Here is a 72,089-nt window from a genome sequence, read left to right on the forward strand (position 1 = left end):
GCATGAATTCTTTATAGATATACTCCGTATATCAGTGGCGAATCTACCCTCTGACCCGTGGGTTCACATGACACCACTAGTTTGAAAATGTTGTGTAGAAAATACATTTTAAATATATAAGACACCATTAAATTTAACTACATGGCCCATATATTTTTCGAATTTATAGCTTTCTTTTAAACTGTATAGGACACCTATAAATTTAACTAGTTAGACCCCATATATATATTTCGAATTTGTATTTTTTTTTTTTAAGGTAAACAACCATTCAAATAGCAATACAATATAACTAGTACTGTAAAAAAAGTCGGAACTCCATTAAGTTTCGATCCTGATCGCCACTGCCGTATATGTTTGTAAATCATGTGCATATCAAAAAACACATCCCAAGATTACATTGTTAACATTATCTCATTTCTTATAGAGTAATAAGTATATTCTTGAACCTCAAAAAGTTAGATGAATAACAGAGATGTAAGTTAAAATAGTACTAAGAGATATGATGTTTATATATCGGGGTTTAAATAGAGACAAAAAGAGTATTTTTTTGTTCCAATGAGACATGAGTTGTCTTCATCATCCATAAATAAGTACCAGCAAGCTGCAAGCATGAATCAATTGTCCTTATCTTCAAACAACTCATTTTTTTTTCTTTATATTAAATTTGAAAACAACGATAATTTTATAAATAAATAAATACGGAGTAACATAAATTCATTTAATTCTAACTGATAGAGAGATTTGCAGTGTAGCTACTGTAGAGGGGACATGGATAATTAAAACTACTAAATTTTGGCATTTTTTTGTCTAAGTAGAAACAAATAAAGTTGTTTAGTTGTTCACTTGTTCCATTAACAAAATAATAATTTATGGAAATCCTTTATGTCATATTATTTTATTTACTCGTTAATAACTGTTGTTGCAATTTGAGTGATCATAACTACCTAAATACCTTTTAATGCTTTCAGGTTTATACATATATAGGTATTTATAGTGACTAAATGTTGGATCTGTAACCTAGCTTTCAATTTTACAATAAATGCAATTTTCAATGGTTGTACCAATGTACTACACACATAATTTACAAGTTATATAATATTATAAAAAAAAAAAAAACTTAATATTTTAGTATATGGATTAATTATTAAAAAGAAAAAAAATATATTGTAGTATATGGATAAATTATTTAATCACTATATACTGTTAGTATATAAACGTAGTTTGGAGTTCATTATAGCGTATTCGTGTTGATATGGACTATGTAAGTACATAGACAATCGGTTATTGGTTTCTTACGTCTAATATTGCGTTTACGATCGATTGTATGCATTTAAAGTTGATTTACTTATTGTTTGTGTAACCGCACAGATGCAGGATGCATCCGTACGGATACAAGTGCAACCAGTGGCGAAACTAGGATTTTTTTCATCGGGGGTAAAAAAATTTTTTTTAAACCGTGGTAATTTTTTTGGACAAAATTTGTAGATTTTGGGGTAAAAGTTGGAGATTTTGGGGCAAAAGTTGAAGAATTTTGGGCAAAATTTGAAGATTTTGTGGCAAAATATGTAGGTATTGTAAGATCGTTTAAGGTCCACCACTATGTACAACATATAAGCTCATGAGTTTCACATTTCTCTAAACCAATGGTGATAGAGGGAGGTTCCCATAAACTTATATAGGTACATTTGTATCTTTCATTTTTCGATGTGGGACACAATGAACCGATTAACTCCAATAATCACCCCCTTAATCGGTTCATTCCACGCTAATCTCACGGACGCGTTCAATACCATCTCTCGACTCACTCGGACCCCCGACCTCTTCCCCGGTCACGTCCACAGTCATCTCGGTTCGAACCTCCGCTATCATTCTGCACCGTCCACACATCTAGGATATAACCAGGCTCGGATACCATTTGTAGGATCGTTTAAGGTCCACCACCATGTACAACATATAAGCTCAAGAGTTTCACATTTTTCTAAAACCAATTGGTGATAGAGGGAGGTTCCCATAAACCTATAGAGGTACATTTGTATCTTTCATTTTCTGATGTGGGACACAATGAACCGATTAACTCCAACAGGTTTTGGGGCAAAAAAAATCCACCGGGGGCAAAGTCGAAAAACACAAAAATTTTACACTGAAAAAAAAAATCCACTGGGGCCGGCCTCCCCCTGCCCCTACACACTTTCGCCCCTGAGTGCAACCGCACGGTTACATGCTGCAACCGCACGGTTACACGTGTAGACCTTGTATAATGGGTATTACGGGTTCATTGTTAGGGTTACGAAACTAAACACATCCCTAGCCGTGGTTTCGATTCCCTGAAGGTTTAGAACTTTGGTTTACTGATCTATTACATCTAAAAGTCGTTTTCAATCAATTAGCAGATCATGTTAGTTGAGTTGTTTTGATATTAAACCTAATGTCGAGTTATTCCGCACTCGATATTGAAGATTAGACCGATTAATACCGTTTAATCGTTTTTACATATACGATTTACTAAAAATGTATATGATAAATTTCACATATTTACCCTTTTATAGTAACATGGGTTTATGGCAAAGACCACAAGCTAGCTAGTTCTAAAAAACATCAAACATACATTGTATGCAGCTTTTAACATTTTAGTTGCCCTAAAAATCATCCAAAAATATATCAACCTAAAATGAAATGAGGGCACATGGGTCATTCGAGATTGTGATTGTGATTAAACAAAATAACTGAACATAATTAAGCATGAATCACGGTTAAAATATTTAGACTCGTCCATTCGTTCTTCATCGCGTTCTTATTGTTGGTTTTTGATTATACAGTATATAAAATTTTGACGTCAAAGGTTTTCATTAGAGAGTTATAACAGGTGAAAAGGAATTGAAGCACATATATTGTTTCAAATTAATAACCATGCACGACACAAGACTAAAGACTTAATGAAGCAGTATTATGACCTTTATATAATTATTACACTTTGCATTACTAAAGTTGCATACCCAATGGACCATTTGGGTTAGAGTACCTGATCAATGAAATGGCCATTTTAGGAACAATAGAAGCTGAAAGATCCCATTATCATGCTTTCCTGGCTACAACCAGCAGGCTAATGTATATCAAGTGGGGTATGACCCAGTTAGTTTTTTTTATATAAAATGTTACTAAAAATTATATAGAATACCACTAAATTTATAGAGAAAACCCCCATATAATTTTAAAACTAGTGGTTTCTATGGAAGTAAGTTGCCATCCTTTAGAAAAAGTTTTTACCAAGTATCAACTCAAATTGTCTAGAACCTCATTGAGTTTTGATTCTAGAATCAGCGCTCACTAACCATGTGGAGTCCAACCAATATCAAGTATAAACCTAATAATAAGCCAAGATTAATTTTTTCTATGTTGAGTGAAGACCAAGGTACTCTATAATTTAAGGTAGCATAGACAAAGAAAAAAAAAAATTGATATTCATAGTCAAGAAATAAACAGTAAACACATAAATGTAACCCAAACAAAGTTAGAGCTTAACAGATAGCTCAATTTCAACATAAAATCTAAATCTTGAAATAAGACTGATTGAAGCTAAACTGTGTGATTATAAAACCTGAAATCAATCTCAGCTTTGTTCTTCTCAGTGTGTAGTAGCCATTTTTCATCATCGAACCTCTCAGTGAAAAGCAACAAATTACTTTTCCTGTAATTATCATCATATCATTGAAATTAGTTCAACATGTATATATAACAAGGACATAAAACCAAATAGAGTAATAAATTCACTAACCTTATTAAGAGATGATAATGATCATGAAAATGTAGATGAATTCAATGGCGAGAGTCTGAGGAAGCAGATGACGGCTTGTCAGACAAGCCGTCATCATGTTCCTCATCATCACCTTGGATTCGTGCAGGAACATTAAACCCTGAAAATGTGCCCATGTCCGAAGTGAATCCGGGCTCGGAAGATGGGTTATGAAAATTCAGGGTTTGATGCTGGTCAAAACCCACCCCACTAGAATATGAGGGTGGGTCGACCCAGGCACGAACCGAAGGTGTGTCGTTGGACTGAAGGGATTCCCTCCGAGAAATATAATTAAACAGCTGATTGTTTGTTGTGTGTGTTTGGCCATACAACAATGGCTGCAGAAACGGCGTCGTTTGTAATGGCACATATCCGCTAAAACCACCAGTCTCCGGCCAACCGGAACTATCATAATAAGCATTACTGCCATTACCATGCTCAGTTTGTTGGTGAGGTTGAAGATCCGGATCTTGAAATGATTGAAGCGAAAGCTTCAGATCTTGGTTCTGATTCAAATTATTACCTGTAAAGCTGTTATGAAACTGCATACCCGAAGAAATACTATTTTCCGGCGGCAGAGCAGATGACCCATCACCACCACCACCCATCGGAAAAAAAGATTTAATATTATCAATAGATTGAGGCATAAATTTCAAATTCTGATTGTTACCCATTTGAGAATCAACAATATCCTCATCTGGGTTGTGCTCAAAATTCAAAATTGATGTACTTGAATCAGCAGTAGGTTTCCATGGTGGCAGCTCAGCAAGTTCATCAATGGCGGATTTAGCTTTTGTAATAAGCCAGTCAACTGCTTTACTTGGTCTGTCATAACCCAACCGATCTTGAACATCATAGAATTGTATAGCAGTATGTGCCGACAACCGAACACGGCGGTCTCTTGGTCCTTTTGCTGTACACACTTTACTATGCCTATCTTTACTGCCCGTTGACCGTACAATGTGACCGCCTTCAACTGCTATAATCTCTCCACCAACAACACGCCTACTGTTTCTTAATCCAACTCGCTTCAATCTATTTGTTGTTGGTGTTGTTTTATCATCTTGCTGCTGGTTGTTAGTTAGCTGTTGGTGGTAGTTATACACGTTAAAGTTTTCTCCCATTTTTTCCGCCAACATGAGGGCATATTCAGAACAATATATTATAACAGTTCTAGATTCAAATGAAAAAACTTAAACTATTTGTTTAACTAATAAAAAAAATAATAATAATAAAAGCAGTAACTGGAAACAGTATTATTAGTTCAAAATATGCTTCACCTACTTATTAAAATACACGCTGAATGCATGGTAATTAAATCTAATAAACGCTAAAAAGGTAGAAGTTGAAAAACCTAATATGAACAGAATTGTAGTAGTAGCCTAATCCATCTTTTTTATTTTCGTGTGGTTATAAAACAGGCTTTATATATGAAGCATAATAATAGGGTAGCTGATAGTACAAGTTTACAGAGGGTGAAAATGGGGTTTTAATTAATTTGTAGGTGGTGGTGTGGTGTGGGTGGTTTGTGATGGTTGTAAACAGTAAAGGGATAATCTGGAGGGAGAAAAGGAAAAGGAAGGACGTTGCTCCATTAAGTTTGGGGCCTACATGAAAGAGAAGTTTTTTGGATGGCATTGACAGTGGTCACAAAAAGATCAACAAATTTATTAGTATTCTTTTACTACGTTAGTATTCTTTTAGTACGTTCTAATTAGATAGTCCTATTTTTTCATTTTAAGATGTTCTAAATTAATAGTCTATTTTTATAAATAGAAAGAAAAGATGATATTTGATTGGTGGATCTGGAGAGAGAAAATATTTCATTGGTGGATAAATGAAGTTAGTGAAATTTCCTAAAACTGTGTGCCCTTTTTGTCTGTGGACTATTAAATTGGGATGGAGGGAGTAGTATATTATCGTGTACAGCTCTTAGACTATGGATAATGGTGATTGTGACGTGAAGTAAGTAAGGTACATTTTTTGTGCCAAGTCAATGACCGGATCATGATAGGAAAAAGGAGGAGTTGTAATGGGAACTTTTGTCAAAAGATGATACTGATGTGACATTTAATTTTGATTTTGATTTTCTTTTTCTATTTATTTGTTATTTAAATAAAATAATTAAATTGAATATATTTAATATAGTTAATAATTAAAAATAAGAGTACCTAAACTTAAAATTAAACACAAAAATAAAAATAAAAAGTGCATAAACTTAAAAAATGACATAAAATTAAATAAAACATAAGCTTAATCGTCATTGTTGTCGTCATTTTCATCTTCCTCTTCATCTTCGGACGACGAAATTTGGATGATATCTTTAAATTGCTTACGAATCCATTCTTGTAGCCTTTGAACCCTTTTTTGTCTTACCATTTTAACCCTTCGGTGTCAGTTTTTAAGAATCTAGGTCCCATGCGCAGCTTGTTGTAGGTAAGCTGCATTTTTAAAAGTCGCAAGAGATTTATTTTTTTCTTCAACCATCTTTTCCGAATATTTGGAAGACTTTGAAGAGTTTGTTGAACGAGATGTCGTTCCCGCATCGGATGAAATCGATCTTCTCGCGGTCTTTTTCGCTTTGTCTCTACCATTTGGTCTTTTCAAAGGGTCGGGTCCAAATAACTCTTTTTTGATCGGACGTACGTCGCAAGAAAGATCAACACCAAAACTATCATCAAAATCTTCGTCGTCGTCATCATCATCATCGGCATCATTCTCATCAACATCTCCTCCCCCGACCGGTGGTGGTGCATACCATTTTGGATGTTTTTTCAAAACATCCCAAACTTCGGTCATCTTAAAATCTTTAAAAGTTTTTCTTTTATAATTCTCGATCATTCCTTCCACTACCCAGAGTGCGTTGCGTTTCCTCGAACACATGCACCATTAAACTCCTTACAATTCTTACTTATATGATGCCATTTCGATGTTAATTGATCATCTCCCCGAAACCACCAACGGTTATTGTTATTAAACTTTTCATAAATCGAATCCCACAAAGTCGAAAACTTTTTAGAGTTTCCTTTTCTCGAATCTTCGGGAGCATTACTCCAACATGTTGTAGCCACGCTTCCTCTTCGGCATCCCACATCTTTTTCTTGTATAGATCCTTTTTCGATGAACCTACATAAATACATATACAAAAATAAATAAAAAATACATTTTACATATACATATACATGAAATACATATATGTATATTTTTAAAATTAATATATATATATATATATATATATATATATATATATATATATATAACATTACATATATAAAAAATAAATAAAATATACATATTACATATACAAAAATAAATTAAAAACACATATCACATATACATATACACGAAATACATATATGTATATTTTTAAAAATAACATACATAAATAGATATATAACATTACATATATAAAAACAAATTAAATATATATATTACATATACATATACATGCACACGATATACATATAGGTATATTATTAAACAATAATCTACATAAATACATATGTTACATTATATATATATATATATATATATATATATATATATATATATATATATATATATATATATATATATATATATATATATATATATATATATATATATATATATATATATATATATATATATATATATTACATACATAAATAAATATATAACATAAATACATAAATAATAAATATATATATAAAAATATCATACCACCGATTTTTTTCTTATGGCTTCGTTCTTTCTAGTAGGCGTGTCGGGTGCTTAGGTTGGTGGTTGCGATTGTGATTGCGTTTGTTGTTGGGATTGCCTTTGTAGTTAGGATGCCTTTGCGGTTAAGATGGCGATTGCGTTTGTTGGTGACCCAAAGTGAACATATTTGGTTGAAGTGCTTGTTGATGCAACATTTGTTGTAAGTTATATTGTTGAACTTGGAGTTGTTGTTGCATAAGTTGTTGTAATTCAAGAGTCAATCGTTGATTCGGATAGAAATGTTGAAAGTTAGGATATGGTGTAGCGTTCGGGTTGGATGAAGAGGCACCATAGGTGTTCGGGTAAGAAGATGAACCACCTTATGTGTTGGGGATGGAAGAAGATCCTCCATAGAGTAAATTGGTAAACGAATTCGGTAAACCGGAGAAATCGTTATCATTTTCGTTAAGATCTGAGTTTGAGTTATTGTTAGAGTTTGCCATTTGATTGAAAAACTGAAGATTGTGAGGTATTGATGGATATGAATTTTATAAAATAAAGAAGATAAAGATGAATAGAGTGTGATAATGATAAAGATGAGATGAATATGAGTGCGATAAAAGATGAATAAGATGAAAAAATATCTTGATATATATAGATATAGAAAGTTAAATAAAAAAAGTAAATCTTTTTTTATTTAATGTTGCAGCTCAACGGATACCCCTAACGGTTCGTTTGACCAGCCAATCAGGATAGCCCATGTCGCCTGATGCGCCTCTCCTTTCTCCGTGATTCGCCGACAAACGCCCACAAACGCTCCATTGTGGGCGTTTGTGGGGCGTTTCACATGACACTTCATGGGCACCAGGTCTAGAAAGGTTGCGTTATCCATGGTCTTAATTCAATAAGTAAAATCGTTATTTATTTATCACTTGATCTGTCATTTAATTTAAAAATTAGTCTAATTCCAAAAGATATAGAATCTGACACATCTTCCTACATATAGAAAGATAAAAACAGTAACAAATTCTCAAGCCCCTTAAGCTTACACTGTGAGGTGGAGACTTTTAAATTCTTTGATCTCAATTTCATTGCCCAAAGTGAATTCCCTTCTATTCATCAAAGTGTTAGGAAAACTTGGTTAATCTAATGTCACTTTCTTTAGCTTTTAAGGAGGTTAAGATGGATCGTTTTGGCACGTTTTTTTTAAACCGCGGGAACAAATAATGATATCAACATACTTAATCAATCTGATTTGTTTAGCGACTTATTACATGGTGAAACTCCAACGTGTACGTTTACGGTTAATGGGTGTACATTTACCATGCTCGTTGAATTATGTCACGTGCGTAGGCCTGTTGGTCAAGAAACAAACCATGCGAGTTACGGGTGGCTGAGATTCCCAGAAATGAGCTTAGTGGTCCTAAATCTTTCATAGCAAATTCTTTAGCCAATAACTCCATGAGTGAATCGCGTAGAGTAATAGTAGAGGTGGCCAATATGATATCATTCACGTAAAGAAGCAAGTAGGCAATGTCGTTTCCTTTGTTATAAACAAAAAGTGAATGGTCACATTGACTATGAGCAAAGCCTATGGTGGATACAAAGTCGGCAAACCGTTGGTACCAAGCTCTTGGAGCTTTTTTTAGTCCATATAGAGATTTATTTAATAGACATACATGATCGGGATGTTGAGGATCCGGAAACCCCATGGGTTGATACATATATACGGTTTCATGCAAATTACCGTGAAGAAAAGCATTTTTAACGTGGAGTTGGTGTATAGGACATGACTTTGAAACCGCAATACTGAGGACCGTGCGAATAGTGGATGGTTTAACAACATGACTAATGTTTCATGACAATCAACGCCTACCTGTTGAGCGCGACCATCACCAACCAATATCGCTTTATAGCGTTTAAAAGTACCATCAGACCTTGTTTTATGTCTAAATATCCACATTGAGCGAATGATATTCATGTGGGGTTGGCGAGGCACAAGTAACCATGTATTGTTATCAACGAGTGCCCTGTATTCATCGGTCATAGCACGGTGCCAATTAGGTTCAGCCAAGGCGTGTTTGGGATTAGATGGTAAAGGAGAAATAGAGGTTGAAACTGATAGATTTAATGGAACTCGAGACTTATAGATACCATGCATGCTTTGAGTAGTCATGGTGCAAACAGGTTGGTCCGTAAGTGTAGATGCTGGACTAGAAGGTATCGATGCGGTGGGCTCAGAAGGCGATGAAGATGGGGGCCCAAGAGTAGCGGGTTCAGAAGAAGAAGGTGGCGAAGGAATATTTGGAGTAGTGGGCTCATGAGGAGGAGGCCCATTTAAATGGTCCAAGAATAATGGATGAAAATTTTCGGTGAGAAAGAAGAAGGGACATGATTAGTATTTGCGTAAGGGAATGATGATTCATGAAATAAAACGTGTCGGGAAATAATTAGCTTTTTATTAGAGAGATCATAGCATTTGTAACCTCAATGGTTAGTAGGAAAACCGAGAAAGATACAGGGTGTAGATCAAGGTTAAAGTTTGTGCATTGTGGTTGAGGGAATGGGAGGGTAGCAAAGACATCCAAAGACACGTAAGTGATCGTATTTTGGGGTGCGATGATATAAGAGTTGAGTAGGAGAAAGATTTTGGATGAGTTTACTTGGTAGAATATTTAGTAGATAAGTGGTGTGTGCAAGAGCATGATGCCAAAATTGTGGCGTGACAGATGAATGGGACAAAATAGTGCGGATTATATTATTGATGGCTCGTATTTTTCGTTCGGATATACCATTTTGTGATGAAGTGTAGGGACATGAGACGCGGAACACCATACCATTTTTGGTACAGAATTGATGGAAGTTATGGTTATTATATTCGGTTCCATTGTCACATTGAAAAGATTTATGGATGTTCCAAATTGAGTTTGGATGAATTTATGGAAATTGATAATAATATTCAAAACTTGTGATTTGTGAGATAAAGGAAATGTCCAAAGAAAGTTGGTTTTATCATCAAGAAGTAACATATAATAACGATGTCCACTACTACTAACAACGGGTGAAATGTTCCGTTCTTATTGATTAAAAACGTTCCATATTAATTGATTTCGTTGCGAGGTTTTGACCTCTATATGAAACGTTTTTCAAAGATTGCATTCATTTTTAAAACAAACCATAACCTTTATTTCATAAATAAAGGTTTAAAAAAGCTTTACGTAGATTATCAAATAATGATAATCTAAAATATCCTGTTTACACACGACCATTACATAATGGTTTACAATACAAATATGTTACATCGAAATCAGTTTCTTGAATACAGTTTTTACACAATATCATACAAACATGGACTCCAAATCTTGTCCTTATTTTAGTATGCAACAGCGGAAGCTCTTAGTATTCACCTGAGAATAAACATGCTTTAAACGTCAACAAAAATGTTGGTGAGTTATAGGTTTAACCTATATATATCAAATCGTAACAATAGACCACAAGATTTCATATTTCAATACACATCCCATACATAGAGATAAAAATCATTCATATGGTGAACACCTGGTAACCGACATTAACAAGATGCATATATAAGAATATCCCCATCATTCCGGGACACCCTTCGGATATGATATAAATTTCGAAGTACTAAAGCATCCGGTACTTTGGATGGGGTTTGTTAGGCCCAATAGATCTATCTTTAGGATTCGCGTCAATTAGGGTGTCTGTTTCCTAATTCTTAGATTACCAGACTTAATAAAAAGGGGCATATTCGATTTCGATAATTCAACCATAGAATGTAGTTTCATGTACTTGTGTCTATTTTGTAAATCATTTATAAAACCTGCATGTATTCTCATCTCAAAAATATTAGATTTTAAAAGTGGGACTATAACTCACTTTCACAGATTTTTACTTCGTCGGGAAGTAAGACTTGGCCACTGGTTGATTCACAAACCTATAACAATATATACATATATATCAAAGTATGTTCAAAATATATTTACAAAACTTTTAATACATTTTGATGTTTTAAGTTTATTAAGTCAGCTGTCCTCGTTAGTAACCTACAACTAGTTGTCCACAGTTGGATGTACAGAAATAAATCGATAAATATTATCTTGAATCAATCCACGACTCAGTGTATACGTATCTTAGTATTGATCACAACTCAAACTGTGTATATTTTGGAATCAACCTCAACCCTGTATAGCTAACTCCAACATTTACATATAGAGTGTCTATGGTTGTTTAAAAATATATATAGATGTGTCGACATGATAGGTCGAAACATTGTATACTTGTCTATGGTATCTCAAGATTACATAATATACAATACAAGTTGATTACGTTATGGTTGGAATAGATTTGTTACCAATTTTCACGTAGCTAAAATGAGAAAAATTATCCAATCTTGTTTTACCCATAACTTCTTCATTTTAAATCCGTTTTGAGTGAATAAAATTGCTATGGTTTCATATTGAACTCTATTTTATGAATCTAAACATAAAAAGTATAGGTTTATAGTCGTAAAAATAAGTTACAAGTCATTTTTGTAAAGGTAGTCATTTCAGTCGAAAGAACGACGTCTAGATGACCATTTTAGAAAACATACTTCCACTTTGAGTTTAACCATAATTTTTGGATATAGTTTCATGTTCATAATAAAAATCATTTTCCCAGAATAACAACTTTTAAATCAAAGTTTATCATAGTTTTTAATTAACTAACCCAAAACAGCCCGCGGTGTTACTACGACGGCGTAAATCCGGTTTTACGGTGTTTTTCGTGTTTCCAGGTTTTAAATCATTAAGTTAGTATATCATATAGATATAGAACATGTGTTTAGTTGATTTTAAAAGTCATGCTAGAAGGATTAACTTTTATTTGCGAACAAGTTTAGAATTAACTAAACTATGTTCTAGTGATTACAAGTTTAAACCTTCGAATAAGATAGCTTTATATGTATGAATCGAATGATGTTATGAACATCATTACTACCTCAAGTTCCTTGGATAACCCTACTGGAAATGAGAAAAATAGATCTAGCTTCAAAGGATCCTTGGATGGCATGAAAGTTCTTGAAGCAGAATCATGACACGAAAATAATTTCAAGTAAGATTTCCACTAGAAATAAGATTGTTATAGTTATAGAAATTGAATTAAAGTTTGAATATGATTATTACCTTGTATTAGAAAGATAACCTACTGTAAGTAACAAAGGTTTCTTGATCTTGGATGATTACTTGGAATAGATTTAGAAAACTTGGAAGTAAACTTGCAATCTTGGAAGTATTCTTGATTTTATGAAACTAGAACTTTTGGAATTTATGAAGAACACTTAGAACTTGAAGATAGAACTTGAGAGAGATCAATTAGATGAAGAAAATTGAAGAATGAAAGTGTTTGTAGGTGTTTTTGGTCGTTGGTGTATGGATTAGATATAGAGGATATGTAATTTTGTTTTCATGTAAATAAGTCATGAATGATTACTCATATTTTTGTAATTTTATGAGATATTTCATGCTAGTTGCCAAATGACGGTTCCCACATGTGTTAGGTGACTCACATGGGCTGCTAAGAGCTGATCATTGGAGTGTATATACCAATAGTACATACATCTAAAAGCTGTGTATTGTACGAGTACGAATACGTAGGGGTGGTCAGTATTTGGTTTGAAACCGTTTAACCCGAACACCAAACCGAAACCAAACCGGAAAAAACCAAACCGAATTTGAAAAACGGTTTTCGGATCGAGTCAAAACCGAAACCGAATTTGAATTCGGTTTTCGGTTCGGCGTTCGGTTTTGAAAATTCTGAATTCGGTTTAACCGAAAACCGAATTCAAAACCGAATTCAAAATTTTTATATATTTAATTTGTATATTTATGTTTTAATGTCATTATAATTTAGGATCCAAACAATAAAATAGTTTCTCACCAATATGACGATTTGGTAGCTCATATTATAATTATGTTACTCAAATTATTATGTTCTTCTTCTTAATAATAGAAGCAATAAATGTCATAATTAAGCTGTAAATATTAATAAATCATCGAATTCTTGATAATTTAATAGTATGTCATTGTTTTAGGTTGTAAATAACTAAGACATTAGTCATGCCAAAATTAAACTACCATCGTTCTCAAATTTTTCATAATATTTGGTTTTAACCGAAAACCGAACCGGATCCGAATTCTAATTCGGTTTTCGGTTCGGTTCGGTTTCAACTTTGAATTCGGTTTTCGGTTTTGCCTAAAAAATTTCAAAACCGAATACACCGAACCGAATACACCGAACAAACCGAAAACCGAACCGATGAACACCCCTACGAATACGGGTGCATACGAGTAGAATTGTTGATGAAACTGAACGAGGATGTAATTGTAAGCATTTTTGTTAAGTAGAAGTATTTTGATAAGTGCCTTGAAGTCTTTCAAAAGTGTATGAATACATATTAAAACACTACATGTATATACATTTTAACTGAGTCGTTAAGTCATCGTTAGTCATTACATGTAAGTGTTGTTTTGAAACCTTTAGGTTAACAATCTTGTTAAATGTTGTTAACCCAATGTTTATAATATCAAAAGAGATTTTAAATTATTATATTATCATGATATTATGATGTACGAATATCTCTTAATATGATATATATATATATACATTAAATGTCGGTACAACGATAATCGTTACATATATGTCTCGTTTCAAAATCATTAAGTGAGTAGTCTTGTTTTTACATATGTAGTTCATTGTTAATATACTTAATGATATGTTTACTTATCATAATATCATGTTAACTATATATATAACCATATATATATCATCATATAGTCTTTACAAGTTTTAACGTTCGTGAATCACCGGTCAACTTGGGTGGTCAATTGTCTATATGAAACCTATTTCAATTAATCAAGTCTTAACAAGTTTGATTGCTTAACATGTTGGAAACACTTAATCATGTAAATAACAATTTCATTTAATATATATAAACATGGAAAAGTTCAGGTCACTACAACGGGTGAGGTCCATAAATCACTATGAAGGATATCATATGGTGCATAAGTAACATTGGTTGAATCATAAAACGTTAAACGTACATGTTTCCCAAAAATACATGATTGACAAACAGTACTTTTATTACTTGAATTACATGGAATGTAATTTTTTATTGCTAAGAGATTTAGTAACATTCACGCCCGGATGACTAAGACGATGGTGCCATAAATCTGAAGTAGAAACTGAAAAAGCTGAATGACTTGAAATAGAACGCAACACGGATGGATGAAATGGGTAGAGATCACCGATGCTATTACACCGTAGAATAGTGGTCCCCTTCGGATATTCCTTAACAGTAAAACCAAATTGATCAAAATCAATAGATATGTTATTATCAGTTGAAAGACGTCGAACAGAAATTAAATTTTTAATTAATTGTGGAGAATAATGGACATTATTTTGGTTAAAATGACAGGAGGAAAAGGAGTGAAGAATAGATCGACCATAACCTTTGATTGGGAAACCGTGACATTACCTACAAGAATACGTTTAGAGCCATTCATTGGATAGTAAAACAAAAATTACCTTGGTTGTTAGTCATGTGGGACATAGCTCTCGTATCTCATCAGGTGGATTAAGACTCATCGTATGCATAGAGGACTCAATGTAAGTGGTCTGAGACACAACCGAACTTGCATAATTAGAGTTGGGCCGAGGGCTCAATAAACCGGGCTGTGCATTTACTGTTGGTAGACAGAGCCAGGGAGCAGATGGATAGGGGCATGGGGGTGCTGTAGCCCAATTGTTGTTAGTCCAGGCCCAAGGACCATAAGCCCAAGGCTGTGGTCCGATTTTTCCACCTGAATAAGAAACAGAAGAACCAGAACCATTGTTGCGTCCCCTTCCTCTGTTCCCAAAATTATTTTGACCTCGATTACCATTGCCACCACGATAGTTGTTTCTACCCTTGTAATTAGATGAACGAGTTGTTGAATTGGTCGATTATGGGTGATTTGAACTTGTACCAGAGGAAATTAGGGCAGTAGCGACGGTGGAGGCTGCCTGAGTAGCAAGTTTTTACTTATGCGATTCTTCGAGTATAAGCATTGAACGGGCTTCATAGAAAGAAGGAAGCTTCTCACGATGAGATATGATTGATTGAAGTCTTGCGTAGCTGTTGTTGAAACCGATGACGCGTTGGAGAACTAGTCTATCTTCTTCGATTGCAGGCCCTACACTACCCAATTGGTCTGCAATGATTTTCAATTCCTGGAAATAAGAGGAGGCGTCTGGAAAGTTATCAATTTAAGTATTGGCGAATTGATGTTGCAATTGAACGGCCCTTGAATTTTTGTTGTCATGAAAAACGCTCTTGAGACGATCTCATGCTTACTGGGTAGTAGCTTCAGGCTTGAAAATTGTACGGAGTAAATCATGAGAAATAATCCCATAGATCCACTGGAGAACAATTGCATCAAGTCATTCCCAAGAGGCATTTGTGGGTGGTGTTGTTGTGGATTGAGTGGTGACAGAGGAGGAGGAATCACCAATTGCAGGAATAATATGATCAAGGACTTTGTAAGCCCTGCAATGGATCTGAAACAGACCTGACCAAAAAGAGTATTGACTCTTTTCCATCTCCAAGGTAATAGGTATGAAAGTTTTAATATTATTGACAGTAATTTCTGGATGAAGTTTGTTTATATCAGACATTGTTTGTGGTAGAGAAAGAGATAGAAGCAGAATATAAGTACGATGGTGTTTAGGGTTTTTCAAATGTCCCGTTCATATCGATTATAAAAGTTTCATATTAATTGATTTCGTTGTGAGATTTTGACCTCTATATGAGACGCTTTTCAAAGACTGCATTCGTTTTTAAAATAAACCATAACCTTTATTTTATCGATAAAGGTTTAAAACCATAACGTAGATTATCAAGTAATGATAATCTAAATGATAACGTTTTACACATGACCATTACATAATGATTTACAATAATATTACACATCGACTTAATTCTCCAAATGCAGTTTTTAAACAAAATATTACAAGCATGCTGACTCCAATTCTTGGCCTTAAGTTAGCATGCAACAGCGGAAGCTCTTAGTAATCACCTGAGAATAAACATGATTTAAACGTCAACAAAAAATGTTGGTGAGTTATAGGTTTAATCTTTATCATAAATCATAATAATAATAATAGGCCACAAGATTTCAATTATAACTGCACACGTAACCCGTGTACAAAATAATATGCGTAACCCGCGAATTAAAAATCATTCATATGGTGAACATCTGGTAACTGACATTAACAAAAATGCATCTAGAATATCCCCATCATTCCGGGCCTCTCATCGGACATGATAAAATTGAAGTACTAAAGCATCTGTAACCCAGATGGGGTTTGTTAGGCCCAATAGATCTATCTTTAGGATTCACGTCAATTAGGGTTTCTGTTCCCTAATTCTTAGATTACCTGACTAAAAAGGGTGATATTCGGTTTAATAATCCAACCATAGAATGTAGTTTGAATTACTTGTGCCTATTTTGTAAAACATTTATAAAACTGCATGTATTCTCATCCCGAAAATATTTGGTAGTAAAAATGGGACTATAACTCACTTTCACAGATTTTTACTTCGTCAGAAATAAGACTTGGCCACGGGTCGATTCACGAACCTATAACAGATATATACATATATATCAAAGTATGATCAAAATATATTCACAATATTTTTATTACGTGTTGACGTTTTAAGTTGTTAAGTTAGCAGTCCATCGTTAGTAGTCCACAATCAGTAGTCCACAGTTAGTAGTACATAAATAAATATATTTTCTCGAATCAATCCACGACCCAGTGTATACAAGTCTCAGACTCGATCACAACTCAAAGTATGTATATTATTTTGGAATCAACCTCAACCCTGTATAGCTAACTCGAGCATTACCGCATATAGAGTGTCTATGGTTATTCCAAATAATATATATAGATGACGTCGATATGATATGTCAAAACATTGTATACGTGTCTATGGTCTATCAAGATTACATAATATATATTAGACTACATGTATAATACAATATAAGTTAGTTAAGTTATGGTTAGTATAGATTTGTTATAAAATTTTCATAGCTAAACTAGTAAATCTAACCAATTTTGTTTTACCCATAATTTCTTCGTTATAAATCTGTTTTGAGTGAATCAAATTGCTATGGTTTCATAATGAATTAAAATTTATGAAACTATACAGAAAAAGTATAAGTTTATAGTCGGAAATACAGGTTACAAGTCGTTTTTGAAAGAGGTAGTCATTTTCGTCGAAAGAACGACATCTTGATGACCATTTTGAAAAACATACTTCCCCTTTAAGTTTAACCATGATTTTTGGATATAGTTTCATGTTCATAAGAAATATCATTTTCCCAGAAGAACAACTTTTAAATCAAAGTTTATCATAGTTTTTAATTATCCAAACCAAAACAGCCCCCGGTTTTACTACAACGGCGTATGTCCGGTTTTACGGTGTTCTTCGTGTTTCCAGGTTTTAAATCATTAAGTTAACATATCATATAGATATAGAACATGTTTTTAGTTGATTTTAAAAGTTAAGTTAGAAGGATTAACTTTATTTGCGAACAAGTTTAGAATGAACTAAACTATATTCTAGTGATTACAAGTTATAATCTTCGAATAAGATAGTTTTATATATATGAATTGAATGATGTTATGAACACCATTACCAGCTCAAGTATAGTAGGTAAACCTACTGGAAATGATGAGAAAATAACTTGAGCTTCAAAGGATCTTTGATGGCTTGGAAGTTCTTGAAGTAGAATCATGACACAAAACTAAGTTCAAGTAAGATTACTACTCGAATTAAGATGGTTATAGTTATAGAAATCGATTCAAAGCTTGAATATGAATATTACCTTGAATAAGAAAGATAAACTACTATAAATAACAAAGGTTTCTTGATCTTAGATGATTACTTGGAATGGATTAGAAAGCTTGGAAGTAGACTTGTAAACTTGAAAGTGTTCTTGAAGTTTTCTTGAGTAGTTGTTTTGTAGGTTGTTTTATGTATGGATTTATAAGCTAGATTGATGTAGATTTTGAAGAAGATGATGATGAACATTTAGAACATGAAGAGAGAACTTAAGAGAGATGTGTTTGATGCATAAAATTTGGAAAATTAAAGTGTTTGTGTGAGTGCATGAATTCGTAATTTTGGAGTCAAGATAAAGGCTCCATAAGTTTGTATTTTTGTTAGATATTTCATGCTAGTTGCCAAATGATATTTATCACATGTTTAGGTGACTCATTAAGGCTGCTAAGAGCTGATCGTTGAAGTATATATACCAATAGTATGTACATCTAGGAGCTGGGTAATGTTGGAGTACGAATACGGTTGCATACGAGTAGAATTGTTGATGAAAATGAATGAGAATGTAATTGTAAGCATTTTTATTAAGTAGAAGTACTTTGATATGTGTCATGAAGTCTTTCAAAAGTGTATTAACACATCTTAATAAACTACATGTATATGCATTTTAACTGAGTCGTTAAGTCATCGTTAGTCGTTACATGTACATGTTGTTTCGGAACCTTTAAGTTAACGATTTCGTTAAATGTAGTTAATCCCATTGTTATTATATCTAATGAGATGTTAAATTGATATATTATCATGATAACATGATGTACTAATATATCTTAATATGATATATATATATATATATATATATATATATATATATATATATATATATATATATATATATATATATATATATATATATATTAAGATGTTATTACAACAATAATCATTACGTATAAATATCGTTTTGAATTCCTTAAGTTAGTAGTCTTGTTTTATGTATATAGTTTGTTGTTAATATACATAATGAGATAATTAATTATCATTTCATCATGTTAAACATATCTATATGTCCATATATATATCATCATGTCATATACAAGTTATAACGTTCGTGAATCATCGGACAAACTGGGTGGTTAGACGTTAACACAAAATCCGTTTCAATTAATCAAGTCTTAATAAGTTTGATTTCTTAACATGTTGAAAACATTTATTCAAGTAAATATTAATCTCACATAATATATAATCATGTAAAAGTTCGGGTCACTACAGTACCTACCCGTTAAATAAATTTTGTCCCGAAATTTTAAGCAGTTGAAGGTGTTGTCGCATCTTCTGGAAATAAGTGCGGGTATTTCTTCTTCATATGATCTTCATGCTCCGAGTTAAACTATGGTCCTCTACGAGCATTCCATTGAACCTTAACGATTGATATTTTATTTTGCTTAAGTCTTTTAACCTCACGATCCATTATTTCGACGGGTTCTTCAATGAATTGAAGTTTTTCATTGATTTGAATTTCGTCTAAAGGAATAGTGAGATCTTCTTTGGCTAAGCATTTCTTCAGATTCGAGACGTGAAAAGTATTATGTACACTAGCTAATTGTTGAGATAACTCAAGTTGATAAGCTACCTGTCCGACACGATCAATAATCTTGAATGGCCCAATGTATCTCGGGTTTAATTTTCCTCGTTTTCCAAAACGAACAACGCCTTTCCAAGGTGAAACCTTAAGCATGACCATCTCGCCAATTTCAAATTCTATATCTTTTCTTTTACTATCTGCGTAGCTCTTTTGTCGACTCTGGACGGTTTTCAACCGTTGTTGAATTTGAATAATTTTCTCGGTCGTTTCTTGAATTATCTCTGGACCCGTAATTTGTCTATCCCCCACCCCGTTCCAATAAATCGGAGACCTGCACTTTCTACCATAAAGTGCCTCAAACGGTGCCATCTCAATACTCGAGTGGTAACTGTTATTGTAGGAAAATTCTGCTAACGGTAGATGTCGATCCCAACTGTTTCCAAAATCAATAACACATGCTCATAGCATGTCTTCAAGGGTTTGTATTGTCCTTTCACTTTGCCCATCAGTTTGTGGATGATAGGCAGTACTCATGTCTAGACGAGTCCCCAATGCTTATTGTAACGTTTGCCAAAACCTTGAGATAAATCTGCCATCCCTATCAGAGATAATAGAGATTGGTATTTCATGTCTGGAGATGACTTCCTTCAAGTATAGTCGTGCTAACTTCTCCATTTTATCATCTTCTCTCATTGGTAGAAAGTGTGCTGACTTGGTGAGACGATCGACTATTACCTAAATAGTATCATAATCACTTGCAGTCATTGGCAATTTAGTAATGAAATCCATGGTAATGTTTTTCCATTTCCATTCCGGGATTTCGGGTTGTTGAAGCAGACCTGATGGTTTCTGATGTCCAGCTTTAACTTTAGAACAAGTTAAGCATTCTCCTATGTATGTAGCAATATCGGCTTTCATACCCGGCCACCAAAAGTGTTTCTTGAGATCTTTGTACATCTTTCCCGCTCCGGAATGTATTGAATATCTGGTTTTATGTGCTTCATTAAGTACCATTTCTCTCACATCTCCAAACTTTGGTACCCAAATTCTTTCAGCCCTATACCGGGTTCCATATTCGCGAATATTAAGATGTTTTTCCGATCCTTTGGGTGTTTCATTCTTTAGATTCCCTTCTTTTAAAACTCCCTGTTTCGCCTCCTTTATTTGAGTAGTAAGGTTAGTACGAATAATTATATTCATAGCTTTTACCCGTATAGGTTCTATGTCCTTTCTACTCAAAGCGTTGGCTACCACATTTTCCTTCCCCGGGTGGTAACAAATCTCAAAATCGTAATCATTCAACAATTCAATCCACCTACACTGCCTAATGTTCAGTTGTTTCTGATCCAATATATGTTGGAGACTTTTGTGGTTGGTATATATAATACTTTTGACCCCATATAAGTAGTGCCTCCATGTCTTTAATGCAAAAACAACAGTGCCCAATTCCAAATCGTGAGTCGTATAATTTTGCTCGTGAATCTTTAATTATCTGGACGCATAAGCAATTACCTTCGTTCGTTGCATTAATACACAACCAAGGCCTTGCTTTGAGGCGTCACAATAAATCACAAAATCATCATTCCCTTCAGGCAATGACAATATAGGTGCTGTAGTTAGCTTTTTCTTCAACAATTGAAACGCTTTCTCTTGTTCCTCCTTCCATTCAAATTTCTTCCCTTTATCCTTTAATGCAGTCAAGGGTTTTGCTATTTTGGAAAATCTTGGATGAATCTTCTGTAGTAACCAGCCAATCCTAAAAATTGGCGTATCTGCGTAGGAGTTTTCGGTGTTTCCCACTTCTCAACGGTTTCAATCTTTGCCGAATCAACTTGAATACCTTCTTTGCTCACTATATGACCGAGGAATTAAACTTCTTTCAACCAAAATGCACACTTTGAAAATTAGCGTACAATTTTTCCTTCCTCAACAATTCTAGCACTTTTCTCAAATGTTCTTCGTGCTCTTGATCATTCTTTGAGTAAATATGGATGTCATCGATGAAAACAATGACAAACTTGTCAAGATATGATCCACACACTCGGTTCATGAGGTCCATGAACACAGCTGGTGCGTTAGTCAATCCAAATGGCATAACCATAAACTCATAATGACCGTAACGCGTCCTAAAAGCAGTCTTCGGAATATCATCCTCCTTCACCCTCATTTGATGATATCCAGAATGTAAATCAATCTTCGAGTAAACTGACGAACCTTGCAGCTGATCAAATAAGTCGTCGATTCTTGGTAGTGGATAATGGTTCTTGATGGTAAGTTTGTTGATAATGCTAAAAACGAACATATATTTCATAGCATTATTCCTCAAGAAAGACAAGCTTTTAGTTGCAATTGTTCTATTTACAAGTGATATTCGTTTAAATAATAAAAGGTGAAGACAAAAGATAGATTCGATGAATTGAAGACGCAAACGACCAAAAAGCTCAAAAGTACAAAATACAATCAAAGTGGTTCCAATTATTGATAAGAAACGTCTCAAAATTACAAGAATACAAGATTCAAAACGCAAAGTACAAGATATTAAATTGTACGCAAGGACGTTCGAAAATCCAGAACCGGGACCAGAGTCAACTCTCAACGCTCGACGCAACGGACTAAAAATTACAAGTTAACTATGTATATAAATATAATATAATATATAATTAATTATATAAATTATATATATATATTATATTTATATATTAAAACCGTCGGCAGACTAGGATCCAAACTTGTGTGAGCTGGGTTTACGAACTCCGCGACTTGCGGAGTTTGTAGTGCAAAGGGACCGCGACTCGCGGAGATACCCTGGACAAAAATGCCTATAAAAGCTAACGCATTTTGATCGTTTTATATATCCTTTTATCAATCTCTCTATAAACGTATATATATATATATATATATATATATATATATATATATATATATATATATATATTAATTTTAATTTTAATTTTAATTTCTAATAATAAGGGTATGTTAGCGAATGTTGTAAGGGTGTAAGTCAAAATTCTGTCCGTGTAACGCTACACTATTTTTAATCATTGTAAGTTATGTTCAACCTTTTTAATTTAATATCGCGTAGCTAAGTTATTATTATGCTTATTTAATACCGAAGTAATCATGATGTTGGGCTAATTACTAAAATTGGGTAATTGGGCTTTGTACCATAATTGAAGTTTGGACAAAAGAACGACACTTGTGAAAATTAGACTATGGGCTATTAATGGGCTTTATATTTGTTTAAATAAATGATAGTTTGTTAATTTTAATATAAAGATTTACAATTGGACGTCCCTATAAATAACCATATACACTCGATCGGATACGATGGGCGGGATATTTATATGTACGAATAATCATTCATTTAACCGGACACGGGAATGGATTAATAGTCTATGGAATTATTAAAACAGGGGTGAAATTATGTACAAGGACACTTGGCATAATTGATAACAAAGTATTAAAATCTTGGGTTACACGCAGTCGATAACCTGTTGTAATTATTAAACAAAGTATTAAAACCTTGTTACAGTTTAAGTTCCCAATTAGTTGGAATATTTAACTTCGGGTATAAGGATAATTTGACGAGGACACTCGCACTTTATATTTATGACTGATGGACTGTTATGGACAAAAACCAGATGGACATATTAAATAATCCAGGACAAAGGACAATTAACCCATGGGCATAAAACTAAAATCAACACGTCAAACATCATGATTACGGAAGTTTAAATAAGCATAATTCTTTTATTTCATATTTAATTTCCTTTATTTTATATTTAATTGCACTTCTAATTATCGTACTTTTATTTATTGTTATTGTATTTAATTGCACTTTTAATTATCGTACTTTTTAATTATCGCACTTTTATTTTATCGCACTTTCATTTATCGCAATTTCATTATCGTTATTTACTTTACGCTTTAAATTAAGTCTTGTATTAATTTTTAATATTTTACATTAGGTTTTAACTGCGACTAAAGTTTTAAAATTGACAAACCGGTCATTAAACGGTAAAAACCCCCCCTTTTATAATAATAATATTACTTATATATATATTTGTATTTTTATAAATTAAACTAATATAGCGTTAAGCTTTGTTTAAAGATTTTCCCTGTGGAACGAACCGGACTTACTAAAAACTACACTACTGTACGATTAGGTACACTGCCTATAAGTGTTGTAGCAAGGTTTAAGTATATCCATTCTATAAATAAATAAATATCTTGTGTAAAATTGTATCGTATTTAATAATTTTTCCTAGTAAAATATAAGCTATTTCATATACACCTCGCATAACATCAGTTGTTCAACTCTCGGTAGTCGATACACAACCTGAATGTACCATCTTTCTTTTTGACAAACAAAACAGGAGCTCTCCACGGTGATGTGCTTGGTCGAATGAAACCACGCTCTAAAAGTTCTTGTAATTGGCTTTGGAGTTCCTTTATTTCACTGAGTGAGAGTCTGTATGGAGCACGAGCTATTGGTGCAGCTCCTGGTACAAGATCTATTTGAAATTCAACAGATCGGTGTGGAGGTAGTCCCGGTAATTCTTTCGAAAATACATCGGGAAATTCTTTTGCGATGGGAACATCATTGATATTCTTTTCTTCGGGTTTGACTTCTTCGATGTGTGCAAGAACGGCATAGCAACCTTTTCTTATTAGCTTTTGCGCCTTCAAATTACTAATAAGATTTAACTTCGCGTTGCTCTTCTCTCCGTACACCATTAAGGGTTTTCTCTTTTCTCGCATAATGCGAATCACATTTTTGTAACAAACGATCTCTGCTTTCACCTCTTTCAACCAGTCCATGCTAATTATTACATCAAAACTCCCTAACTCTACTGGTATCAAATCAATCTTAAACGTTTCGCTAACCAGTTTAATTTATCGATTCCGACATATTTTATCTACTGTAATTAATTTACCATTTGCTAATTCGAGTAAAAATTTATTATCCAAAGGCGTTAATGGACAACTTAATTTGGTACAAAAATCTCTACTCATATAGCTTCTATCTGCACCCGAATCAAATAAAACATAAGCAGTTTTTTCATCGATAAGAAACGTACCCGTAACAAGCTTTGGGTCTTCCTGCGCTTCTGCCGCATTAATATTGAAAACTCTTCCTTAGCCTTGACCATTATTATTCCCCTGGTTGGGACACTTACTTTTGTAATGGCCCTTTTCCAGCATCCGAAACAAGTAATGTCGGCATTTTCTGTTCCATTAACCCCTGGTCCATAAACTTCACACTTTGCCGCACTATGCCCCTTTCTATTACACTTGGTACATGATACCGAACATTAAGTAGTCGGATGGTACCCTTCACACCTTTTGCACGGAATTTTCTGATTTTGGTTGCCATTTTTGTTATTGAGATAGTTGCTGGGATTTTTGTTGTTGGGATGTTTGTTGTAGTTGTTATGGGGGTTATTGTAGTTGTTGTTGGGATTGAGATTGTTGTTGCGGTTAATGTTGTGGTTGTTGTGGTTGTTATAACGATTGTTATTGATGTTGGATTGGTAACCCTTGTCACTGTTTTCTTCCCACTTTATCTTGACTTGCTTCATTTTGGCCTCTTCAGCCGCCTGCTCTTTAATTCTTCCCTCAATCTGATTTATGAGTTTGTGAGACAGTTGACTTACCTTTTGTATAGAGGTGGGCTCGTTTGAACTCATATCCTCCTGAATCCTTTCTGGTAGTCCTTTTACAAACCCGTCGATCTTTTCCTCTTCATCCTCGAACACTCCTGGACACAATAGGCACAACTCTGTGAATCGTCGTTCGTATGTGGTAATATTGAACCCATGTGTTCGTAATCCTCTAAGTTCTGCCTTGAGCTTATTGACCTCATTTTTGGGACGATACTACTCATTCATCATATATTTGAATGCTGACCACGGTAGGGCGTAAATAGCATCTTGTCCCACATGTTCGAGATAGGTGTTCCACCATGTTAATGTAGTACCTGTGAAGGTATGCGTGGCGTACTTTACCCTATCTTCTTCAGTACATTTACTTACGGCAAACACCGATTCGACCTTCTCGATCCACCGTTTCAATCCGATTGGTCCTTCGGTTCCATCAAATTCCAGAGGTTTACAGGCAGTGAATTCTTTGTAAGAGCATCCTACACGAGTTCTTGTGGCGTTAGTTCCATTACTGGATTTAGAGTTATTGTTGTTTTGCATCGCAGCCTGTACTGCGGCTATGTTTGCTCCAAGGAAAACACGGAAGTCTTCCTCACTCATGTTCAAGTTCTGACGAGTCGTCGGTGCCATTTCCTTCAAAAATAGCCAAAAGATTTGAGTTAATCATATAGAATTTTAAGAGTAGTCAATAGTATTTCATAGCATAATATGAACTTATTTATAAAAGCTTTTTCTTCATATTAGCATTTTATAATTTTTTATTCGGGTAGTACCAACCTGTTAAGTTCATACTTAGCAGCTAATATACAATTCAACTACTACAATTCTATATGAAAAACTGATTATCATAATATTTCGCGTTCAAACTTTTATACAATATTTTACAAACTTAGAATACTGCTACTTTACATATAGCATGAAACATAGCACACAATAATTTTGATACAAGGCAATTGTAAAGACAATTCTAGTTAAGCGCAAGCCGTTCAGCAAATGCAATAAAGACACATAATTCATAGGTCCAGAAACAAGTCATGCATTCTGGTTTTACTAATATTATTTCCCATCCTTGGTCTTGTGGAAAATAACCGTTGTGACTGTTGACAAGACAGCACGTTGTAATGTTGTCAAAAGGACGGGGACAACCCCGTAAGAATCTAAAAACCTTATTTCTCACCCCAACTACTGAATCCGTCACCTGTGGGAATGTTTTATTTAGAAGTTGCAATCCTATGTTCGTTTTCTCAATTTGATGAAAAGCGAACATCACTAACCCATAAACATAACATGCTTCTTTAAGTTGCATGTTTGAAGCTCTTCCTAAAGAACGAAGTCCTATGTTGGGATATGTGGAGTTAAAATAGGCTCTCAACCCGTAGCGTAAAATTGCATTTGGGTTTCCCGCACTCAATGCCTTAAAGAAAACACGGCGTAACTTAGGGTCTCCCCAATGTGATATACACCATCTATCAAAGGAAAGCCTTTTATAAACCAAGGCATGCCTGGAACGTCTTTCAAATATTCTACAAACTAATTTTGCCATAAATAATTGTGCCGATGAATTCTGACCAACTCTAGCCAAGATTTCATCAATCATATCCCCTGGTAGGTCTTCTAAAATATTCGGTTGTCTATCCTTAACATCCATTTTGTGTTTTTATACTGTAAAATAGATGAGGATTAGATTCGTAAAAGATAATTAACAAACAATACTAGTAATTTTTACATATAACATAAAAGTACAAGCACACTACAATACATATATTACACAACATGATTACAACTCTTTATTCCGACTCACGTGTTTCTTCCTCCTCGGATTTGGTTTGTTTTGCTAATTTTCTAGGGATACATGGTGCTCCTCTAATACGAGCCGTCGTTTTCACAAATGGTTTAGAAAAACCTGGTGGCTTAGATGTTCCCGGGTTATAGTTAAAGTTTAAGAAATACAGGTGTTTACGATATATCCCATCGGGATATTTCATGTTAACATAAAGTTCATCAGTTTTGGACTCGGGTTTCTCTATTTTGATAGTTTTTCCTTATTGTTTTCTTTTGCTATATTAAATTGGGCCGGGGTAATTTTTATAACATCATCGGAATCCTCGTCGGGATCCGATTCATCAGAAAATTGGTAATCTTCCCAATATTTTTCTTCCTCGGGGGAAACACCATTGACCATTTTTAACTTTGTTCCATTGGTTGAGGATTTTCTTTTATTTATCCGTTTTTCTGTAGTTATTAATATTTCTTCCTCCGAAACCTCCTCTTCTTCCGGTTCCTCTTCTTCCGGTTCCTCTTCGGGAATTTGTGAATCTTTCCAAAATACATTCGATTCTTCATTATTATTAGGTGAGTCGATGGGATTTGTACTAGAAGTAGACATCTATCATACAATAACAAACACGTTATGAGATTAATATATCACATAATATTTACATGTAAAAAAAATATATATATAGTTTTCAACAAAAAGTGTTAAGCAATCGTTTTTAAAATAAACACGGTCAAAGTCCAGACTCACTAATGCATCCTAACAAACTCGATAAGACACACTAATGCAAATTTCTGGTTCTCTAAGACCAACGCTCGGATACCAACTGAAATGTCCCGTTCATATCGATTATAAATATTTCATATTAATTGATTTCGTTGCGAGGTTTTGACCTCTATATGAGACGTTTTTCAAAGACTGCATTCATTTTTAAAACAAACCATTACCTTTATTTTATCGATAAAGGTTTAAAACCATAACGTAGATTATCAAGTAATGATAATCTAAAAGATAACGTTTTACACATGACCATTACATAATGATTTATAATAATATTACACATCGACTTAATTCTCCGAATGCAGTTTTTAAACAAAATATTACAAGCATGCTGACTCCAATTCTTGGCCTTAAGTTAGCATGCAATAGCGAAAGCTCTTAATAATCACCTGAGAATAAACATGCTTTAAACGTCAACAAAAAATGTTGATGAGTTATAGGTTTAATCTTTATCATAAATCATAATAATAATAGGCCACAAGATTTCAATTATAACTGCACACGTAACCCGTGTACAAAATAATACGTGTAACCCGCGAATTAAAAATCATTCATATGGTGAAAATTTGGTAACTGACATTAACAAAAATGCATCTAGAATATCCCCATCATTCCGGGACTCTCATCGGACATGATAAAATCGAAGTACTAAAGCATCCGTAACCCAGATGGGGTTTGTTAGGCCCAATAGATCTATCTTTAGGATTCGCGTCAATTTGGGTTTCTGTTCCCTAATTCTTAGATTACTAGACTAAAAAGGGTGATATTCGGTTTAATAATCCAACCATAGAATGTAGTTTCAAGTACTTGTGCCTATTTTGTAAAACATTTATAATACTGCATGTATTCTCATCCCGAAAATATTTGGTAGTAAAAATGGGACTATAACTCACTTTCACATATTTTTTACTTCGTCGGAAATAAGACTTGGCCACGGGTCGATTCACAAACCTATAACATATATATACATATATATCAAAGTATGATCGAAATATATTCACAACATTTTTATTACGTGTTGACGTTTTAAGTTGTTAAGTTAGCAGTCCATCGTTAGTAGTCCACAATTAGTAGTCGACAGTTAGTAGTACATAAATAAATATATTTTCTCGAATCAATCCACAACCAAGTGTATACAAGTCTCAGACTCGATCACAACTCAAAGTATGTATATTATTTTGGAATCAACCTCAACCCTGTATAACTAACTCGAGCATTACCACATATAGAGTGTCTATGGTTATTCCAAATAATATATATAGATGACGTCGATATGATATGTCAAAACATTGTATACGTGTCTATGGTCTATCAAGATTACATAATATATATTAGACTACATGTATAATATAATATAAGTTAGTTAAGTTATGGTTAGTATAGATTTGTTATAAAATTTTCGTAGCTAAACTAGTAAATCTAACCAATTTTGTTTTACCCATAATTTCTTCGTTATAAATCCGTTTTGAGTGAATCAAATTGCTATGGTTTCATAATGAATTGAAATTTATGAAACTAAACAGAAAATGTATAAGTTTATAGTTGGAAATAAAGGTTACAAGTCATTTTTGAAAGAGGTAGTCATTTCCGTCGAAAGAACGACATCTTGATGACCATTTTGAAAAACATACTTCCACTTTAAGTTTAACCATAATTTTTGGATATATTTTCATGTTCATAAGAAATATCATTTTCCAGAAGAACAACTTTTAAATCAAAATTTATCATAGTTTTTAATTATCCAAACCAAAACAGCCCCCGATTTTACTACAACGACGTATGTCCTGTTTTACGGTGTTCTTCGTGTTTCCAGGTTTTAAATCATTAAGTTAGCATATCATATAGATATAGAACATGTGTTTAGTTGATTTTAAAAATTAAGTTAGAAGGATTAACTTTGTTTGCGAACAAGTTTAGAATTAACTAAACTATATTCTAGTGATTACAAGTTATAATCTTCGAATAAGATAGTTTTATATATATGAATCGAATGATGTTATGAACACCATAACTACCTCAAGTATAGTAGGTAAACCTACTGAAAATGATGAGAAAATAACTTGAGCTTCAAAGGATCTTTGATGGCTTGAAAGTTCTTGAAGTAGAATCATGACACAAAAATAAGTTCAAGTAAGATTACTACTCGAATTAAGATAGTTATAGTTATAGAAATCGAATCAAAGTGTGACGACTCCGTCAAAACAGTTAACGGCTCCGTCACTTGGTCCCACAGCTTGATCGAAACTCTATATGAATTTTATAAAACAACCTTGCATTCTTTATTTAAAAATGATTTCCTATAAAGAAAATCTACTAAATTGTATAAGTTTAGAAAAACTATACATAAATACTTTAACCAAATGTTGACCAAACAAAGTCAACAACATCCACTTTTTAATGTAACAAAATAGAATGCAAGTTAATGTTTAACAAAAGCTGCCATCATAAATATGCAGACCCTCTAAGCACAGCGGAAGCAGTCAATCATAAACCTGAGAATAAAACATGCGAGTAACTGTCAACTAAAATGTTGAGTGAATTATAGGTTTAATATTGCAAACAATATTTAATTTAAACAATAAAAATTTATGTTTGAAAACATAAAACTCCTTTTAAACCACCAAATTATATGCTAGAAAACATATAATAAAACATTATTCCATTTTCCGTGAGCCACCTGGTAACCACTTAACCCTTTATTTACCCTTGCCAAACACAATAAATAATATACACCGAACAAGTGTATCTTCAACTAAATACGAAGTACTAAACATTCCGATTATAAATTGCTAGCGCGACTAGCTCGAAATGGGGTTGTCAAACCCGATAGATCTATCCATAGGATTCGCGTTCACCAGTAGAAACCAGTGATTACAGTTACCAGACTAGGGAATATTTTTGTTCAACTCACAATGAATAATTTAAACCAACTTCCACTTGTCCAAAATACAAAATAAATTGCATGTATTCTCATCCCAAAAGATTTAAATAGAAAAATGGGACTATAACTCACCTTAAAGCAAATGAAGTAACCAGATAAATATGCGAACAACAAGTGAAGTAAAGTGATCAAGAATGATCACAACGCCGACCTATAAATAAAGCAGGTCGATATAAATAACTAACTTAGGTCAAGTCTTAGTATGATAGCTATAGTACTTGTTGCAAGTAGACATAGAACAACACTCAGTATGCTTCGGTTTGATCGGAACAGCGTAAGGACACGTACTTTCTATTTTTAGAAAGTTTCTATTTTTAGCAGGTTTTCATTTTTGGAAAGTTTCTATTTTTAGCAGGTTTCCATTTTTGGAAAGTTTCTATTTTTAGAAAGTTTCTATTTTTGGAAAGTTTATAAGTTAGGAAAATTTCCTTAATTAGAAAGTCAACAAAAGTCAACTGAAAGTCAAAGTCAACCGGAAGTCAACTCAAAAGTCAACCTTGGTCAAACATAGTCAACATAAATTTTAAAAGTGTAAGTTGTAATAATAACATAGGTTATAATGTTAATTAAAGTTAAACATGTATAATTATGTCATAACATAAGTTTAATTAAGTTAAAATGAATTATTAAAGTTAACATAAGTTTAATTGATATAATTATTATAACATAAGTATTTAATTAATTAATTAAATATTAGTCATAATATAAGTATTATTAATTAATAATAAATTTTAAATCATATCATAAGTATTATTAATTAACAATGAATTATTAATCATATCCTAAATTTCTAATTATAATTATTAAATCATAAATATTTAATAATTAAATCATAATTAAATAATAAATAAGCCTTATAATAATTAAATAATTAATTAATCCTTATTATAAGTCTTATAATAAAAATCTCATAATATAAGTTTAATACTTATCATAAGTATTTTTCATTAATAATAAAAGTATTATTAACCATAAGTTTAATTAAAGTTTAATTGAATAATGATTAATTAATAAATGATATAATAAATAAATATCATAAGTCTTAAATAATAATAATTACTCTTTATATCATAAGTAATTAAATAATAATGAAAGTCATTATTTATATCATAAGTTTAATAATTAATCATAAGTTTTAAAGTTTAAAAGTTCGCCGGGTCGTATCTTGAGCCCCGGGTGTCGGTTTCGGGCAAGCCACATATGTAACTTCACCTACTCAAACCACCCGACACATTTATGAACTCAAGAACACTCCAAGAACAGTCCCTAAGTCGTGCATATCAGCCATGACTTCAATTGGGAAATCATTTTACTCAAAACAGTAATTCGGGCAAAACGGGTGAACCGTGGCTCGGATTTAGGTGACCCGAACATGAATATTCGTCTCACCATCAGTCCTAACCAAATGAGGCACCCTAAAGACACCAAGGATGGTCACAAAGTCGGACCCAACCTTGTTCATGCCAAAAACACCTTTCAATTTCAATCAAAAACCAAATTAAGCGTATCTAGGGCTCCGGGAATCGAAACGACATGAATTCGGAGTCTAAAATTAATGTCTTGATGAGAGGAACTCATCTAACCACTTTATTTTAACATTTATAACAGTCACAATATCAGAATTGCACGAAAAGGCTGCTGTCCCAATCAAATCAAACCGAAAACATAACAAATCGAGTATTTCTACGCATCAAATCACCAATACAACAATACACAAGTACTATAACATCATCATACATATAAAAATCAGTAAAAATAATAAAAATTGAAAAAGCTAGGGTTAGGGTTTATACCCTAATAAAGAATTGATTAGTATGAACGCGTAGAGATCGAAGAGATGAATCCGATTATGTTGAAAGCCCTAAATTCCAAGCAACAATTTTTGATGAATAATGGTGATGTTGGTGCTGTAGGTGACGTCCAAGGAGCAAGGGAAGAGAAGGAGAAGTGGAAAAATAATGAAATGTAATTAGGTTCTAGGTTTTGTAGTCTAAAAATGCAATTAAGGATGATTAATTTGACAAAATGGCAAAACCAATCCCCCCATGGGAATTTCAGCTGAATTAGGCATGGGGTGGGCCCCTTAGTGGTCCAAGTTGACAAATGAAAGAAACCTTATGGCCCGAACGCTCGAACGAAACCCGAAACGCGAAAACACCGCTACGCGATTAAATATTCGGAGAGATAACATATACGCGACAAATAAAATATATAAACACTATATATAAACATATGACATAAAAATATCATATTTAAAATAATTGAGATTTAAAAATCCCAAAAGCTTGACCGTTGGTTTGAAAACCGAAAAGATTCGCCGGATAGAAATCCGCGGCACGTAGAAACGTATAACTTAAAATATGAACACAAATATTCATACGACACAAAATAATTAATATATTATTACAAAAATAATAATATAAGTCATAGAAATGACGTGGCACGAATAACAATTAACGGACGTTAAATAATTAACGGTAAAATATAACGGAAAAAGTAGGGTCGTTACAGTACCTTCCCGTTACGGAAATTTCGTCCCGAAATTTAAGCAGGTGCAGGGGTTGACTCGGCATCTGGGAACAAATGCGGGTACTTCTACCTCATCTGATCTTTACGCTCCCAAGTGAACTCAGGACCGCATCTAGCATTCCATCGAACTTAGATGATAGGAATTCTACTCTACCTGAGAGTCTTAACTTCTCGATCCATAATCTTAACAAGTTCCTCAATAAAATGGAGTTATTTATCAACATGCAGCTCCTCAAGAGGAATGGTCTCATCGGCCTTGGCCAAACACTTCTTCAAATTCGACACATGAAAAACATCGTGAACAGCACTGAGTTCTTGTGGCAATTTCAAACGATAAGCCACGGGTCCAACCCTCTCACTAATTTCAAACGGTCCAACAAAACGAGGATTCAACTTTCCCCTTTTACCAAAACGTATCACGCCCTTCCAAGGTGATACCTTTAACATAACCCGATCAACGACCTGAAATTCAATATTGTTCCTTCTCTTATTGGCATAACTCCTTTGCCTACTTCTGGCGGTTCTCAATCTCTCTTTAATCTGTACGACCTTCTCGGTAGTCTCATGAATAATCTCTGGGCCTGCGAGTTGAGCATCCCCAACCTCATTCCAACAGACATGAGACCTACACTTTCTACCATACAGAGCTTCAAACGGTGCGGCTTTAATACTTGCATGATAGCTGTTATTATAAGAAAATTCAGCTAGTGGCAAATACCTATCCCACCCATTACCAAAATCAATAACACACGCTCGTAACATGTCTTCTAACATTTGAATGGTCCTTTCACTCTGGCCATCCGTTTGAGGATGATAAGCGGTGCTCATATCCAACTTAATTCCCAAAGCTTCCTGTAAGGATCGCCAAAACCTCGATATAAATCGACTGTCTCGGTCTGAAATAATAGATACAGGAACACCATGTCTAGAAACAATCTCCTTTAAATATAAACGAGTAAGCTTCTCCATCGAATCTGTTTCCTTAATCGGTAAGAAATGAGCTGATTTTGTGAGTCGGTCACAATCACCCAAATGGCGTCGTAACCACCCACAACTCACAATAACTTCGCAATAAAATCCATTGTAATACCTTCCCACTTCCACTCGGGAATCTCAGGTTGCACCAAAAGTCCAGACGGTTTCTAATGTTCAGCCTTAACCTTAGCACAGGTCAAACAGTTAACCACATACGTAGCCATATCAGCTTTCAAATTAGGCCACCAATACAGCTCCTTAAGATCATGATACATCTTTCCTGAACCAGGATGAATAGAGTACCCATACTTATGAGCCTCATCTAAAACAAGTTTCGTAGATCACCAAACTTCGGAACCCAAAGGCGTCCCGTAAAAATACTGAGTACCATCGGTTTGTACCTCTAACTATTTACTCAAGCCTCGGACCTTCCCGTTACAAAATTTTTCCTCCTTCAAGGCTTCTTATTGTGCCTCAAGGATCTGCCTAGCGAGGTTTGTTTGAATTGTCATATTCAAGGCCCTAAACCTGCGAGGTTCAGCCCTTTCTTTACGACTTAATGCATCAGCCTCATCATTGGCCTTTCCCGAATGATATAAAAGTTCGCATTCATAATCATTTAACGTCTCAACCCATCTTCGTTGCCTCATATTTAACTGTTTCTGATCAAGAATATGTTGAAGACTTTTGTGATCAGTGTACAATGTACCTTTGACCCCATATAGATAATGTCTGCAAATCTTAAGCGCAAACACAACAGCTCTCAACTCTAAATCATGGGTTATGTAATTCTGCTCGTGAATCTTCAACTGACGTGACGCGTAAGCAATGACTTTCTTTCACTGCATCAAAACACAGCCAAAGCCCTGACGCGAAGCATCACAATAAACAACAAAATCATCATTACCCACAGGTAGTGGCAATATTGGAGCGGTAGTCAGCTTCTTCTTCAGAGTTTGAAAAGCAGTCTCTTGTTCATCCTTCCACTCATACTTCTTCCCCTTGTGCGTTAAAGCAGTCAGAGGTTTTGCTATATGTGAGAAATCTTGAATGAACCTTCTGTAGTAACCTGCCAACCCTAGAAACTGACGAATCTGAGTAGGAGTCTTCGAAATTTCCCACTTCTCAATTGCCTCAATCTTGGCAGGATCAACCTGTATTCTTTGTTTACTAACAACATGTCCAAGGAATTGAACTTCTCCTAACTAGAAAGCACACTTAGAGAACTTAGCGTACAACTCTTCTTTCCTCAACAGATCAAGTACTAACTTCAAATGTTCTTCGCCCTTCATCACTCTTAGAATAAATAAGGATGTGGTCGATGAAAACAGTAACGAATTTGTCCAGATAGGGTCTACACACACGGTTCATGAGGTCCATGAACACAACAGGTGCATTTGTCAATCTGAACGGCATAACAAGAAATTCAAAGTGACTATAACGAGTACAGAAAGCGGTTTTCAGAATATCAGTTTCTTTAGCGCGTAATTGGTGATAACCGGAACGAAGATCAATCTTATAATAAACGGACGAACCTTGAAGTTGATCGAACAGATCATCAATTCTAGGAAGAGGGTAACGGTTTTTTTTTTTTAACAGTGAGCTTGTTCAACTCGCGATAATCAATACACCATCGGAACGAACCACCTTTCTTCTTAACAAACAAAACAGGAGCTCCCCAAGGGGACAAACTGGGATGAATGAAATATAATTGCAACAATGAAGGAACAAATATATTGAGTAGTCACATCGGTGGCATAGATATTTAAGGCAATTCTCTCAAAGGAGATAAGGAGAATCATGGACTTCAAAGTAAATTTTCATTACGTTTCCGAAAGGAAGACGTACGAAAGGCGTGATATTTCAACGAGAGTGAACTTCCTGGCACAATGAGCGAGGAAATCTAGGATTCATCCATAATCTTAAATTTATGTGCGGATGAAAAGAACGCGAATCATGGTTTATAAAGAATGGTCGACTCCAGATGAGATGAATCTCCAACAATAATTTTGTGTACCTCAAAGTATTGAATCCTAGGATTGATGTTTACGAGGGTGTTGCAGTTAACCGCGAATATTGAGAGTAGAAACTCCTCAAACGGTCTAGTGTAGTATACATCCATGATACCCACTATAACAACAGTTGGGGTAGAAACCCACATAGCGCCTTTTCTACAATAGGGTGACCACCGAGTGTACCCGAGAAAATCAATTTATCGGTCCGCGTTTCAGCCATGTCTAACCATAAGAGGGAAAATTTTATGAGCGCAAGGACTTTCCAACAAATTTTATAAGACCGGAATTCAAAGTGGTGTAAGAGTTTCTATCATTGAACTTAATGGTAAGTTTCATCCTTAAACGGACGATGGGAAGATCTGTGACCCAAACACTCTGTAGAGAAATGCAAAAATTTGATAAAATCAACCAAAGGAGTTTTGAAAAAGTTTTAAACATTTGATGTGACAACATGAACGGAATGAAGTTCTTAGTAAATCTTGAAGTATGTACAACGTGTACCATTTTATATAAAACAAATTGACTTAGTCAAATAGCTCAATAAATGAGTGGTTTTAAAATAATTTTGAAGGTATAAATTAGTGTATACTAGCCCAAAATAGGTAAGGGTAAATTTGTCCATTTGAATTCATACGTACATATATGATTTTATAAATAGTATACATGACAAAGTATTTCATTACTTCTATTCGCCCATAAATCTCGTGAGAACCGCCCAATTACACAAATGTGTAAAATTTTTAATGAAAAGCAGGGTATCCGCATCACAGAGGTTACGAGTTGAAGTAAGATCGTTAAAGCTCGGGTGATGGACTTGAATCGTCTTGCGACATCTCTTCAATAAATGCTACGAGGTCATGAAAACCAATGAGTTAAATAATGTCTTGACTTTTATCAGAACACAAGTCCTTGGGTCAAAACTATTCACGTGCGAAGCTGTCACTAACAAGCGAGTTATAAATGATAAAACATGGGGTAGGTAGTTCGGTTAAGATGAGTCTCTCGCATATCAACAAATAAGATAATGAGTATCTTCCTTACTCATGTAATAACGTTAGAATTTCCGAATGAGTGGTGTACAAATTTTCTTTGACTCGCTTTCTATTCCTCATGTCACAATATTGGGACTTTTTATGAATTAAAGTAATATAATCACGTTGGCCTGACGCCATTATATTTCACTAATTCATAGTTCCATTCCAATAGCACTACATGAGGTCAGGACGCGATCAACCTCGGATTTCCACACAATTTCTCTAAAACGATTTCTTAAACAATGTGCTAAGGATAGCACAAGAGAAAAAAACATCAAAAGTAATGAATAGGAGTAACGATGACATAAAAATGTCTTCAAAGTACCAAGAATCTCTAAAAGTAAGAATGACGTTTTCCGTTTCAACAACCAAAGCACATAGGCACAACGGCACAAATGCACGTAATATAACAAAAATGTTATATACCTAAACATAATAGCTGACATTGAAATGCCGAGCATTTAGAAGTCAAGAATGACATCTCGCGTAATATAACTCAAACGTTATATACATAACCATAATAGATGACATAGAAATGCCGAGAATTCTAGAACACGTAATGTAACTTAAACGTTATATCAATAAACACTAATTATGACATAGAAATGTCGAGAATTCCAGAAGTCAAGAATGACACCCCCTCGGTTTCACTAACCGAGGTGTTCCTTTAAAAGATGAACTCGCATGAGTCGGAGAATACGTTTAAATCGGAATGGGAGTTCCTCCCGGATTCAGAACATAATAGAAATGTATGTATGATAACAATATACATACCAACACGACACAAATAATCACATATAATAATATATAATAGGCCGGGCTGTAGACTAGACTCACTAATGCACCCTATTGACCCGGGTAACGACATCAATGCAGCCTAATTCCCTACAACCAGAGCTCTGATACCAACTGTGATGGTCCCGACAAAATACTTAACGGCTCCGTCACTTGGTCCCACAGCTTGATCGAAACTCTATATGAATTTTATAAAACAACCTTGCATTCTTTATTTAAAAATGATTTCCTATAAAGAAAATCTACTAAATTGTATAAGTTTAGAAAAACTATACATAAATACTTTAACCAAATGTTGACCAAACAAAGTCAACAACATCCACTTTTTAATGTAACAAAATAGAATGCAAGTTAATGTTTAACAAAAGCTGCCATCATAAATATGCAGACCCTCTAAGCACAGCGGAAGCAGTCAATCATAAACCTGAGAATAAAACATGCGAGTAACTGTCAACTAAAATGTTGAGTGAATTATAGGTTTAATATTGCAAACAATATTTAATTTAAACAATAAAAATTTATGTTTGAAAACATAAAACTCCTTTTAAACCACCAAATTATATGCTAGAAAACATATAATAAAACATTATTCCATTTTCCGTGAGCCACCTGGTAACCACTTAACCCTTTATTTACCCTTGCCAAACACAATAAATAATATACACCGAACAAGTGTATCTTCAACTAAATACGAAGTACTAAACATTCCGATTATAAATTGCTAGCGCGACTAGCTCGAAATGGGGTTGTCAAACCCGATAGATCTATCCATAGGATTCGCGTTCACCAGTAGAAACCAGTGATTACAGTTACCAGACTAGGGAATATTTTTGTTCAACTCACAATGAATAATTTAAACCAACTTCCACTTGTCCAAAATACAAAATAAATTGCATGTATTCTCATCCCAAAAGATTTAAATAGAAAAATGGGACTATAACTCACCTTAAAGCAAATGAAGTAACCAGATAAATATGCGAACAACAAGTGAAGTAAAGTGATCAAGAATGATCACAACGCCGACCTATAAATAAAGCAGGTCGATATAAATAACTAACTTAGGTCAAGTCTTAGTATGATAGCTATAGTACTTGTTGCAAGTAGACATAGAACAACACTCAGTATGCTTCGGTTTGATCGGAACAGCGTAAGGACACGTACTTTCTATTTTTAGAAAGTTTCTATTTTTAGCAGGTTTTCATTTTTGGAAAGTTTCTATTTTTAGCAGGTTTCCATTTTTGGAAAGTTTCTATTTTTAGAAAGTTTCTATTTTTGGAAAGTTTATAAGTTAGGAAAATTTCCTTAATTAGAAAGTCAACAAAAGTCAACTGAAAGTCAAAGTCAACCGGAAGTCAACTCAAAAGTCAACCTTGGTCAAACATAGTCAACATAAATTTTAAAAGTGTAAGTTGTAATAATAACATAGGTTATAATGTTAATTAAAGTTAAACATGTATAATTATGTCATAACATAAGTTTAATTAAGTTAAAATGAATTATTAAAGTTAACATAAGTTTAATTGATATAATTATTATAACATAAGTATTTAATTAATTAATTAAATATTAGTCATAATATAAGTATTATTAATTAATAATAAATTTTAAATCATATCATAAGTATTATTAATTAACAATGAATTATTAATCATATCCTAAATTTCTAATTATAATTATTAAATCATAAATATTTAATAATTAAATCATAATTAAATAATAAATAAGCCTTATAATAATTAAATAATTAATTAATCCTTATTATAAGTCTTATAATAAAAATCTCATAATATAAGTTTAATACTTATCATAAGTATTTTTCATTAATAATAAAAGTATTATTAACCATAAGTTTAATTAAAGTTTAATTGAATAATGATTAATTAATAAATGATATAATAAATAAATATCATAAGTCTTAAATAATAATAATTACTCTTTATATCATAAGTAATTAAATAATAATGAAAGTCATTATTTATATCATAAGTTTAATAATTAATCATAAGTTTTAAAGTTTAAAAGTTCGCCGGGTCGTATCTTGAGCCCCGGGTGTCGGTTTCGGGCAAGCCACATATGTAACTTCACCTACTCAAACCACCCGACACATTTATGAACTCAAGAACACTCCAAGAACAGTCCCTAAGTCGTGCATATCAGCCATGACTTCAATTGGGAAATCATTTTACTCAAAACAGTAATTCGGGCAAAACGGGTGAACCGTGGCTCGGATTTAGGTGACCCGAACATGAATATTCGTCTCACCATCAGTCCTAACCAAATGAGGCACCCTAAAGACACCAAGGATGGTCACAAAGTCGGACCCAACCTTGTTCATGCCAAAAACACCTTTCAATTTCAATCAAAAACCAAATTAAGCGTATCTAGGGCTCCGGGAATCGAAACGACATGAATCCGGAGTCTAAAATTAATGTCTTGATGAGAGGAACTCATCTAACCACTTTATTTTAACATTTATAACAGTCACAATATCAGAATTGCACGAAAAGGCTGCTGTCCCAATCAAATCAAACCGAAAACATAACAAATCGAGTATTTCTACGCATCAAATCACCAATACAACAATACACAAGTACTATAACATCATCATACATATAAAAATCAGTAAAAATAATAAAAATTGAAAAAGCTAGGGTTAGGGTTTATACCCTAATAAAGAATTGATTAGTATGAACGCGTAGAGATCGAAGAGATGAATCCGATTATGTTGAAAGCCCTAAATTCCAAGCAACAATTTTTGATGAATAATGGTGATGTTGGTGCTGTAGGTGACGTCCAAGGAGCAAGGGAAGAGAAGGAGAAGTGGAAAAATAATGAAATGTAATTAGGTTCTAGGTTTTGTAGTCTAAAAATGCAATTAAGGATGATTAATTTGACAAAATGGCAAAACCAATCCCCCCATGGGAATTTCAGCTGAATTAGGCATGGGGTGGGCCCCTTAGTGGTCCAAGTTGACAAATGAAAGAAACCTTATGGCCCGAACGCTCGAACGAAACCCGAAACGCGAAAACACCGCTACGCGATTAAATATTCGGAGAGATAACATATACGCGACAAATAAAATATATAAACACTATATATAAACATATGACATAAAAATATCATATTTAAAATAATTGAGATTTAAAAATCCCAAAAGCTTGACCGTTGGTTTGAAAACCGAAAAGATTCGCCGGATAGAAATCCGCGGCACGTAGAAACGTATAACTTAAAATATGAACACAAATATTCATACGACACAAAATAATTAATATATTATTACAAAAATAATAATATAAGTCATAGAAATGACGTGGCACGAATAACAATTAACGGACGTTAAATAATTAACGGTAAAATATAACGGAAAAAGTAGGGTCGTTACACAAAGCTTGAATGTGAATATTACCCTGAATAAGAAAGATAACCTACTGTAAATAATAAAGGTTTCTTGATCTTAGATGATTACTTGGAATGGATTAGAAAGCTTGGAAGTAGACTTGTAAACTTGAAAGTGTTCTTGAAGTTTTCTTGAGTAGTTGTTTTGTAGGTTGTTTTATGTATGGATTTATGAGCTAGATTGATGTAGATTTTGATGAAGATGATGAAGAACACTTAGAACATGAAGAGAGAACTTTAGAGAGATGTGTTTGATGCATAAAAGTTGGAAAATGAAAGTGTTTGTGTGAGTGCATGAATTTGTGATTTTGGAGTCAAGATAAAGGCTCCATAAGTTTGTATTTTTGTTAGATATTTCATGCTAGTTGCCAAATAATGGTTCTCACATGTTTAGGTGACTCATTAAGGCTGCTAAGAGCTGATCATTGAAGTGTATATACCAATAGTTTGTACATCTAGGAGCTAGGTATTGTATGAGTACGAATACAGTTACATACGAGTAGAATTGTTGATAAAAATGAATGAGAATGTAATTGTAAGCATTTTTTTTAAGTAGAAGTACTTTGATATGTGTCATGAAGTCTTTCAAAAGTGTATTAACACATCTTAATACACTACATGTATATGCATTTTAACTGAGTCGTTAAGTCATCGTTAGTCGTTACATGTACATGTTGTTTCGGAACCTTTAAGTTAACGATTTCGTTAAATGTAGTTAATCCCATTGTTATTATATCTAATGAGATGTTAAATTGATACATTATCATGATAACATGATGTACTAATATATCTTAATATGATATAAAAATATTAAGACGTTATTACAACGATAATCGTTACGTATAAATATCGTTTTGTATTCCTTAAGTTAGTAGTCTTGTTTTATGTATATAGTTTGTTGTTAATATACATAATGAGATACTTAATTATCATTTCATCATGTTAAACATATATATATGTCCATATATATATCATCATGTCATATACAAGTTATAACGTTCGTGAATCATCGGACAAACTGGGTGGTTAAACGTTAACACAAAATCCGTTTCAATTAATCAAGTCTTAATAAGTTTGATTGCTTAACATGTTGGAAACATTTATTCATGTAAATATTAATCTCACATAATATATAATCATGGAAAAGTTCGGGTCACTACAGTTTTTAGGATCGTTTAGCTGCTGATACCATCTAAGAAGATCACCCTTGAATGAGTTTTATTGATTTACAATACATCCGTATATATACAAGAGCATACAGCCTGTAACCACGCTATTGTCTAACTAACAATGCACTATATATGGAATACATATCATATGAGATAATCTACAAATATACAGGAAATCTATGCTAAGAATATGTGATTCTGGTTGACTAATAATCCGACAAAACCATTTTATATCCGTAAAATAATAAGAATATGTTAACATGTGTGATATAAATCATATGATAACCGAGGACAACGGTCGTGCATTTTGTGGACTCGAGGAGAATTATCATCCGGTTCGACGTATACGAGGAACAATCCAAGAAAGGGTTTAAGCTTATCTCGAGTGGACGCAGAAATAAGAGATGTTGACATTCATCGCCTACTACGAGATATGCTCGTGGAACACATGTGGAGTCTTCCCCTTAATTATCGTATTCGACATAATCCGACAACAAATTCAAACAATCAAGATGAAGCGGGACCTTCACACATTCCTGATGACAAATATGAAGAAGATCAAGTCGAAGAACAAGAAGATCAAGACGAAGAAAAAAAATAGTTTTTATAATTTTAGTGTAATTTTAAAATTTATTGTAAATTTATTTTTTAATGTAATTTTGTTTTTAGTGTATTTTTTGATTTAATGCACTTTTATTTTTATTTGTTAATGTAATTTTAGAATTGAAGTATGTCATTGTTGGTAGCACTGTTGTAAAATACCCGATTACTCACCGATAAATCCTCGATTACTCATTTTCAAGAGCAAACTGTTCTGATTTTTTAAAATTCGTTTAATTAACCGGTCTACTCGATTAAAGGGTCAAAATCGAATTTGATAATCAAAGTTGGTAAAAGTCAAAATTAGTCAACATTTTAACATGAATTTAAATAAAACTTTAGAGTTTCTGAACAAAATACACAGTTTTAGACAATTATGCTAAAGTTAACGTTTATGTTTATGGTTTTCTTCTATATTTACACTTATAATTTTTGAAATTTAATATTTAAATGTATAAAGTACAATCCGATTAATCCGCGATTAATCCCCGAATTGCCGATTACTCCTTCCAAAGTCCCGACCGATTAATCCTCGAATAGCGAATTTTGCGACTTTGGTTGGTAGTGTTTAGTCAGGAGTTTACTCATGGGAAGAAAGTGCTGATGTGGCAGCTAGTCATGGAGATGAAGTATGTCATTGTTAGAAGCACTCTAACAAAAACAACCATATTATTAAAACAACTACCACAGCTCGCAACCCTTAAAACAAGTACCAACTAACAAGAACAATGATATCAAACAACCATTAAAACAAGTATCGCACCTACCGTTGTTGAATGATAATTTTGAAATTAACTATACTTTCTTCTCTTCTACTAATTAACCTTAAGACAAACTAAACGTACTATTAACCTTTTTATAACGACGATATCGAAATCGAATACTCTCATTTTTAACATTATAATTTAGTTTTATATTAATATTGGTATGCATATTGTAATAATAAGTTATTATAATAAATTATTTATGCAAATAATTTTCCACTGCAACGAGCGGATACCTCAAATACAAATATTTATTACTAATATTGTGAGCGCTGTTACTCATCGAGTTCAGTTTCTAATGGTTTTACTCTGGCACGTGATTACAAGATGTAGTTTGGGTGACTCTTTATTCAAGTTGGTTTGCGGTTGTTCACATTTTCGTTACAATTGGTTATTGGTTGTTATCAAGATTTCAAAGACATTTGGGCGTTGGTTTAGATAGTATAGGTTTTAGGGGAGTTTCAGTTGTTGTTTTAATATGTTTGTGTTTTTGCAGTGATATCGTCTATAATTTGATTTAGATTTCAAGATGTGTCAAATATATCGTTAATTTATCAATCAGACTTTGTGGGAGTCTGAATCAATATTTATAATACAATTAGGTCTTTTTGATCTATTTTAATAAAATTCTTGTTTTACGAAGAAAAATAATATAGTATGTTATGAAATAATATATTATTACTGTATAATTTAAGGTTTAGCCATAGGCATGTTTTCAAGATTGGTGTGCATTTGTAAGGCTAGTGCTGGCTGCATAAACATATATGCATTAAACACCATTTATGTTTTAGGTTAGCTTTTTAGTGCAAAACCCTTAGACTCTATTTTTAGCATTGAGTTCAAATTGATTATCAGTTGATCGATGACAAAAGCTATGCACAGTGCTGCTAAAAATAGCTAATAATTACTTATAAAAACGTGGGTCGTATACTCGTATATCAATATTAAATATACTCCGTAATAACCGAAGAAGTTAATAAACTAAAGTTTTGATTACTAAATGTTTACCTGTTTGGGCATATTATTTTAAGTTGTACAAAGTAATGATATTAGTAACTTACGAATTGAGTACTACTTATCATTTTATTGTTATAATAATAATATATCTGCATAGCAAAATTCAAAAGTGGATGCCAGTTTTCATATATTACTATATCTATAAAGACTTTGTTGAATACTGTTATCCTCCCACCAAACAAGTTGCCTACATAATATTACAATTTAGCCATCATGTATTACTATAAATAAGAGCATCATGTTTGCTCATTGGAGATATAGAGCAGAGGCGTAGCTATGTAGAGCCCAGGGTGGGCACGGGACACCACTCAAATACGCGATGTAGTGGGAAAATTTTTGGTTTTTTAACATGTGACACCACTGGATAGTGTAAATTTTTTTGAGTGACACCACTAAAATAAAACATCTAGTATAAATTTTTTTGAGTTTTAACCGGTGACACCACTGATCACCAATCCTGGCTCCGCCCCTGATATAGAGAGCGCACCATTTATTCAATATATATATACGGAGTATTCCTTATAATACTTCTTCTTTATGTTATTAAATTTAAGTCTACAATTATAGATTAGACCACTAAAAGTAGTTATAAACTACTAAATTACAATATGTTATCAGCACGAAGTGCTCCGTATAATCAAGGTTTATCTAAGCAAACACAAGTCACTAATCAATGTAAGAAATTCTTTAACGATATTTTCTATTATTTATTAGTAAGGTAAATATTATTATCATCATAAGTAAAATTATATTTCTGTAATCTAACTTTTATTAACTTCACTAACATTTATATTTATGTTATTTAAGTTATATATGGTCGGTTATACTGCTTGAATTATATTTCTGTAATCTAACTTTTATTAACTTCACTAACATTTATATTTATGTTATTTAAGTTATATATGGTCGGTTATACCGCGTTAATTATATTTTTGTAATCTAACTCTTATTAACTTCGCTAACATTTATATTTATGTTATCTATCATTTATGAATACTTATGCAATTAATCATTATTTATTTCATACATACTAATGTTTACTCTTAAATTTATTATTTATGCATAATATGTTTATTCTCTTAATCTTTGTATTTATACTAAACGTATTTATACTAAATGTATTTATAGTAATCATATTTATACTAATAAAATTCTTTTATTAAAATTATTATTAATACAACGAGTACATAACAGTCGTTAACGTCAACTAACGACGTTACAACGGTCATATATACGTAACGGTTGTTAACGTCAACTGACGACGTTACAACGACTATATTTTTCAAATATAAAATAAACATCTTCCTTTTCACATTTTCACAAATCAATCTTCATTTTCTCAGATTACCACTCTCCAAAAAAAAAAGTTTTTTGTAAAGATGATTCACACAAGGATGATTTTCCTATTGTATTGGTCATACTAACTATCATCATTATTGCTAATATACCACCGGATGAACCTATATTCTATCTTGCCCTTGTGGTTTTATCATTTGTAATCATGCCATTATTATGTTATTTGCTACTTGTGAATTTAAAATAATTCTAATTTCATTTTATTATTTGTCTATGAATAGAAGTTGTGAATGATTATGATTTATGTTGTTCATCTTTTTGATAATAGAAAATGTCGAATTTGAAAAGACTTAAATTTGCTCCTTTAGAATCAAGTGGGAACAACTACTTAACATGGGTTATGAATGTAGAAAAACATCTCGAATCAATCGGTATTTTAGAAACCCTGAATGAAAATAACAATTGCTCCGAACAAGAGAAAGCAGTAGCAAGTATTTTTCTTAGCAAATATATTGACGAGTCCTTAGAATCTACATATTATATGATCAAAGATCCAAGTGTATTATGGAAAATACTCAAAGATAGATACGGTATTAATTATCAAGAAATAACGGTGATCCATGAAAGAATAAAATTGAAGATGTTAGTAGACGCTCTAATAAGAATCCCAGAGATTCTTATTAATGATCTAGTAACGTGGATCATCAGTCTCGTATTTCTTGAATACATGAACATCTTGCTAGCTCTACAAATAAGTCCCAAAAGAAAAGAAAACGAGAGTGAATCTGTTAAAAAATCTTGATTAAATAAACCATGAGCTGCCTTGAGACTTGAATGGTTTGAATTTTCTAAGATGCCTAGTTTGTTACGTATCACTCATAAATAAATGGTTTTAGACCATAACGCATATGTTTTATTAAGTGTTATTTTTTATGTACATCAGATTGCAACTTGTTTGCAGGTAATATAATTTGATTATCTTCCTGAAATATAACTCATTATTTGTTTATCTTATTTGAAGTTTTTACTATGAATCCTGCTGAAATACAACATCAGTTAAATGGTAAAGACCTATGTATTGCAGATAGTGGTAACATACACACTATGATCAAATCTAAGAAATATTTCATTGATTTAAATCAAATGAAGGAATTATAAATACTATATCAGGTCTTGCAAACTTGATATAAGGAACGGAAAAGGAAAAAATTCATATTACCAAATGGTACGAATTTTCTGATAAACAATGCCTTGTTTTTCTCCCAAATCAAAGAGAAATTTGTTAAGTTTCTCTGATATATATCATAATGGATATGATTATCAGTCAATGATAACCAGAAATGAGAAATTTCTATGTAGCACCGAAAAGCGCATATGATGAAAAGCGCATCGTATATGATTAAAAGCGCATATGATGAAAAGCGCAGCGCATATGATTAAAAGCGCATATGATGAAAAGTGCATATGATGAAAAGCGCAGCGCATATGATTAAAAATGCATATGGTGAAAAGGATATATGATGAAAAGCGTATATGGTGATTAATGAAAAGCACATATGGTGATTAATGAAAAAGCACATATGGTGATTAATGAAAAGTATATATGGTGATTAATGAAAAGTACATATGGTGATTAATGAAAAGAATATTGAGAAAGAATCATCAATGTTTCTTGAAAGAATTCAAAGTTATATATATGGACCAATTCATCCATCATGTGAACCATTTTGATATTTCATGGTTCTAATAGACGCATCTAGCGGATGGTCTCATGTTTGTGTCTTATCAAGCCGTAATATGACATTTGCAAAGTTTCTTGCACAAATTATTAAATTGAGAACACATTATTCTGATTACACCATTAAAAGGATGAGACTTGATAATGCTGGTGAGTTAACATCTCAAGCATTTAATGATTATTATATGTCTACAGGGATTGTTGTTGAACATCTAGTTGCTCATGTGCATACACTAAATTGGTTTAGCTGAATCAATAGATAAACGCTTGCAGCTAATAACTAGACAATTGGAAATGAGTAATGTGACGACCCGGGAATTTTCGATCAAATTTAAACTTAATCTTTATATAATTTCGATACGATAAGCAAAGTATGTAATGTTGAGTCTAGAAAATTTTGGAACGATGTTCATATATTTATGTGACCGTCGACTGTTCCCGATGGTTCACGAACCATTGCTTGTAAATATGTGGATATATATAAATATGTGTATATATAAATATATGTATAATATATATAACAACGTGAACATTAATAAACTATTATATACATTTATTGTATAAATAAATATGTAAACTAAAATACATTGTAATAAAAACTATTATTTTATATATAATATATGTATATTTCTTGTATATATATATATTGTTATATTTAATATAATTATTTAATATATATTTATTTGCGTAGTAAATTTTGTTATTTAAAACTGTTTATATATATACATAGTGTATATTAAATATAATTAATTTTGAGCTTAAATGGTAAATGTCTGTAACTTTCGGCTAACGTTTAATTATTTTTAAAATAGGTCTAATATATATATATATATATATATATATATATATATATATATATATATATATATATATATATATATATATATATATATATATATATATATATATATATGAAGTTTTAAAATAAAAGTTGGTCTAAAATTTGATTAAAAAGATAATAATTTTGATAAATATTTTTTTACCTTTTCAATCTAAGTTTTTATACTCCGTACATATAAATTGGAACAGAAAATAAATAATTATCGAATCTTTTTGATCAGGTTTCAAACAGGTAATGACTGAAATAAATAAATGGATTTAATTTTTAAAATATGGGATTTTTCTGAGTTAAATTATCCGTAACTGTTTAGCAATGGACACATCCTGTGAAGAGTGTCGGTAGTATGCAAACAAGTAAACTTCACGTGAATTCAATTAAGTGTACTATGTTTGTTCTTTTTCCTTTATCATTTCACTGATTGCTCCTTTTTTATTTTTCCCTTTATCATTCTACTAAACCAAATGTGATTATCTCTGATATCTAAATACATGCGTAAACATATACATATAGGAGACGAAAGATACACAAACTCTATCAACTTGAAGAAAACCATCATCATCTTCATAATTTTTTTTTTCTTCTCTCTATACGACAACTATCACCACTCCATCCGTCATCCTACTTGTCTCTTTAGTCTTTGGTTCGTTCCATTACCACCGTAACCTGCAACAATCGAACCCACTTAAATCACCTTCATCATAACACCAAAAACCTTCTAACACTCAGTTTGTAAATCTTTTTTCGAGCACAAGACCAAACAACGTACCACCTTTATTTGATCATGAACCATCTCATGAATCACCCTCATCTCCCATTTATATCTCTCTCTCTTTTAAATTTTTTTTTTCTTCTCTTTGTCACGACTGCCGTACTTCTTATTGTTTCCTAGTTCTAACCAAAATACAAAAGCTCGATCACGGAATGTTTCTACATAACACTATATTAATGTTTCTGTTTTGAACCAAATAACCCAACCTCTCCATCACTATCTTTCTTCCTCTTCTACTTCGACAACCCTCATCTCATGGCCACCACCTTCCTTTTTCTTTTTCCTTTTCTGTTTTTTTCGGTTCTTCTTCAAATAGAAACATTACCACATGATTATTGATGATTAAAGAAACAATGGGTAGTGGTAGGTTGTTAAAGCTACTTTTTTTTTTCTTTCCTTGTAGTTGGCCGACATTTTCTTTAATACACTAACCCACTTGATTATTTAAAAGATTTGGGGATGACTTGTAAAGTGTGGCCACCGAATATTTTGATAGGCTGTGGTATGTTTGATTTTGGTCGAGCAGTACGTGGAACTCAAACAGCCATGAATTGGACTACATTAGTTAGGTTGGGCCATGACCCTTGAGTCCAACAAATCATGCAGATGGGCTGTTATTACATGATCGTAACTATATATTTTTTTCTTCTCTTTACTCGACTGCTACTAATGGGGAGGGTGGAACAAGATGATGATGGTAATTGATAGACGTTTAGGATATGTAGATGGTGATCGAATGAAAAATGATGATACATTAGATAATACGTACTAGGATCAAGAAGGACTTGAAAAGCAAACGATAAATGATGATGGTGATGAAGAGATGGTGATGACATGAGAGTAATGATGATGATCGTATTTAGATGATGATGAAGGAACGATTTTGGCAGCTGTGTGATATCTCTGTAAACAACCGAAACCCTTGAGGTTAAATGATTGATTCATATTCAATAATGGCTGTTAACAGATCTTTTAAAATAGAAGCACTTGGGCCAATTTTGAGTATTTGTTGTTGGACCGTAAATGGCACTTGGGCTGGTTAGGATTGTTATTATTGGGCCATAATTAAATTTAGACGAGGCAGAAAATAGGTTAAATAAATATGGGTTACAAATAATAACAGAAAAGCTGAAGTGGTGGAATGGTTGAGAGGGTTGTTTGGGTTTAGAGAGGTCGCGGGTTCAATTCTAGGGAGTGACAGTTTCATTTTTTTTTGAAGATTATCAATTCTCTTAAGGTAGAATTATTATTATTATTACTATTATTATTACTATTATTATTACTATTATTATTACTATTATTATTATTATTATTATTATTATTATTATTATTATTATTATTATTATTATTATTATTATTATTATTATTATTATTATTATTATTATTATTATTATTATTATTATTATTATTGTTATATTTATTGTTATTATTGATATCATGATCATGATTATTATTAGTGTCATTTGTATAGGTATTATAAGTAATATTATTATTATAGTTATTATTATTATTAGTATTAATATGATTTTAAGATTTTTTTTATTATTATTATTATTAACATAAGTATTAGTATTATCATTAAGAAGTAATATAAGGATTATCATTGTTATTATTAACTTATAACATTTTATTTATTTTTACTAATATTATTATTATTATTATTATTATTATTATTATTATTATTATTATTATTATTATTATTATTATTATTATTATTATTATTATTATTATTATTATTATTATTATTATTATTATTATTATTATTATTATAAGTATTTTCATTTTTATTAACATTATTATTATTTTTAACATTATCATTATTATTAAAATTTCATTTTTATCATTATTAAAATTATTATTTTATAAGTAGTTATTAAAATCTAATATTATGAAAATAATACAACTTAACATTATTAACATTATTAACTTACTATGATTATTAGTAAAAGATAATATCACTTTTTCTTTAATTTATTAAACAGCTATTAAAAACTATATTCAATACATATAACTTAACAATAGTAACATTTTTATATATAAAATGAATATAAGTTATTAATATAAAAGCTATATCATTAATAATAATAGTTAATTTTTTTTCGATCACGATTATACGTTTTAATAGATATACAAATGATATAGGTTCGTGAATCCAAGGCCAACCCTGCATTATTCAATATAGTCATATGTATTTTTACTACAAAATACATTAGGTAAGTTTCATTACTCCCTTTTTGAATGCTTTTGCAATATATATTTTTGGGACTGAGAATACATGCGCTTTTATAAATGTTTTACGGAATAGACACAAGTAATCGAAACTACATTATATGGTTGAATGATCGAAGCCGAATATGCCCCTTTTGCTTGGTAACCTAAGAATTAGTAAACCGATCTACTAATTGACGCGAATCCTAAAGATAGATCTATTGGGCCTAACGAACCCCATTCAAAGTACCAGATGCTTTAGTACTTCGATGTTGTTTTATATCATGTCCGTAGGATTTCTTGGAATGATAGGGGATGTTCTTATATGCATCTTGTTAATATCGGTTACCAGGTGTTCAATCCATATGAATGATATTTTTGTCTCTATGCATGGAACGTATATTTATGAGAACTGAAAATGAAAATCTTGTGGTCTATTAAAATAATGGAAATGATTAATTATGTAAAACTAATGAACTCACCAACCTTTTGGTTGACACTTTAAAGCATGTTTATTCTCAGGTATGAAAGAAATCTTCCGCTGTGCATTTGCTCATTTTAAAGATATTACTTGGAGTCATTCATGACATATTTCAAAAGACGTTGCATTCGAGTCGTTGAGTTCAGCAAGATTATTATTAAGTCAATTATAGTTGGATATATTATGAAATGGTATGCATGCCGTCAACTGTCGATGTAATGAAAGTTTATCTTTTAAAAACGAATGCAATGTTTGAAAAATGTATCATATAGAGGTCAAGTACCTCGCGATGTAATCAACTATTATGAATCGTTTATAATCGATATGGACTTCGTCCGGATGGATTAGGACGGGTTGTTATAGTTGGTATCAGAGCGGTGGTCTTAGCGAACCAGGTCTGCATTAGTGTGTCTAAATGATAAGTCGTTAGGATGCATTAGTGAGTCTGGACTTCGACCGTGTCTGCATGTCAAAAGTTTTGCTTATCATTTCTGTGACGACCCGGGAATTTCCGATCAAATTTAAACTTAATCTTTGTACGATTTCGACACGATAAGCAAAGATTGTTATGTTGAGTCTCAAAAATTTTGAACTGTTGTCATACATTCATTTATACTTTTGACCAATCCCGACGATTCACGAACATGTGTTTGTAAATAAACATGAATATATAAATGTATATGTATATATGATAAAATGAAAACAATAAAATATAATCTAAACCTTAGAGTTAAATATATAAAATAAGAAACAAAATAAGTAAGTTGTAATTTAAAATGAATCTACGTATAAATATATGTAACTATTATATGTATATTGTAATATGTATATAGTGCATAAATATTAATTTATATATTATAAAATCAGTAAACATTACACTACATAAGTAATAAATTGTAATATTAATACATAAAATGTAATCACAAATTAAAATATAGTTGTTATGATAATAGTAATACTTTCATTATCATTAAAATCATTTTTTTTATATATTATTAGAAAATAATACAATTTACTAATTGTATCATTAAGAATAATATTATTATCATTCTTATAGATTATTATTAAAAAAAAAAACTTATTAAAAGTTAACATGTTGGTTATTATTAATATCCTCATATTACTATCATTATTTTTCTTATTTATTATTATAGGTATTTTATTAATAATAATTAATATAATAGTTATTAAGTAGTATTAATATTATTATCATTATATTATTACTTTTATCATCATTTATAAAATTATACGGAGTATTAAGAGTAATATTAATACATTTATATAAAAAGATTAATTATAATTAATGTTATACGGTTATACCTATATATTTACTAATTTAGAATATATAAAGAACAGATATATAGATATATCGATACTTATATAAATATATAACAGATAATACTCGTAATCATTCAATTCCTACCTGCTTAATTTGTTTTCTTCCTCCTTTTCATTTTTCTCCCTGCTCAGGAGGATATGTCGACACACACACTCCACATACAGAAATCTATCATCTAGTTATCTGATTTAATCAATCAACTACCACCACCATTATCAATTTCCTACTGCTGTTCATGAATTAAAACAGAAATTCAATAAACCAAACCACGTTCCCCGTTCGAATAAGGTGAGAATTAAAAACATAAATTTCGTTTTAATCTTAAAGATTTAAAAATATAGAAGTGTTCTAGATCGTGTAATGAATCTTTCTGTAGATTTCCAAGTATTAATTTATCAAATTGGTTATTAATTTTGAAAGTCAATGTACCGAATGAAAAAGTCAAACAGTCCATTCTTTGTAAAATTCGAGTTCGTGTTTAGTTTTTTAGGATCAATTGATGGTTCGTAGAGTTTCTAGGAACAATTTTTAACATACTTCATGTTGTAAATTTTGCCTAAAACGATCTTAATCTCAAAAACCGATTTAGAGTTATATTTATTTTTTTATTTTTTGCCTCGCGTACAGACTGCTACTGCAGTTATATTTTTTTTATTTATTTCATTTTTATAATAAATTACAAATCATTTTTATCTAATTACAATTCCTAAAATAATGGAGTACACTCGCTATTTAGATGGGAGTTTAATATTGGATCGATTGAAATCTAATGAAGAAGGAAGGAAGATGAAGAACAGAAAAACATTAGGGGTTAAATAAATATAAGGTTCGTATTATAACAGATAAAATGAATTGGTTTAGTGGTCTTGGGTGTTTGCGGGCTATCGGGTGGTCACGGATTCGAGTCCCATTTGGAGCATTTTTTTTTGAGGGTATACACTTTTATTCCCTTCTCATTTGCATTATTATTATTATTATTATTATTATTATTATTATTATTATTATTATTATTATTATTATTATTATTATTATTATTATTATTATTATCATTATTAACACAAAATTATAATTATTATCATTATTATTGTTATGAATTTAGTTACTATTATTGTTATTAGTATTATTGTTATTATTGTGATTATTATTGTTATTGTTGTTGTTATTATTAATATTAGTATTAAGTATTAGTAATTATTATCAATAACAGTATTATTATCAAGTTTTATGAAAATTAACCTTATTATTATTACCATTTAGAACATAAATTTATCAATTATTTACTAGTATAGGTATTATTATTATCATGACTATTATTACTATCACAATTATTATCATTATTAAAATAATAAAAATAAAATATATTAGTATTAATATTAGAATTAGTATTATTCTATAATTATTATTGTTATTATTAATATTACTATAAATAATATTAATATCATTATAATCAGATACAATTCTTATTACTATTATTAATATTATTTTACCAAATAAACCTTTTGTATATAAAAACATTTATAAGTAACAAAACATAAAAGTATGTACTAATGATATTAATGACTTTTACATAAATATACATATATAACAAATTGATATCTATTTTATATATAATACTAATCAGTTATATATATAAGTATATACAAAAGATAAATAAGATATAAATATGAAATTGTTCAATTACAAATATATGTTTTAATATATATACAAATGAGAATACATGCGCTGTGCAACGTCGTCATATGTATTTTTACTACAAAATACAGTATTGTGAGTTTCATTTGCTCCCCTTTTAAATGCTTTTGCAATATATATTTTTGGGACTGAGAATACATGCGCTGCTTTATAAATGTTTGACGAAATAGACACAAGTACTTAAAACTACATTCTATGGTTGGATTATTAAACCGAATATGCCCCTTTTTAGTCTGGTAATCTAAGAATTAGGGAACAGACACCCTAATTGACGCGAAATCTAAAGATAGATTTATCGGGCCCAACAAGCCCCGTCCAAAGTACCGGATGCTTTAGTACTTCGAAATTTATATCATGTTCGAAGGAGGATCCCGGAATGATGGGGATATTCTTATATGCATATTGTGAATGTCGGTTACCAGGTGTTCAATCCATATGAATGATATTTTTGTCTCTATGCATGGGACGTATGTTTATGAGAAATGGTAATATGAAATCTTGTGGTCTATTAAAATGATGGAAATGATTATTTATGTTAAACTAATGAACTCACCAACCTTTTGGTTGACACTTTAAAGCATGTTTATTCTCAGGTACGAAAGAGATCTTCCGCTGTGCATTTGCTCATTTCAAAGATATTACTTGGAGTCATTCATAGCATATTTCAAAAGACGTTGCATTCGAGTCGTTGAGTTCATCAAGATTATTATTAAGTCGTTGATAGTATGTTATATTATGAAATGTGATGCATGCCTGTCAACTTTCGATGTTTGTCTTTCAAAAACGAATGCAATGTTTGTAAAATGTATCATATAGAGGTTAAGTACCTCGCGATGTAATCAACTGTTGTGAATCGTTTATAATCGATATGGACTTCGTCCGGATGGATTAGGTCGGGTCATGAAAGTTGGTATCAGAGCGGTGGTCTTAGCGAACCAGGTCTTGCATTAGTGTGTATAACTGATAAGTCGTTAGGATGCATTAGTGAGTCTGGACTTCGACCATGTCTGTATGTCAAAAGTTTTGCTTATCATTAGTGTCGAAAATTATATGCTTATCATCCTTAAAGTCTAGACACGTCTTACTGCCTCTATTGCATAGACAGTGTATAGATAAATTCATATCTTAGCCTATCTGTTATTGTTACCTTTGCTTGACAGCTTCCGTAGATTCCTCCGTAACTTATGGGATTTTAGTATTATATATGCATATGTAAACTATGTATTGCAGGGTACTAATCTACATTCTATAATCTATTTCTTATTGAAAATCCTTCATCTGGTCGTACGAGATGAATCCCTCAACCAGTTCAAATTCCTCGAATTCCGATAGCTATTCCGATAGTTATTCCGACAGCTAATCCGACATGGATGTTCACCTAAGCTTCAGAAGCAACATCACCAGAATGAATCAGCCATTCCCAATTTATCTGATGAGTTCGTTGTCGACTTAATCAATGAAGACGCGAAAAAGGTGATCCCTTCCATCCCGCACATTCCCCTCTTGGCGAAGAACCTGACACACTTACCGGCGAACTAGTCCGAAACACCATTTTCACTCTCATTTCCAGAGTATCTCGTCATGATTATATACTATCTCAAATTCTGGGTCTTATTCATTCGCTCGTTCTTACCGAAAATTATCCCGGAGTAATCGAAGAAGTCAACGAACTTCGCGCTCGAGTAATCAATTTGGAAAATGTGGTGCAAAATCTACCAGCTTCAACAACAGCACCGGCAACATCAGTACCACCAACAACCCAAGTTTCAACATCACATGCCTCAACATCTTATTCTGTACCTCGAGTATAATCATCGTTCTACATGACGTTCTACATCTTCGTTCCTCATGATGATTATGTAATCTCTAATGTTTTAGAGATTATATATTCATGTTCTAACGGTAAATCAAATGAGTTTAATATCATAATTACTCATTAAATCTATATTACATCTGAAGAAAATATATATATGTAAGTATATTTTCATAAAGATTTTAACTAAAAATTCTTTAGTACAAACTATTAATGGTGAAAATATTTTAACGGGTAGGTAAGACCCTAGAAATATTTGGATTTCGCATTAATAAGTTACACTGTACATTATTCGAATTTGATTCAATGATCATTTACTATCCTATTTACAACCACCGATATACGTATCCATTCACCAAAAAATAATTATTTTCATTCAAATTCAATTTCATATTTAGATTTTGACCTATCAGAATCCAACAAGTGGCATAATGAAGAAATAATGAACACAATAAAAATTGATTAGAAACAGACTAATTAACAATATGAAATTTTGTTAAGAAACCACGCTAACAAGATCCTAGCTAACTGTTCCTAGCTAACTGTTAATTCCGTATTACATTTTATTTTATCGCAATTTATTTATCGCAATTTATATTCTCACAATTTTATTTATCGTCATTTAATTTCTGTTATTTAATTTACGCACTTTAAATATCGAGACACGTATACAAGGTTTTGACATATCATATCGTCCCATATATATATATTATTTGGAATAACCATAGACACTCTATATGCAGTAATGCGGGAGTTAGCTATACAGAGTTAAGGTTGATTCTACAATAATATATATAGTTTGAGTTGTGATCGAGTCTGAGACGTATACGGGTCACGACACGTACTAATTAATTCGAATATAATATAGTAAACTATATGTGAATTATTAAACTGTTACTGTGGACTATCGACTGTGGACTAATAATATTGGACAATTAAAATGAATTAAAATATTGATTATAACATATGAAACTAAACAATTTTTTAAGTTTGCCACTTGATTTCACCTTAAACCTCATTTGTATCTTGACAATTGCAATCTGCGTTCAAACCTTTCATGATTTTTGAAAACACCTCAAAGGAGAGAATGAACCCACCGCACTTCATCTATGGGAGAAAAAATTTATGCATATAGTTAAGCACCTGAAAAACTCTCAGAAACTGAGTAAACGTTTAACGCGTAGCTGTGCTAATTCCTCTAGCGTCGTTATTACAGAAAACAACTTTGCAATTTTTTTTAAAAGTAGCAAATTTTGTCACAGCTCCAGCAAGTCAACTTCGACTTTCCGTTCGAAATAACCTTATTATAACCTTGATTTATATGCGTGCTCTTTTATTACTACCGGGGAACCTTTTATATTTCACCATATTACCAGCAGACGTACCAGCAACCTCGTTGCTTCTTGGTTTAAATCTCTCTGATAAATCATTATATTTATTCATTGAAACCCTATCATATATTCATCCGCATCTTGTAACAAGAATTGACATACCAATTACCGGGAATCAGCAATCAGTACTTTGAAAACTCACAGCATATCTACATCAACAGTTATGTGTATAACATTCATCTCTTAGAATTATGATCTTTCATCTGAAATCCTGAAAAGCACTCAGTCTACAAATCAATACTCTGAATGTTGAAAAAGCTGAATGAAGCAGCAGAAACCATAGACAACCGTAAACGACTTTAATCATCGGAAGATGATGATAAAGAATAGTATGTTGGAAAAGCTCAGAAAAGTTGGAATTGGAAAATGGATTGAGCTAATCACAAAGGAGACCAAGGATAAATACAAGGACCATACCCTATATTCAAAGAATCCAGGTAATTCTGGATCCGTTGAAATCTTTAGAGAATATCTTACTCCGAAGTCATGTTAAAATCTTGCGGAAAATTTTTCTCATCAACTTTAGAACTTGGAAATTCCAAAATATCATCATAAATATCTTCGATATTTCTGAGGATATTTTCATAAATATTCTTGTCCAAAATTATATACCTATTCGTGCTTCCTGTGTTTCGTTAAATTGAAAACATCTGTAAAATCTAAGTTTAATTTATGAATAAATTCTGGAGAAATGTAAAGAAATTGATACATGAATTAGTTTAATATAATGACACTTGATCAACGTGATTATATTACAGTAAGTCATGCTGAGTTTCTAATGGAACGTGATGATTCACAGATCCTAACGTCATCACGTGCCATGCTACATAACTCTTTCATTCTACTTAACTTCTGAACATATCAAGAAAATATATTCTTGATAGTTCTATTCTCAGTGATTCTGGAAATTTGACAAATCAAATCATGCGATTATGTTCTTTCTTGTTTAGAACATGATGTTCATTCGAAACTCCATACTTAAGAATTCTGGACCGTTACTCGCTTTACTAGAGGTCGAGAAGATAATAAAAAGGCAAAGAGCTCCAAAATATAAGAGAAAATATAAAGCCCAATAGCAACACGAAGATTACGAACCGTGGATGTTAATACAAATAACAATATAAAGACACGGTATAATTAAGAATAGTATCACCCCAAGGCGATAGTAGAAGTAAACAGATTTTTCTGGTGGAAGAACGAAAAGAAGAATGACAGAAATGATAATTGGGAAAATATCAAGGATTAGAAATGGATTAAGCATTTTCACAATCTTTTGGATGTATGAACTAAGAAAGAAAGAATAGGAATGGTGAGAATAATGGAACGGAAGAGCTTAATTTATAGTGGAAATATCAGACAAAGTAATCGAGGCAGATCACCGTATTTAATTATAGAGATCTTAATTTCCTTATTCGCCGAAGAATTAAATCTTTTAGATTTCGAAGATTTCCTTTGAATTCCTCGAATTCCGGAATTCAACCCTGACTCTGTCAAAGGTTAAGATGAATCTTTACTTTCCTATATCACTCTTTTGTGATAGCTTCACTCGTACTCCTAAAGTGACCAAATCGTTTTATCCATATTATTCAATGGTAATAAAACTCTATTTATCAACTCATATTCGTCATGAAAACATTTTTATTGTTAGTCATGACAACCTCACTCAAATTTCGGGATGAAATTTCTTTAACGGGTAGGTACTGTGACGACCCGGGAATTTCCGATCAAATTTAAACTTAATCTTTGTACGATTTCGACACGATAAGCAAAGATTGTTATGTTGAGTCTCAAAAAATTTGAACTGTTGTCATACATTCATTTATACTTTTGACCAATCTCGACGATTCACGAACATGTGTTTGTAAATAAACATGAATATATAAATGTATATGTATATATGATAAAATGAAAACAATAAAATATAATCTAAACCTTAGAGTTAAATATATAAAATAAGAAACAAAATAAGTAAGTTGTAATTTAAAATGAATCTACGTATAAATATATGTAACTATTATATGTATATTGTAATATGTATATAGTGCATAAATATTAATTTATATATTATAAAATCAGTAAACATTACACTACATAAGTAATAAATTGTAATATTAATACATAAAATGTAATCACAAATTAAAATATAGTTGTTATGATAATAGTAATACTTTCATTATCATTAAAATCATTTTTTTATATATTATTAGAAAATAATACAATTTACTAATTGTATCATTAAGAATAATATTATTATCATTCTTATAGATTATTATAAAAAAAAAACTTATTAAAAGTTAACATGTTGGTTATTATTAATATCCTCATATTACTATCATTATTTTTCTTATTTATTATTATAGGTATTTTATTAATAATAATTAATATAATAGTTATTAAGTAGTATTAATATTATTATCATTATATTATTACTTTTATCATCATTTATAAAATTATACGGAGTATTAAGAGTAATATTAATACATTTATATAAAAAGATTAATTATAATTAATGTTATACGGTTATACCTATATATTTACTAATTTAGAATATATAAAGAACAGATATATAGATATATCGATACTTATATAAATATATAACAGATAATACTCGTAATCATTCAATTCCTACCTGCTTAATTTGTTTTCTTCCTCCTTTTCGTTTTTCTCCCTGCTCAGGAGGATATGTCGACATACACACTCCACAAACAGAAATCTATCATCTAGTTATCTGATTTAATCAATCAACTACCACCACCATTATCAATATCCTACTGCTGTTCATGAATTAAAATAGAAATTCAATAAACCAAACCACGTTTCCCGTTCGAATAAGGTGAGAATTAAAAACATAAATTTTGTTTTAATCTTAAAGATTTAAAAATACAGAAGTGTTCTAGATCTTGTAGTGAATCTTTCTGTAGATTTCCAAGTATTAATTTATCAAATTGGTTATTAACTTTGAAAGTCAATGTACCGAATGAAAAAGTCAAACAATCCATTCTTTGTAAAATTCGAGTTCGTGTTTAGTTTTTAGGATCAATTGATGGTTCGTAGAGTTTCCAGGAACAATTTTTAACATACTTCATGTTGTAAATTTTGCCTAAAACGATCTTAATCTCAAAAATCGATTTAGAGTTATATTTATTTTTTTATTTTTTGCCTCGCGTACAGACTGCTACTGCAGTTATATTTTATTTATTTATTTCGTTTTTATAATAAATTACAAATCTTTTTTATCTAATTACAATTCCTAAAATAATGGAGTACACTCGCTATTTAGATGGGAGTTTAATATTGGATCGATTGAAATCTAATGAAGAAGGAAGGAAGATGAAGAACATAAAAACATTAGGGGTTAAATAAATATAAGGTTCGTATTATAACAGATAAAACGAATTGGTTTAGTGGTCTTGGGTGTTTGCGGGCTAGCGGGTGGTCACGGGTTCGAGTCCCATTTGGAGCATTTTTTTTGAGGGTATACACTTTTATTCCCTTCCCATTTCCATTATTATTATTATTATTATTATTATTATTATTATTATTATTATTATTATTATTATTATTATTATTATTATTATTATTATTATTATTATTATTATTATCATCATCATTATTATCACAAAATTATAATTATTATCATTATTATTGTTATGAATTTAGTTACTATTATTGTTATTAGTATTATTGTTATTATTGTGATTATTATTGTTATTGTTGTTGTTATTATTAATATTAGTATTAAGTATTAGTAATTATTATCAATAACAGTATTATTATCAAGTTTTATGAAAATTAACCTTATTATTATTACCATTTAGAACATAAATTTATCAATTATTTACTAGTATAGGTATTATTATTATCATGACTATGATTACTATCATAATTATTATCATTATTAAAATAATAAAAATAAAATATATTAGTATTAATATTAGAATTAGTATTATTCTATAATTATTATTGTTATTATTAATATTACTATAAATAATATTATTATCATTATAATCAGATACAATTCTTATTACTATTATTAATATTATTTTACCAAATAAACCTTTTGTATATAAAAACATTTATAAGTAACAGAACATAAAAGTATGTAATAATGATATTAATGACTTTTACATAAATATACATATATAACAAATTGATATCTATTTTATATATAATACTAATCACTTATATATATAAGTATATACAAAAGATAAATAAGATATAAATATGAAATTGTTCAATTACAAATATATGTTTTAATATATATACAAATGATATAAGTTCGTGAATCCGAGGCCAACCCTGCATTGTTCAATGTCGTCATATGTATTTTTACTACAAAATACAGTATTGTGAGTTTCATTTGCTCCCTTTTTAAATGCTTTTGCAATATATATTTTTGGGACTGAGAATACATGTGCTGCTTTATAAATGTTTGACGAAATAGACACAAGTACTTAAAACTACATTCTATGGCTGGATTATTAAACCGAATATGCCCCTTTTTAGTCTGGTAATCTAAGAATTAGGGAACAGACACCCTAATTGACGCGAACTCTAAAGATAGATCTATCGGGCCCAACAAGCCTCATCCAAAGTACCGGATGCTTTAGTACTTCAAAATTTATATCATGTCCGAAGGAGGATCCCGGAATGATGGGGATATTCTTATATGCATATTGTGAATGTCGGTTACCAGGTGTTCAATCCATATGAATGATATTTTTGTCTCTATGCATGGGACGTATGTTTATGAGAAATGGTAATATGAAATCTTGTGGTCTATTAAAATGATGGAAATGATTATTTATGTTAAACTAATGAACTCACCAACCTTTTGGTTAACACTTTAAAGCATGTTTATTCTCAGGTACGAAAGAGATCTTCCGCCGTGCATTTACTCATTTTAAAGATATTACTTGGAGTCATTCATAGCATATTTCAAAAGACGTTGCATTCGAGTCGTTGAGTTCATCAAGATTATTATTAAGTCGTTGATAGTATGTTATATTATGAAATGTGATGCATGCCTGTCAACTTTCGATGTTTGTATTTCAAAAATGAATGCAATGTTTGTAAAATGTATCATATATATGTCAAGTACCTCGCGATGTAATCAACTGTTGTGAATCGTTTATAATCGATATGGACTTCGTCCGGATGGATTAGGACGGGTCATGAAAATTTCGTGTCGAAAAATTACCTGCTTATCATTCTTAGAGAATCACTTGCCTATCATTCTTAATCTAGACATATCTAACTGCCTGGATTGTATGAATAGTGTATAGACAAAATTCATATCTTAGCGTATCCGCTACTTCATATCTTAGCGTATCTGATACTGTAACTTTGCCTGACATATTCCGTAGATTCATCCATAACTTATGGGATTTTAGTATTATATATGCATATGTAAATTATGTATTGCAGGGTACTAATCTACATCCTATAATCTATTTCTTATCGAAAATTCTTCATCTGATCGTACGAGATGAATCCCTCAACCAGTTCGAATTCCTCGAATTCCGACAGCTATTCCGATATGGATTTTCACTTGAGCTCCGAAAGCAGTGTGACCGGAATGGATCAACCAATCAGCCATCCCCAATTCATCTGATGGGTTCGTAGTCTACTAAATCATTGGAGACAAGAAGAAGTCAACCCTTTCCACCAACCGAATTTACCTCTTGGCAATGAACCTGAAGCACTTACCGGCGAACCAGTCTGAAACACCATTTTAACCCTCATTTCCCGAATATCTCACCACGATTGTATTCTATCTAAAATTCTAAACCTTATTCATCCGCTCGTTCCGACCGACAATCAACCCGGAATAATGGAAGAAGTCCACGAGCTTCGCACCTGAGTTATAGCCTTGGAAAATATGGTGCAAAACTTACCAGCTTCAGGAACATCATCGGCCCCAACAGTACCATTAACAATCCATGCCTCAACATCTCATTCTATACCTCGAGTATAATCATCGTTCTACGTATCGTTCTACTTCAATTATCTTCGTTCGACATGACGATTATGTAATCTCTAATGTCTTAGAGATTATGTATTCTAGTTCTAACGGTAAATCAAATGAGATTAATATTATATTAACTCATTAAATCTATGATTACATTTGAAGAAAATATATATGTAAGTATATTTTCATAAGGATTGTAATTAAAAATTCTTTTGTACAAACTGTTAATGGTGAAAATATTTTAACGGGTAGGTAATACCCGAGGAATATTTAGATTTCAAATTAATAAGTTACATTGTACATTCTTCGAATATGATTCAACAGTCATTTACTATCTTACTTACATCCACAAGATATACGTATCCGTTCACCAAAGAATAACTATTTTCATTCAAATTCAATTTCATATTTAGATTTTGACTTACCAGAATCCAACAAGTGGCATAATGAAGAAATAATGGACACAATAAAAATTGATTAGAAACAGACTAATTAACAATATGAAATTTTGTTAAGAAACCACAACAAGATCCTAGATAATTGTTAATTCTGTATTACATTTTATTTTATCGTAATTTATTTATCGCAATTTAATTATCGCAATTTATTTATCGCAGTTTATTTATCGCAATTTATATTCTCGCAAATTTATTTATCGTCATTTAATTTCTGTTATTTATTCTACGCATTTTATTTATCGTCATTTAATTTCTGTATTTATTTTACGCACTATAAATATCGGGACATGTATACAAGGTTTTGACATATCATATCGATGCATATATATATATATATATATATATATATATATATATATATATATATATATATATATATATATATATATATATATATAATTGGGAATAACCATAGACACTCTATATGTAGTAATGATCGAGTTCTCTATACAGGGTTGAGGTTGATTCTATAATATTATATATACTTTGAGTTATGATCGAGTCTGAGACATGTACACGGGTCACGATACGTATTAATTAATTTGAATATTATATATTAAACTATATATGAACTATTGGACTGCTAACTGTGGACTACCAATATTGGACAATTAAAATGAATTAAAATATTGATTATAACATATGAAACTAAACAATTCTTCAAGTTTGCCACTTGATTTCATCTTAAACCTCATTTGTATCTTGACGATTCCAATCTGCGTTCAAGTATTTCATGATTCTTGAAAACACCTCAATCGAGAGAATGAACCAACCGTACTTTATCTACGAAAGAAAAGATTGATACATATAGTTATGCACCTGAAAAACACTCGAAACCTGAGTAAACGTTTAACACGTATCTATGCTAGCTCCTTTGGCGTTGTTATTACCGAAAATAACTTTGCAATTCCTTTCCAAATTAGCCAATTTTGTCACAGCTTCAACAAATCAATATTCGACTTTTCATTCGAATGAACTCTACTATAGCTTGATATATAAACTTGCTTTTCATCAACGTTACCAGAGAACCGTTTATATTTCACCACATTGGCAGTAAACTTACCAGCAACTTTATTGATCTTGGACTTTCCAAAAAATCATCACATTCAGTAAAACCCTATCATTTACTCATTTACATCTTATAACGAGAATTACTATACCAATTACCGGGAATTAGCAATCAGTATTTTGAAATCTCGCAGCATGTCTACATCAACAGTTATAAGTATACATATAATCCTTATCTCTTAGAATTATGATCTTCCATTTTAAAATTTTGAAAAGCACCCAGTCTACAAATCAATACTTCAAATTCTGAAAAAGCTGAATACAGCAGCAAAAACTGTACACGACCTTAACAGTCGAAGGTATAAAGATAAAGAATAAGTGTGTTTGCAAAGCTCAGAAAAGTTGGAACTGGAAAACGGATTAAGAAAACCATGAAGGAGGCTGTGGACAAATCATAAAGACTAAACCTGCCCTCAAAGAATCCAAATGATTTAGTACCTGCTAAAGTCATTAACGAATACCTTGCTTCTGACTCTAAACTCTTGCGGACAAATTTTCTTCATCATCCATCAATATTAGAAATTCCAAGATATCATCGTATCTTTCTTTATTAATATCCTCCATATTTCTGAAGATATCTTCATAAATATTCTCGTCCGATATTAATTATCTCTTCGCGCTATCTGTATTATATCATAAAAGGAAACTATTTTAGTTTCTATATTCTGTGAACCTTCGAATTTAAAATATGAATGTTTTTGAAGTAGTGTTGGGAACTGATGCATGAGTTAGTATAATATAAAGACACTTGATCAACGTAATTATATTACAGTAAGTCATGCTGAGTTTCTAAATGGAACATGATGATTCACAGATTATAACGTCATCATGTGTCATGTTACATAACTCTTTACTAAAGGTCAAGAAGATAATAAAAAGGTAAAGAGCTCCAAAATATAAGAGAAAATATAAAGCCCAATAACAATACTAAGGTTACAAACTGTGGATATTAATACGAATAGCAACATAAAGACACGGTATAATTAAGAATAGTATCATCCCAAGGTAATAGTAAAAGTAAACCGATTTTTTTCTGGTGGAAGATTGAAAAGAAGGATGACAGAAACAATAATTAGGAAAAATATCAAGGATTAGAATGGGATTAAGCATTTTTAGAATCTTTTGAATGTATGAACTAAGAAAGAAAGTATAGGAATGGTGAGAATAATGGAACTGAAGAGTTTAATTTATAATGGAAATATCAGACAGAGTAATCGAGGCAGATCACCGTATTTAATTATAGAGATTTTAATTTCCTTACTCGTCGAAGAGTCAAATCTTTTAGATTTCAAAGATTTTCTTTAAATTCCTTGAATTCCGGAATTCAACCAAGACAACGTCAAAAGTTAAGACGCACCTTATTTTTCTGAATTCAACCATGACTAGTCAAAAGTTATGATGAAACTGTCTTTATCATTTCACTATTTAGTGATGGCTTCACTTGTACTCTTCGAATAATCGAATTGTTTTATCTAGTATTACCCGATGATGATAAAACTCTATTCATCAACTCATATTTGTCATGAAAACATTTCAATTAATATCCATGACCACCTCACTCAAATTTCGGGACGAAATTTCTTTAACGGGTAGGTACTGTGACGACCCGGGAATTTTCGACCAAATTTAAACTTAATCTTTATATAATTTAGATACGATAAGAAAAGTATGTAATGTTGAGTCTAGAAAATTTTGGAACGATGTTCATATATTTATGTGACCGTCGACTGTTCCCAATGGTTCACGAACCATTGCTAGTAAATATGTGGATATATATAAATATGTGTATATATAAATATATATATAATATATATAACAACGTGAACATTAATAAACTATTATATACATTTATTGTATAAATAAATATGTAAACTAAAATACATTGTAATAAAAACTATTGTTTTATATATAATATATGTATATTTCTTGTATATATATATATTGTTATATTTAATATAATTATTTAATATATATTTATTTACGTAGTAAATTTTGTTATTTAAAACTGTTTATATATATACATAGTGTATATTAAATATAATTAATTTTGAGCTTAAATGGTAAATGTCTGTAACTTTCAGCTGACGTTTAATTATTTTTAAAATAGGTCTAATATATATATATATATATATATATATATATATATATATATATATATATATATATATATATATATATATATATATATATATTAATTATTTTTAAAATAGGTCTAATATATATATATATATATATATATATATATATATATATATATATATATATATATATATATATATATATATATATATATGAAGTTTTAAAATAAAAGTTGGTCCAAAATTTGATTAAAAAGATAATAATTTTGATAAATTTTTTTTACCTTTTCAATCTAAGTTTTTATACTCCGTACATATAAATTGGAACAGAAAATAAATAATTATCGAATCTTTTTTATCAGGTTTCAAACAGGTAATGACTGAAATACATAAATGGACTTAATTTTTAAAATATGGGATTTTTCTGAGTTAAATTATCCGTAACTGTTTAGCAATGGACACATCCTGTGAAGAGTGTCGGTAGTATGCAAACAAGTAAACTTCACGTGAATTCAATTAAGTGTACTATGTTTGTTCTTTTTCCTTTATCATTCCACTGATTGCTCCTTTTTTATTTTTCCCTTTATCATTCTACTAAACCAAATGTGATTATCTCTGATATCTAAATACATGCGTAAACATATACATATAGGAGATGAAAGATACACAAACTCTATCAACTTGAAGACAACCATCATCATCTTCATAAATTTTTTTTTTCTTCTCTCTATACGACAACTATCACCACTCCGTCCGTCATCCTACTTGTCTCTTTGGTCTTTGGTTCGTTCCATTACCACCGTAACCTACAACAATCGAACCCACTTAAATCACCTTCATCATAACACCAAAAACCATCTAACACTCAGTTTGTAATTCTTGTTTCGAGCACAAGACCAAACAACGCACCACCTTTATTTGATCATGAACCATCTCATGAATCACCCTCATCTCCCATATATATCTCTCTCTCTTTTAAATTTTTTTTTCTTCTCTTTGTCACGACTGCCGTACTTCTTATTGTTTCCTAGTTCTAACCAAAATACAAAAGCTCGATCACTGAATGTTTCTGCATAACACTATATTAATGTTTCTGTTTTGAACCAAATAACCCAACCTCTCCATCACTATCTTTCTTCCTCTTCTACTTCGACAACCCTCATCTCATGGCCACCACCTTCCTTTTTCTTTTTCCTTTTCTGTTTTTTTCGGTTCTTCTGCAAATAAAAACATTACCACATGATTATTGATGATTAAAGAAACAATGGGTAGTGGTAGGTTGTTAAAGCTACTTTTTTTTCTTTCCTTGTAGTTCGCCGACATTTTCTTTAATACACTAACCCACTTGATTATTTAAAAGATTTGGGGATGACTTGTAAAGTGTGGCCACCGAATATTTTGATAGGCTGTGGTATGTTTGATTTTGGCCGAGCAGTACGTGGAACTCAAACAGCCATGAATTGGACTACATTAGTTAGGTTGGGCCATGACCCTTGAGTCCAACAAATCATGCAGATGGGCTGTTATTACATGATCGTAACTATATATTTTTTTTCTTCTTTTTACTCGACTGCTACTAATGGGGAGGGTGGAACAAGATGATGATGGTAATTGATAGACGTTTAGGATATGTAGATGGTGATCGAATGAAAAACGATGATACATTAGATAATACGTACTAGGATCAAGAAGGACTTGAAAAGCAAATGATAAATGATGATGGTGATGAAGAGATGGTGATGACATGAGAGTAATGATGATGATCGTATTTAGATGAAGATGAAGGAACGATTTTGGCGGCTGTGTGATATCTCTGTAAACAACCGAAACCCTTGAGGTTAAATGATTGATTCATATTCAATTAGGGCTGTTAACAGATCTTTTAAAATAGAAGCACTTGGGACAATTTTGAGTATTTGTTGTTGGACCGTAAATGGCACTTGGGCCGGTTAGGATTGTTGTTGTTGGGCCATAATTAAATTTGGACGAGGCAGAAAATAGGTTAAATAAATATGGGTTACAAATAATAACAGAAAAGCTGAAGTGGTGGAATGGTTGAGAGGGTTGTTTGGGTTTAGAGAGGTCGCGTGTTCAATTCTAGGGAGTAACAGTTTCATTTTTTTGAAGATTATCAATTCTCTTAAGGTAGAATTATTATTATTACTATTATTATTATTATTATTATTATTATTATTATTATTATTATTATTATTATTATTATTATTATTATTATTATTATTATTATTATTATTATTATTGTTGTTATATTTATTGTTATTATTGATATCATGATTATTATTATTGTCATTTGTATAGGTATTATAAGTAATATTATTATTATAGTTATTATTATTATTATTAGTATTAATATGATTTTAAGATTATTATTATTATTATTATTATTATTATTATTATTATTATTATTATTAACATAAGTATTAGTATTATCATTAAGAAGTAATATAGGGATTATCATTGTTATTATTAACTTATAACATTTTATTTATTTTTACTATTATTATTATTATTATTATTATTATTATTATTATTATTATTATTATTATTATTATTATTATTATTATTATTATTATTAGAATTATAAGTATTTTCATTTTTATTAACATTATTATTATTTTTAACATTATCAAAATTATTAAAATTTCATTTTTATCATTATTAGAATTATTATTTTATAAGTAGTTATTAAAATCTAATATTATGAAAATAATATAACTTAACATTATTAACTTATTATTATCATGGTTATTATTACTATAATTATTATTATTATTAAAAGCACTTACTATGATTATTAGTAAAAGATAATATCACTTTTTATTTAATATATCAAACAGCTATTAAAAACTATACTCAATACATATAACTTAACAATAGTAATATTTTTATATATAAAATGAATATAATTTATTAATATAAAAGCTATATCATTAATAATAATAGTTAATTTTTTTTCGATCACGATTATACGTTTTAATAGATATACAAATGATATAGGTTCGTGAATCCAAGGCCAACCCTGCATTGTTCAATATAGTCATATGTATTTTTACTACAAAATACATTAGGTGAGTTTCATTACTCCCTTTTAAATGCTTTTGCAATATATATTTTTGGGACTGAGAATACATGCGCTTTTATAAATGTTTTATGGAATAGACACAAGTAATCGAAACTACATTATATGGTTGAATGATCGAAGCCGAATATGCCCCTTTTGCTTGGTAACCTAAGAATTAGTAAACCGATCTACTAATTAACGCGAATCCTAAAGATAGATCTATTGGGCCTAACGAACCCCATCCAAAGTACCGAATGCTTTAGTACTTCGATGTTGTTTTATATCATGTCTGAAGGATTTCCCAGAATGATAGGGGATATTCTTATATGCTTCTTGTTAATGTCGGTTACCAGGTGTTCAATCCATATGAATGATATTTTTGTCTCTGTGCATGGGACGTATATTTATGAGAACTGAAAATGAAAATCTTGTGGTCTATTAAAATGATGGAAATGATTAATTATGTAAAACTAATGAACTCAC

At 31.4% G+C, this 72,089-nt stretch overlaps 1 protein-coding gene across 1 annotated transcript; it reads right to left on the minus strand.

Moving 5' to 3' along the window:
• Nucleotides 1-3,356: 3,356 nt before the first annotated feature.
• LOC139886073 (transcription factor TCP4-like) lies at nucleotides 3,357-5,403 on the minus strand. The gene is made up of 2 exons (XM_071869815.1): nucleotides 3,773-5,403; nucleotides 3,357-3,685 (listed from the first exon to the last, which is right to left on the minus strand). The coding sequence occupies exon 1, from the start codon at nucleotides 4,927-4,929 to the stop codon at nucleotides 3,814-3,816; it is 1,116 nt and encodes a 371-aa protein (XP_071725916.1). The 5' UTR covers nucleotides 4,930-5,403; the 3' UTR covers nucleotides 3,357-3,685; nucleotides 3,773-3,813.
• Nucleotides 5,404-72,089: the final 66,686 nt, after the last annotated feature.

The sequence above is a fragment of the Rutidosis leptorrhynchoides genome, chromosome 1 (genome assembly GCF_046630445.1).
Source record: "Rutidosis leptorrhynchoides isolate AG116_Rl617_1_P2 chromosome 1, CSIRO_AGI_Rlap_v1, whole genome shotgun sequence".
NCBI lineage: Eukaryota > Viridiplantae > Streptophyta > Magnoliopsida > Asterales > Asteraceae > Rutidosis > Rutidosis leptorrhynchoides.

Coding starts and splice junctions, on each gene's coding strand:
- LOC139886073 (XM_071869815.1), bottom strand. CDS start 4,929: ATGTTGGCGGAAAAAATGGGAGAAAACTTTAACGTGTATAACTACCAC.